This window comes from Carlito syrichta, unplaced genomic scaffold, assembly GCF_000164805.1.
Source record: "Carlito syrichta isolate Samal-C Ts95f unplaced genomic scaffold, Tarsius_syrichta-2.0.1 Scaffold301620, whole genome shotgun sequence".
Lineage (NCBI taxonomy): Eukaryota > Metazoa > Chordata > Mammalia > Primates > Tarsiidae > Carlito > Carlito syrichta.
Window position 1 is genome coordinate 1 of NW_007245716.1, and position 58415 is coordinate 58415.

General features: G+C 41.5%; 1 protein-coding gene across 1 annotated transcript; it reads right to left on the reverse strand.

The window, feature by feature from the left end:
- Positions 1 to 4507: 4507 nt before the first annotated feature.
- Positions 4508 to 53332, reverse strand: NEDD9 (neural precursor cell expressed, developmentally down-regulated 9). The gene is made up of 7 exons (XM_008054951.2): positions 53154 to 53332; positions 32813 to 33259; positions 13059 to 13160; positions 12236 to 12337; positions 9571 to 10812; positions 7774 to 7863; positions 4508 to 5353 (listed from the first exon to the last, which is right to left on the reverse strand). The coding sequence occupies exons 1-7, from the start codon at positions 53163 to 53165 to the stop codon at positions 4844 to 4846; spliced, it is 2505 nt and encodes an 834-aa protein (XP_008053142.1). The 5' UTR covers positions 53166 to 53332; the 3' UTR covers positions 4508 to 4843.
- Between the last annotated feature and the right edge of the window lie 5083 nt (positions 53333 to 58415).

A 58415-nucleotide genomic window follows, 5' to 3' on the forward strand; every position in this document is an offset into this window, starting at 1 on the left:
AAAAAAAAAAAAAAAAAAAAAAAAAAAGAGCAGTCTAGATCATTTACTTTACAAAATTGAGGAAGAATAAATGGTACATATTTAAAGAGTATAATTTGATGAGTTTTGGCATGCATACACGACGAAACCATTATCACAATCAAGAAAATGGGCATATCCATCATTCTCAAATTTCTCCCATCATTTTTCTTCCTAGACAACCAATGATGTGCTCTTTCTGTTACTACAGATTAGGGTTTGCATCTTCTAAAATTTTGTATAAATGGAAACAGACCATACTACTTTTTGTCTGGCTTATTTTTTGCTTCATAATGATTATGAAAATCACTTATGTTAGTTTCTTTGTTGCAATTTTCCCCCGATTTCTATGTTGTATTTTATTGTGTGAATATACAACAGTGATTTTATTCATTCACACAAAACACTTGGGTTGTTTCTAGCTTTTGCTACTACAAATAGAGCTGCTATAAATATTCTTATGTAAGTCTTTGTATGGAAAAAAGTTTTTATTTCTCTTGGGTAAATACCTAGGAGAGGCATTGCTAGCTTATTTGGTAGGCATGGATTTTGACACTTTAGGAAACTACTAATCTGTTTTCCAAAGTGTTTGTACCATTTAATGTCCTTATCAGCAGCATACTGGGGGGGACCCAAAAAACGCTGGAATTTATTCATGAAAAATTGTGTGTTTATTCTCACATGTTTTAACTTGTCACCTTCAAAGTACTCTCTGTTTGATGCAGTACACCTATCAAGATGCATTGTGCACTGCTCAAAACAGTTTTTGAACTCATCAATTTTGATGACTTTTGGTGCTTCTGCTGTTTTTTTTTCCCCACTTCTTCCACATCAACAGAACGTTTCCCTTTGAGGACTTTTTTTCATTCAGGGAAACAAACAAACAAAAGTTGGTAAGAGCAAGACTGGGTGAATAGGAAGGGTGGGCATGGGGTCATGTCATTTTTGGTCAAAAACTGCTGGTAGTGTGGACAGGTGCGCTTGTAAATCACCCAACATAAAATGGGCAAACATGTTGAAAGAATCTAAAAAAGAAAAAATTCACTGAAGCCGAATGCAGCCTCCTACAATGCCAGCTGGTACACTGGTGCTGATGGGTTCCTAGAACATGTACCTACTGGGGAAGGCCTTTACTACAAGGGACCTGCTCTCCAAAAAATTATTCCTTTTTTTTTTCTTGTCTCCCCTTCATATGAGAGCTACATTTGCTCCCTTGTGCCAACATTTGGTATGACTTGTTTTTTTTTAATTTTAGTGATTTTATTTGGTATGGTGTTTATTTCATTTACCTTTTGTCCATATAGATATTTTAAGAAAGGAAAAAAACCATATTAAAATTGTGATGTACAATATATACCAGTAACAAAAGATGAATACAAGTCATGTTTGACTTACGAAATTACAGGACGTGCTCAAAGTGGTTATCATCAGTGTTCAGACACTTCTGATTATGGTGAACTAAAAGTAATGTATAGATAACAGATCTTAAAATGTGTATACTTTTTTTGGCACCCGTGTGTGTGTGTGTGTGTGTGTGTGTGTGTATACTAAAAACTAAAAGTCAACACAGAGACTGGGAGAAAATATTTGTACCACATCTATCAGTCAAGGGCTTGTTTCAGAATTAGGAGACAACTAAATTTTTTTAACTGGTCCAAATTTTTTAGAAGAAATTTCACAAAAGAAGATATGTATATGAAGATAAATATATATAGATATAGATATACGAAGGTATATGTGTATATGTGTGTGTGTGTGTGTGTGTCGTTTGTGTGTGTGTATGTGTGTGTGTGTGTGTGTGTGTCTGTGTTGACTTTTAGTTTTTTTAATGGTCTCCTTAGGAAAGTAAAAGTTTTTAATTTTGATGAAATTTTTTATCAATTTTTTCTTTTGTGAGTTATTTGCACTTTTTTGTTCTATGGAACTTTTGTCTTCCTAAGATTACTAAGATTTTCTCCTGCTTTCTTCTAGAAGTTTTAGGGTTTTAAATTTTAATTTGGGTTTGTGATCCATTTGGGTTAATTTTTTGTGTAGGATGTAAAGTATTATTCTTTTTTTTTTCATAGACAGATCTAGTTGTTTCAGTACCATTTATTTTCCAAAAGATTCTCCATTCCCCCATTAATGTGCCTTGACATTTTTGTCAAAAATTAGTCAGTTCTTAAACGTGTGGGGAAGATGACACAGAGTATATTTAAATACTTTGTCTACAAATCTCAGTGGCGTAGTTGAATAAATGAGTGGAACATGTATTTACATGGCTATGAATATCTTATTTTCATCAAATATAGCTTGCTTTTAATTATTTATGTATATTCCAAAATAAATAAAGCCATTTCCTTCAAGTCTAAAACCCCATGAATGATAACATCCACATTACAAAAACAGAAATCATCCTGCCCATCATTAAATATATATAGTTTTCTGGTGAAGACAAGCCTTGTTCCAGATATTTGAATTTGATCATGTCCAAAGGCTCCAGAATTTTCTTCAAATGCAAATACACTTGGAAGTAACGCATATAAACAAAACCCTTCAATTTTCCTTTAAAAATTCCAGACCGAAAATATTGATGAAATAATCATAATTCAGTGTTCTAAATTAGGAGTGTCAAATAAACCAATATTTAATTCTGTGACAAAGAGAAAAATATGAAAAAGAAAACTCAGTGGCTATGAAAATAGAGATCTAAAATTTTAATGATTTAAAAAATAGCCTCTACATACAAGATGACAAAGAGAGTAATACAGGTTGAACATTTTGGTTTTGAAAATGTGAAATGTCACCACTTAGTTTAGATCAAGTCTGCCATCTCCTAAGAAACACACATTATACAATGAAATCTATAAGGACATACTTTTTAACTTCAAGTGTTGTTGATTTTCAGCAGCCCCTTTCCTCCACATATATTTCTTTATAATAATGCAACTTTTAATCTTCTTTTGGCAGAGCAGAATTTCGAGAATTACAATAGCAGTTTAGAAAAGCACCTTGTATAAGAATTTATTTCCACTGATTTCTTATCACACTGAGATCATGAATTCTTCTTTTTTATTTCTGTTGCAATGATTTGCTTGTTCAAAACAAGCAAGTTTAATTCAGTCAAGGCATATTATTTCCAAGTAGGCTGGAATAAAGCCAATAAATAAGAATTGAACTGAAAGCCCACAGATAACATGCCTCTTGACTTGGTAATATGTGAATACATTTACCCACTGGGTAGGAAGTATTTCATTTGCCCTATGAAAAATCTGATGTCAGTGTCTGTACTGCATCAACACCAGCAGTGAGAAGAGACAGACTATGATGAGCTGTGATATGGTGGTGGGGTTTATACACAAGGTTATTGTCACAAGAAATTATGAAAATTAGATGGACTTTGTTGGCTAATTGCTCTGAATATCAGATCTGTGTGTGCGAGTTTTCAAGAGGTCACAAGACCAACAATAACATATCTTAGATAGCAGAATATGGCCTGGTGGTTCTAAAGTTCAGTGATTAAGGACTGGCCAGTTTTCCTCAGGTAATGGGGATAGTAGCACATAAGTGAATGTTAAGATTCAGAGAAGCCTCAACTTACAAGTGCAAGATGGGTTTATTTCTTCTTTTTTGTGGACAATCATAGTCTGATATGAAAGTTTGATAGATCTTTGTAAACACTTGCTGCAAACAATATTTTGGTTTTCTTTTGTTTTTTGTTTTTGAGTCACAGTCTCACATCTCACTCTGTTGCTCAGGCTGTAGTGCAGTGACATAATCACTGCTCACTGCAGCCTTTATGTCCTGAGCCCATGTGATCCTTCTGCCTCAGCCTCCTAAGTAGCTGGGACTACAGGTGCATGCCACCATTGCCAGGCTGATTTTTTTTTTTTTTGTGGAGACAATGTCTCGCTATGTTGTCTAGGTTGGTCTTGAACTCCTGGGTTCAAATAATCCTCTTGCTTCAGTCTCCCAAAGTGCTGGGATTCTAGGTGCAAGCCACTACCCCTGTCCAACAATATGGTTTTTACAACTCTAAAAACATTCTTTGAAAACGTCATGGCTGAATCACTCATAAATGTAGAAGATCAAATAGTCCCAGGGAGACAAGTACTCTCCTTTTATGGTAGCTTTCTCTCAATGTTAAAACACCCAATTCTAACTGTGGACATGGCCTCTAGACACATGGGTCTCTCTTCTCTCCAGCATCTGAATATCAGAAATTGGATTAACATTTACTTTCTGAAATTTGCTCTACAAGAGGGCTTTTGGGCATTTGGCCATAATGTGTTTAAGACAGCCAATTTTGAAACGGGTTTCAATACAAGAGTAAGTCATACTATGCTTCATTATTTGGAGGTCAACACTTGCAAATATACCATGCTTCCTAGAGTTGGGAGTGCCAGGCTGAGAATCATCACTTAGACATGTAGAGCAATATTACAACCAGTGGGTATATTTTCTAAAAAAACAAAAACAAAAACAAAATGCAGCATTAGGAGGTGCTTACTAAGGTGCTTCTTAATTAATGTTTTTTAAATGGAATGTATTAGACAAACATCTACAAACACACATGAATACACAGGCAAACACAAGCACATGGGCAACTTCTGTACAGTTTATGTCTTAGATACTTATGTGTATACATAAGAACCACTCAGGGGGAAAAAAAGATTTCCCTCTCCAGCTCCCTGAATCTCTGAAAGTTGTCTAACCCATAATTTGTTAAAATATTTCATTTTCATATAAAATATCTACAAAAATAGATAACATTTACAAAAACCAGATAGTATTTCCAGTTTTCCTTAGTGACCTTGAGTTCAGTCCCCTCTTCCTCTTTTTCTTCTCAGAATGTTGCCATCTCCAGCAAAGAGCGCTTGAACAGCTGCGCATTTCTGGATAAGTCTGTCACTTGGTGCACCATCTCCTGCAGGGCTGGGGTGCTGGGGTAATGCAACGCGGCCATCTTGGTTGCCATGACTATGGTCTTGAGCTGTTCACAGAGTTGGTTGCTGGAATTCATCACTTTGTTGCGAATGTCCTGGGCAGCCACCTGCCTTGTCAGCGTGTCTCCAATGAACACCAGTTTGTGTGCGCTGAGGATGACGAATTTGCTATGTGCCACAAAGATTCGCGGAGGCTGGGCTGAGCTGACACAGCTAAAGAGTGCGTCAATGGCATTGAGAAGGGAGATGAAATGAGTCTCACATTGGTCATAGTAGAAGCAAAGCAACTGCCGATCCTGAGCACCCACGCTGCTGTTTGTGGTGGGCAGATTCTGAGAGGGCTTCCACTTTGAGATGTCATTCTCCACAGGCTTTGTAATTTCTTTTTCTAATAGCTGAAACTGACTCAGCTGCAATGAACACAAAAGTAGATCTCATTAGTGCAAGGAAGTGTGTTGCAATGGAAATTAACATGGGTTTGGAGCTAAAAGACAGGTATGTTATTAGCTGTGAGGCCTTGGTCCAGTTGCCTTGTTTTCCTAAACTGTAAAATATAGATGTTGGGCAAGATGATCCCAAAGGAATCCTCTACCTCAAACCTTCTATAATTGAACTGTCAGTCTCCTCTGCCCTCCTCAGCCCTGGTACAACTTAATGAAGGTTAAATGGGCTAATATTTACAGAGTGCTTAAAATAGTGTGTGGTATATCACAGGTTCTGTGTAAGTGTGTGTTAAACCTTGAGTGATGGCAAGGGAAAACCAAATGTAGTGATTTCCTTGTGAAGTAAATCACTGACAGTTTTTTCCTTCTTGGAGAGAGACTTGACTGTCTCAAGGTACTCAGATAAAATGACAACTCGTGATGCTTTTATATTTCTCCTACTCTGTCAAGACTTATAGATATGTTATAATCCAGCCCTACCAGGAAGACTAATGCATATAAGTATGTGTGCACTTGTGGAAAAGACCCCATTTCTAAGGAAATCTGAATGCTAATAGTGCATCATAATACTTAGCCCCTGCCGCCTCCAGAGCTGTTAAAAGAAAAGGGCCTTACCCAGAGTCACAGTCATCCCATGTTAGGTTTCTCTCTCCTTTCCTCATTGGTCCCAATGTGTATTATTTAAATTGTAATTACAATAATTTCTAGCTATTCCACTAAGACTCAGGAGAGGCTCCACTTTTACAGGTATGAACTATCTATGATCTGAACTTTGGACTCAGTTAATCTCCTTCCCTGAGGTAGGGTGAGTCAGAGCAGGGATAAGCTTACCCAGCTTCTCAGAGAAATGCACAGCCAGCTTTACTGTTCTATGAAATCTGCTTTCTTTCTAGGGAATTACTTTCATTTCAACAAGTTCCTTAAAGCTCTGAAGTCTTACTTGGCTGAATGCCAAGGCAAACATGAACAGATGCAGAATGATGTTCCAAGATATTTAATAATAATGAATTATATTTCATATAGCTTATGCTTTTGCAAATGTGTCCAACAATATATCATCTCAGTAGATTGGGAAGGGTACTTTCCTATTTTATAGATAAGTAATTGAAGCCCAGGAAGGTTATGTGACTTGACATGGTTGGTATTCAGAAAGCAAGAATTAGAATTCAGATTTCCTGAATACTACATGCCATTTCATATTCATTTCATTTAATTTCATCTTTAAAAGCTTGTAAATCCTCAATTCATTTATCTTTATTGTATTCCCTTGTCCTAGCATGACCAATCATTATCTGCCCTACTCATACTTGACTTTTGAATGTACACGCCATGCCCAAAGTCCTTGGTAAATGGGCTTGGATATATTTGAAAACATTGAATCCTGTCTTCATACCCTTAGATTGAACCAAGGATAGTCAAGCCATAGGCTTGTGTTGTTTGTTGGTGAGAGAGAGAGAGCGAGAGAGAGAGAGCCCAATCATACTCTCTTAGGAATCTGATGAACCACAGAAGGGAAGAAAGCTGAGAAGAAAAGCCATACATAGAAAGGACTTTGAGTGGCCCATTTATGTGTTCTGTAAAGTTACAGGGGAGTCAAATGAGTAGGTAAGCAGAGAAAATATCAGAAAATAGGAGAGAATGAAGCAGACTTACAGACAAGCAAAGGAAGTACATGAAAAAGAGATAATTTATAGTACTAGTACTCACCAGACTTGGTTATATCTTCAATTTCTGTTTTTGAATTATTCTACAATGGTTTTACTATAAAACCCATTTGCTTGGGCTAAATTAATTAGGTCTTGTTTGTTGTTGTTGTTTATTTTGAGTTGAGGTCTTTGTCTCCCAGGCTGGAATGCAGTAGCATGATTCTGGCTCACTACAGCCTCCTCCTGGGCTCCATTTCATTCTCCTAAGTAGCTGGGACTACAGGTGAACACCACTACATTCAGCTTTTTTTTTTTTTAATTTTAATTTTTGTAGAGATGAGGCCTCACTATGCTGCCCAGGCTGGTGCCTACCTCCTGGGCTCAAGTGATTCTCCTGCCTTGGCCTCCCAAAGAGCTGGGATTACAGGCATGAATCACCACATCTGGCCCAAGTGGGTCTTTGTTTTTTGAGACCAAAAACTTTAACCCAAATAGTCCAAATATATCAAATATGCAGACTTAGCCTTAAAAAATTGCCATTTAGATGTAATCTAGGTGCACCCAGATGGATTAGCAAGGTCATAAACCTTCTCTTTGCGCTTATATTCTATTATATGCTTTGGAGCCTATTTATGCCAGTAAGCTGAAAGGATCAAAATCATAATTGTTTGAAATTGTACCTTCCCTGCTCTGTGGGAAATCTTTTCAACACCAAGCTATTTTGGCTCTGCTTGAACCTACCTGATGATGTTCCAGCTGCATCTTGTTCTGTTTGATGATGTTCTCTTTTTCCAATAGCTCTTTCTGTTGCCTCTCAAACTCCTCCTTACCCTGTTATTTTTCAACATAAAGAACACATTATGTCATCACTGTGATTCACTTATGCCAACAATTTCATTGACAAATACATAAATACTCTTTCATTTCCCACTGCCTTGGCAATTCCCCAAATACCCAATCAGGCCCTGTGAACCCCAGACAGGGATGACATGCTTTTCCACCAGACTTCCAGAGTCACTGTGTAGGTTGAATCTGAAAAATAAAGCCTATTTCCATGTGAGGTGTCATGCTTTCTGCTCCACTTTACCATTTTTCAGAGAGCTATCAATGATCCCATACGAACTCCCTAAAAAGTATTATTTCTCAGAGTTCTTTTTTTTAACAGATATGTGAATCCATAAATGTCCAAACAGATATAAAACATGGTCTACATTTCATTTCTAGTTTCTTAAATCATCTATAGATCTCTATTCCAAATCAATATTTCCCAATATACAGAGTTGGACAACCAGTGAGGTGTTTGAATATTGAATATCTCCATTCACTCTCTCCCTACATCCTTCCTTGACACCAGGTGAGACTCAGTTCTCCCTTGCACTCTCACTTGAACTCAAGGGGATTTGGTAGTTTAATAGTTCTTAGTATAATCTGTGGCTCTCAGTCAAATTGAAAGGAAGGCAGAATTAAGGTAGTAAGCCTTGGCTGAATGTGGTGGCTCAAGACTGTAATCCCAGCACTTTGGGAGACTGAGGCGAGAGGATTGCCTGAGCCCGGGGCTTCAAGACCAGCCTGGGTAACTTGGTGAGACCTCGTCTCCACAATAAATCAAAAAATTAGCCGGGCATGGTGACACATGCCTGTAGTTCCAGTTACTTGGAAGGATCACCTGAGCCCAGCAGGTAGAGACTGTGATGGCCATAAGCAAGCCACTGCACTCCAGCCTGGGCAACAGAGTGAGACTCCAACTCAAAAAAAAAAGATAGTAAGCTCAATTCTAAATAGTGGATCTTGGTAGAGATCCATTCCTCAAAGTGGAAGGGAAAGCTATCAGAATTCCAAGTCAACTTGGAACTTGGTGGAATTCCCACTTGCAGGAGGCCAACTGTGACTGTCCAATGTCTCACACACAAATCAAGCTCTAGGCCAATTGGCCAAGGCACAGTGGAAATCTATCTGAGATGGGATTAAGTTTGTAAGCAATTTTACAACAGACAACCTAACACACACACACACACACACACACACACACACACAGACACACACACACAGTAGATCTATAAGAGATTTTAGAAATTCTCTAGTGCAGAGGTTTTCAACTTTTTTTAACAGTGAAACAATTTTTTAAAAATAAAGTATTATGTGAAACTATCATAAATTATAAAGAGAGTGGAACTAATATTATTACTAGAGGACCTACTAACCTACTTGATAAGTCTCCTGCTTGCCTGAGGCATATCAATGGGATCAAATCGAACCTGCACTTCACTCATTTTGCAAATGAAGACATTTAGGCCCCGGGGAGGTTAAATAAGAGGTAACATAATAAGTGTCGAAGAAAGTGTCTAGTCTAGAGCCAAGGGCTCCAGGCTCTCAGTCCTGTGTTTTTGCTACTGTATAACATCATCTTCAATTTGTGGATCACTCGGATTAACATTGGTTATGCTCTCTCCTTTCACAGTCCAGCCTGACAGCCTTATAGGTACTAGCCTTGGCTCCCTGCATATGAGTACAGGTGTTTCAAAAGTCTGGCTTTCTTACCTGTAGGTGGACATAATCGTAGTCATCCATCCAGCTCCTCTCAGAACCATCACTGCTGCTACAGTCAGTGGCTTGGTCCTTGCCCAGGTTTGGGGGCAGTGGCTTGTTGTGGGCCTGGGCCTTGCGGTCACCAGGATGCAGCAGCTGCATCTGGGAGCCACCATGTGGATACTCTGTCGAGTTCATGATGCTCTCGGGCCCATTCTTTAGATGCAAGCTGCTGGGGCCTGGTCTGAAGAGGATCTCTGCATTGGTGTGGATAGTTGTGGTGAGCTGCTTGGCATCATCAGGCACTGTCTTTGCCACCATTACAAACCGGTCCAGATCATCACACTTGTTCTGGGGTTTGTTGATGGCCAGGATATTCAGGGACCAGTTGCACTCATTTAAGTCATGGCTGGTTTGACTTAGAATCTGGTGGGAGTCCTCCACTCGTTGGAGCTCCCGCTTCATTTTGTTATGGAGGATGAGTTCTGGGAGGCAGGAAGCATTTGCTACAGCTCCCTTGGCAAAATGGAGGTACTCCCTCAGGAACAGCTCCACTTTGTCCACCGCAGTGCGGATCTCATTGATATGTCTCTCCATGTATCCATAACATCGCCAGTCGGTGGTGACCAGCACTATTAGGCTGGAGACACCCATCTCCAGGGCCTGCTGGAGCCGCTGAAGTCTCTCGATAGCAGTGTCTGGATCCAGTAAGAGCCTTTTGTCCTGAGCTGTAGAGGCTGATAATGAGGACTCCTTGGAAGAGGTGGAAGACGTGGACATGTTGCTCCTGGTGCTGCCGGTACTGGAGAAAGACAGTCGGTTGATCCCATCCACCACGTCCTGAGAGCCTTTAGCATCTGGTGGGTTATGTAGAGGGACATCATAAACACCATCTCTTTCTTCAGGGTTTGCTTTCTCACTGGTTTCTGCCGGTGGTTCAAGAAACTGAACTCCTCGGGGGACGTCGTACGCATCATTCTGAGTGCCCACCGACTGTCCCAGCTGTGGGGGTGAATGGTTCAGGGCAAGGCTCTGGTGCCTTCTCCCCACTGGTTCCACAGCTCCTGGAACGTCACAGTTATATTTTATGTGACGGTCCTTCCCCACCGACTTGGCACCAGTTGGAGGAATGTCATAAACCCCCTCGGGTCTGAGGTCTGGCCTTCCAGTTTGTTTCATGGGAGGGGGGAAGTCATAGTCTTTTTCCCTAAGTGCTGCCTCATCTCGGCAAGTAGAGGGTGGAATGGTATATACCTGAAAAGTAAGTAGAAAGCAAATCATTCCTTTTTCAATTGACTCAGGGGAACCTGCAGAAACTGCCAGTCCAAAACACGCATCCCAGAATCTTCAGTCCTGTTTGCCAGATCCTTCTCTCCCACCCTTTACCCACAAATGGCTAGCATTTCCAAAGGCTCTCCTCTGTGCAGTTCTCACTTCCCTCATCCCTTGACAAGTGTGTCCACTCTCATGTTCTTGGTGCTGACTCAAATGTGGAGCCCTCCTGGCTAAGTTACTTGCCGCTGGGTTGCAGTCCCATGTTTCTGATCACCTCCTGGGTATCCTTTCTCAGCTGATCTGTGCTGAGAGGCAGATTATGCAGTAACATACTGGACTGGGTATCAGATGACCTGAGGTCTCTCCCTGGTCATCATATCATCTGTGTGAGGCTGAATGTGTTGCTTAGGTGTTCTGAGACATAGTCCCCTTATCTATAAAATAAGGGTAACTGCTGTCCTGTGCAGATGTACCCCAGGAAGTAGCAGGGTGAGTCAAACAACCCATACATGTGGACTGAGTAAACTCTAAAACCCCCCATAAATCTGAGCTCTATTAGTATGTGCCAAACTGAACTAATTATCTTCCCTTCCAAATGACTTTCCTTATTGATCTCTTTTTTTTCTTTTTGGCTGGGAGCCCCTGAATATGGAATCCTTAGGATTATCTTTAATTACTTCTTTTCTTCCTTGCTTCCTTTGTTTACTCTTTCATCAAGACTACTTTTCCCAAAGTCAGGCTCGGTGCCTCAGCCTGTAATCCCGCGCCTTTGGGAGGCTGAGGTGAGTGGACTGCCTGAGCCCGCGGGTTCGAGACCCGCCTGGCCAACTTGGCGAGACCGCATCTCTACAATAAATCAAAAATTAGCCGGACGTGGTGGTGCGTGCCTGTAGTTCCAGCTACTTGGAAGGCTGAGGCGGAAGGATCACCGGAGCCCAGCAAATGGAGGCTGCGGCCTCCAGTCTGGGCGACAGAGTGAGACTCCAACTCAAAACAAACAAACAAACAAAGACTACTTTTCCCCCTTTGGGTTCACTCTTCTTGTTTTGTTTTTTGGGTTTTTTTTGAGTTGGAGTCTCACTCCATCGCCCAGACTGGAGTGCAGTGGCACGCTCCCGGCCACCGCAGCCTCCATTTGCTGGGCTCCGGCGATCCTTCCGCCTCAGCCTTCTGAATAGCCGGAATTACAGGCGAGTGCCACCACGCCCGGCTAGTTTTTTTTAAATTTATTGTAGAGATGAGGTCTCGTCAAGTTGCCCAGGCGGGTCTCGAACCCTCAGGCTCCCAAAGTGCTGGGATTACAGGCTGAACCACCGAGCTCAGCCTGCCCTTCTTGTTTTATCCAGGAAAACTCACACACACTCACTCACTGCATTTTGCTGCCTTGTAGTAGCTCACTTACCCCTTTAGTAGGAGGGATGTCATACACCCCTTGAGGTTTTATTTCTCCCACTGGAACTGAAAACACAGGCCCTTTCACTGATGAGGGAGGGATGTCATATACCTGAAGAAAAACACTTGAGTTACTTATAGATCTATTTACCAGGTTATATACTGGCTTGATCTCTGGCAGCATTCCATGATATAAAGGGTTGATGGAATTTTTTTTTTTTTAGTTGGAGTCTCACTCTGTTGCCCAGACTGGAGTGCAGTGGCCGCTCCCGGCCACCGCAGCCTCGACCTGCTGGGCTCTGTCGATCCTTCCGCCTCAGCCTTCTGAGTAGCGGGAATTACAGGCATGCGCTACCACGCCCGGCTGATTTTTTGATTTATTGTAAAGATGAGGTCTTGCTGCCCAGGCGGGTCTCGAACCCGCGGACTCAGGCAATCCACTCACCTCAGCCTCCCAAAGGCGCGGGATTACAGGCTGAGCCACCGAGCCCGGCTGGAATTTTTACTTATAAGTTTTATGTTCTTTGACTTAGATTGAACATAAAAATAATCTTAAATGAAATACCTATACTGCCTGTACTTTAAAATGTAAATTAAGTTTTGTTCTTTCTGAAGTAAAGTGACAAGGCAACAAAAGCTTTCTCAGGTAAAGAGTAGGATTTCCTGATAAAGCAAATTCAGAAAACAATTTAAATAACATTGAATAAAATGGCTACTGGGTAGACAACCTAATAAAGCTTCATATGAAATATAATTTGTAAACTTCCTTTCCTCTACAGCCATGAAGGAATGCTCAGAACACCTCTCCCCTGTGACCACATTCTGAAACGTACCCCTTGAGTCGTATGGGAAGGAGGGATGTCATAGACGTCCTTTTGGTATCGGGATGGGTATTCATATACATAGCCATGGCCTGTCCTCACTGGGGTTATCACCTGTGGGTGAGAAGACAGAGTGTAAAATTCTAAACTCACATCCTTGGGGAGTCTCCTAACCTCCTAATCAGATACTCATTCCTCATCTCTCCTGCATAAAAAGAAAGAAATAAACTGAAGAGAAAATAAATGAGATAAGAAGATAACAGAAAACTTTAAAACCCTCTTGAATCCCACCCAATGAGGAACAAGTCGCTGAAATATCTCTATTACTCTTCCTCATGGTAACAAAATCAAGCTGGGCTCGGTGGCTCAGCCTGTAATCCTGTGCCTTTGGGAGGCTGAGGTGAGTGGATTGCCTGAGCCCGCAGGTTTGAGACCCGCCGGGGCAACTTGGCGAGCCCTCATCTCTACAATCAATCAAGAAATCAGCCGGGCGTGATAGCGCGCGCCTGTAGTTCCAGCTACTTGGAAGGCTGAGGCGGAAGGATCGCCGGAGCCCACCAAGTCGGGGCTGTGGTGGCCGGGTGCGGCCACTACACTCCAGTCTGGGCGACAGAGTGAGACTCCAACTCAAAAAAAAAAAAAAAAAAAATCAGCTCAAAGTTAATCACATAGAACTGATAAACTCAAAACATATTCCCAAAATATACTTTAAAGGACTTGTTTTTAAATCACAAAAGACCTAGATGATCTCTTTGAAGCATCAAAATGCAGCATACTGAAATTTTTTTTAAAAAGGCTCTGAAACTATCTGTAAACTGAATAATGCCATAGAGTTCAGCCACTTAAAATATCTCACATACCTTTCCCAGTATGCCTCTTCATTTGACATTATTATTATGATTACAGTGGAAATTCCATGGGCCACAGTACTTTACAAAGCCAATGCTCAAACAGTGCTGTCCTTAAAAGCTTCTAGGAGCTTTCAATCTCACTTATGAAATAAACAATATTCTGAGTCAGAGAGCCACCAGGAACAGAGTTCAGGGCTCCTGACCTCTAGTCTCTAATCATTTTCCCATTTCCACCAGGAAAGAAACTATCCCTGATAGTACCTACATCCAAGGCATATCAGAAGTCAAATACACTCATCATAACTGGCATCTGGAACCAATGTCAGTGAAATGAATCTCACCAGACAGGCTCCTGTTTTATTACCTACATTCTTCATTGGTATGCTGAGCACCAGTAGAAAACTCATTTGCTTAACTCATTTTGAAATATATTTAATCCTCCAAGGGCTTCTAAATTGCCAGGGTCTTGCTTCTGCTTAATTCCCACCTCTTCACCCCTTAATCACTAACAGTGCCCACCTCAAGTATTACCCGCGACATCTTTGGAGAGAACAGACATTACAAATTAGGAAGAGCTGGTTGTTCCTTGAGAAACCATCACATTTTATCCATTCTCTGATGTGAAAACTCTGGCGTCAGGCTGCCTACAAAACTATGTAAAAAATGTTCTGCATCCGTCTTATGCTGAAATTGGTGGAACTCAGCCAAATGTGCCCCTCTCCAGGGGCTCTAAGATGCCCTAGTTCAATTTGGTTTTAAATCCCTAGTGCTTACAATGGATTATTTCTTGTAATGAAGGTAAAAGAAATTAGCATGCAGTCGACATTTCCATCAAGTCTCTCCACTGTCTCGGGTTTAAAAAAGGAACCTATTGCTTTAAGGTTTGTTGGCCCAGAGCATACAGAGCCTTTTTTACAGAGTGGCCACTGTATTGTGCATGGCAGACTTTCCTTTTTAAAGCAGGGTGCCCTTTAGTAAGGAAAAACAGTGTTCCTAATGCCCTTATATGATTTTTTTTTTTCACTAACTATTCACCAGGAGAGAAATGAAGATCTTCTCTGAATCTATCTCATCAGCCCCTCTATTTATAGTGCTCTGTTTTGGCTTTATAATAGAACCTGCTCACAATGCAGTTTTTGTTCTATCCAAAGGTTTCTAAGAGTGGATTTTATCCATAGTTGCCAACTTAGTAATAATGCTAATGGAAAACCAAGGCTAGTTGTGCAGAAGTCCAGCTTAACTGTTCATCTTTTGTTTAAAAACAGGAGGGGGCAGGGAGGTAGAGAGGATGGTGTGGTGTCTGGAAATAGCACTAGGTGAATATAAACTCATGGCACGACCTCAGAGAAGGAAGACGGGTCATGGCCAAAACTCTTCCTTGCCTTTGTGGATTTTCCCTGGCAGAGAGCACTAATGCTTCCCGGTATTTGACATTTCACTTCCTGACCAATGTCACAGAACCCCAACTTGCTCTTTCGTTCTCATTTAGTGGATGCCTGTGGTCATCTGGTTTTCAAAAACTTTGCATTCCAAACCAGTCATTTTCCTTGTTTATGCATTCAAAGAAACAGATGGTGAAAACCACAGAGAGAAAAAGCCAACAAAATACAATCTCCCCCAATTCCAGCCTTCTTGATGTTACCATCTAATTCACATTGGTCCACAAGTGGCATTTAAATGGGACCGACTTTTTGCATCTGGCCAGACATGTCCAGGCCATACAACTATCAGCATTGTGACGTCTGGTAGACCAGGGAGCTGGAAGTCTTCTACTTTTGGACATTCTCCATCTCGACCCGTTTCTTGGGTCACTTTCATGCCAATTGTGTGTTCCCTCCTCGGAGAAAAGTGCTGACTGAGCTGTACCTTACAAAGTCTTCAGTTATGTGATTGATTAAACCTTTTTCTTCCTGCTTGACACAAAACCTTCCTACTATCTCTCCTCATTCTGCCTCCCAGAACTACTGAACCTCAGCCTAAGAGACACACCAAAGTCTGGCTAAGGTGAGCTCAAATTTGGAAGAATTCTCCTGGGTGTTTGTACTGTGGGCATTGAAGGAATTCTACACAATGGGCATTAAGCTAAATTTTCTCAATGAAATCCAGTCAGGTTTTTCATTTCCGTTCCTCCTCCATTTGTTTTTCTTTTCTGCATTCCTTTCATTCTATGCATTTATTTATGGTTATAAAGGCTTAGCCTTAGGAATTACCAAAGTGACCTCTTAATTCATGCCACGAAGGGGGCAAAATCGTAATGTTTCCTGGGGCTCTATGACCAAATGCTACTGCAACCGCTTCCTTGATTACCCGGAGGAGGATTTGCACTTTCCAAACATGGATTTTCTGTCCTGATGAGAAATCCAATGTTCCTCAGATGTTAGTATACCATTCTTGACAGAGGCGTCCCAAGACTCAGACTTTGAGAAGAGCTCGGAAGCGGAGAAGGGTAAACTGCATACATTTAGAAAGGGAAGATTGCATTTATGACCAAAAGTCCAAAGACTAGGGTTATATTAGTTCTCTAATTAATCTGCATGCATAAAAACAAGAAAACAACCTTGACTTGCCCCACCCCATACATTGATGGTGCTTGATCCACACCATGTTGAGCCTCCGATCCTGGCAGTATGAGCTGCCTTTGGAGATGCTTTGTAGATACTTCCATGGCTCATAATTTTGAAAGTCTTAAAAGCAAATCTTAAAGAAGAGAATCTGCATTTGGGTAGCAGGGGGACTGGGGAACACAGAGAACTAGCTTGTGGGAGAGGCAGAAAGTTGGAAGGGAGGCACTCGGAGTTCTTCACTCGGGTTTCCACATTTGGTTTCCCCAGGCTTGCCCCTGTAGTGGAGTAAGGGTCCTGCACTCAGAGGCTCACAGGGTGCAGGGGAGAAGTAAGCCAGGTTTTCATGCTGGGGAGACAGAACTCACATCCCACAGAAAGTAGGTTGATACTACATCTCATGTTGTCACCTCTTTCACATTTTCAGGAAAAGTCAGAAATCTGGATTTTTATGTAAAATATCCTGGTTTTCAAAATTGTTTCTAATTTTAAAAATAGGGTCTTGGCTAAACTAAACATATCTGGTCCCCAGGTTGTCAGTCTTCACCTTCACCTATGTGTTTCTGTCCCCTTTCCTCAGGGTTTAGACTGTCTCTGAAGGCAGGGCCCCCAAGCTCTCCACTAATTCCATACCTTGGCAAGACTGGGCTCCGGCGATCCTTCCGCCTCAGCCTTCCAAGTAGCTGGAATGACAGACACGCACCACCATGCCTGCTCCAGTTTTCACAGATGCCCTGTGTACCCAAACCTCCTGTCCCCTTATTCATGCTGTGTCTTCCTCTAAGAGTCTTCTCTTTCTTTCTTCATATTCAAATTCTATTTGATTTTCAAGATCAGGCTGAATGCCTTTTTCCTGTGAAGCCTTTTCCAGACAGATAAAATAGTTCCCTCCTCAGAACTCTCTGTATGTTATCCACTCCTCTCTAATGGTACTTATCACTTGTGGTTTGACTGTTTCAGTGCAACTCAACTTTACTCTTGGCATTATGGAGCTGGAGACCATTTCTTATTCATTTTGATGTAAACAGTAGGACTTAACACAGTGACTTGAATATAGTAGGTCTTAGATAAATGTATTGAGTGAATACATTAATGACCTAAAGGAAAACTCAAAGCTATTCTTTTTTTGTTTGTTTGTTTTTTTGAGTTGGAGTCTCACTCTGTCACCCAGACTGGAGGCCAGTGGCATGCTCCCAGCCATTGCAGTCTTGACCTGCTGGGCTCAGGTGATCCTTCTGCCTCGGCCTTCCAAGTAGCTGGAACTACAGACATGCACCACTATGCCTGGCTAATTTTTTAATTTATTGTAGAGATGAGGTCTCACCAAGTTGCCCAGGCTGGTCTCGAACCCGTGGGCTCAGGCAATCCTCTCACCTCAGCCTCCCAAAGTGCTGCAATTATAAGCATGAGCCACCACGTCTGGCCAAAACAGATTCTGTTCTTTTTTTTTTGAGTTGGAGTCTCACACCATCACTCAGGCTAGAGTGCAGTGGCACCTGTTGGGCTTAGGAGATCCTTCCACCTCAGCCTTCCACAGCTATTCTTAAATAAGATGGTGTGGAACTAGAGAAGGTATTAAACAATGGCTACCTATATAGAATAAGCTTAGTTTCCAGGTAAGCCAGCCCTAGGCTGAGTGGGACCCATGGGATAAAGGGCACAACTGTGCCTTAGCAACCATATATGGTAGCATTGGGCAATGGAGAGAACTAAGAAAACCAAGTGAATGCTAGGTGAAGTTGAGAAATCAGAAATCATGGAAGAAACCACTACTGGAGGTCAAGGAGGGCCACTGGTTGGTTTTCTTTTTCCCAGTCAAGCCTGCATGTAACATGAACACCTGGGCTCTTCTCAACCACAAGCCAGAAACACATGAGGGAGTGTTTTGGAAAAAAGAAACCAAAACAGACCCTGCTCATCCTACCTTGACATCTGAAAGAACAAACAATTTAGAGGAATAGTTATGCTTGCTTTAGTTCTGAGGACGTGTGACAGACTTGTGTCACAAGAAGCTATGTACCAGATGCCACAGCTCCACTGGTCTTTGCTTAATCAGAATAATTTGTTCTGAAGAGGGGAGTGATTGACAATATAAGCTGGACTCAGGCAGCGCTGGATCTAAATCCCAGCTCTACTGCTTACTAGCTATGAGAATGTGACCAAGGTACATCATCCATTCTAAGCCTGTTTTCTCATTAGTAAAATAGAAGTAATAATACTTCACCGACTATTATGAGTAATCAATGAGATCAAGTACATAAAGTACCTGGCAGATAGTAAACCCATAAACCTTAGCTATTGTTATTGTAACTGTCACCTTGTTATACAAATTTTACCTTTGGACTTTGACAATCAGAAATCATGGACTAAGTAATTCAGATTAACCATCCTGAAGACAACTTAAGAAGAATAAAGAAAAGATATCAGAACTCTTCTTACTAGTGTCAAGAGTTAAGGGATAGTAAGGTATTATTAAGTCAAAATTTGGGAGAGAAAGAATTCATAGAGGTGAGTTTGCTCTTCTCTGGGGGCATTTGCTGATTGAAAACAGGTGTTTAAGAGGCTATTTTGTATTTTTTACAACTTCTTTGGGTGAGGAGGAGCATTGGACTTTAGGGGTCACCAAGATAGGAACCTTGATTAACCATCCTCCACTTTAAATTTGGACTCTAAGGACTGCATACAAAAGTAAGGATTGACTGGAAGTAAATATACCTTTGCACAGGTGGAAACCAGATTTTAAGTCATTAGGATTGCCTAGAACACCTTAAAGCATGACATTAGATTCATGTGTGTCTGTGAGACTTGACAGAGGGAAACAAAATTCTTTCTAGAAGTAAAGAACATCTTTATAGGCCTCGAATTGTATCTACAAATATTTGAAAAATACAATGTCCAACACATAATCAAAGATAATCAAGAATGCAGAAAAGACAATAAGAAAAACACAGACAACAGTCAATTCTTGCTTTCTTTCCAATATTATAAGGATCTTAGTAATCACAGATCTCAGGACTATTTGCTTTCAAAATGTTTCATAATTAAACATGGGAGAAAAAATGTAAACATTCTTAGATTTAAGTTGGATAGAAAGAAATTCATCTTCACAAATGTATAAAGTGTTCAAATTAAGAGGCAATGCAAAGTAGTAAATGATGAGACTTTGACCTTTGATGACCATCAGTTGAGTTACTTGGGTTACTGTTTTGCACTGGTTATATCAGCATTGGCATTATCACAGTTATCACCAGAGCAGTCCAATGCACTCCAATGGAAAACCCCAGAAGAAAAATATGCTTTTATAGGGATACAAGATGTAGATATTTATCCAAGAGAAAGATAGTAAGGCCCCAAACTCAGGAAACTTTATGAACATTCTCATCAGATGAGGGCTTTTCAGTGGAAGACCACAACTGGGTTTGTCAAGAGGCTGTCACCAAGAAGTAGGGTACATGCCTGTCTCTCTGGAATGTCTAGAAGCAAAGCGTTTTCTCTCAAGACAACTTCTGCTCACATGGTGCCACTTTACCAAGATCTCAGCCAGTCTACATTGGGGGTGCTTCTTTCCTGAAGCAGCTACTTCCTCTCCTTAATGCAGGGCTGGCTAGGTGCCCGGGACTGGGGCAGGGCAGCAGCAGCAGCAGAGGCCATGTGGTCAGGAGGACATCAGCTTCTCAGCTGGGTGCTGCCATCTCAATGGAGCACCAGGGGAAGTGGGAAGGGAGTGGACTGCTGCCTTTCTTGACGGCAAATCTCCCTGTTTCCAGGATCCTCAGGTCCCACCAATTTTTTTTTTTTTTTTTTTTTGAGTTGGAGTCTCACTCCGTCGCCCAAACTGTAGTGCAGTGGCCGCTCCCGGCCACCGCAGCCTCGACCCGCCGGGTACCAGCGATCCTTCCGCCCCAGCCTTCCGAGTAGCCGGAATACAGGCACGCGCTACCACGCCCGGTTGATTTTTTGATTTATTGTAGAGATGAGGTCTTGCCAAGTTGCCCAGGCGGGTCTCAAACCCGCGGGCTCAGGCAATCCACTCACCTCGGCCTCCCAAAGCGCGGGATTACAGGCTGAGCCACCGAACCCGGCGGGGTCCCACCATATTTAGCTGTGTTTCCTTCTGATGCCAGCCTTACAGCTCACTTACTTATCATGACTTCTCATCACTTTCCTCTGACTCTTTCTCTTCTTTCATATGGTATCAGTCACTCTAAATAAGAACAAAGCAGTAAAAAAGGAAACAGAAAAAGTCTACTCTTTGAAAGAAATACGTGGGTGGATAGATAAGAAACAGAGAAGGATTGGGGAGGAGCACCAGTAACCTCAACAGCCTCCTCATGTACTAGTGATTTATTATTTATTCATAGTGCTATATTGTCTGTCTTTTTATATATCAAAAATTATAAAAGCACAATATAATTTTTTATAATTTTGGTAAAATTTTAGTAAGTTTTAAAATAATTTTAAGCTGGGCTTGTTGGCTCAGCCTGTAATCCCGTGCTTTGGGAGGCTGAGGTGAGTGGATTGCCTGAGCCCGCGGGTTTGAGACAAGCCTGGGCAACTTGGCGAGACCTCATCTCTACAATAAATCAAAAAATCAGCCAATGGTAGTGTGTGCCTGTAATTCCGACTACTCAGAAGGCTGAGGTGGAAGGATAGCCGGAGCCCAGCAGGTCGAGGCTGCAGTGGCTGGGAGCGGCCAATGCACTCCAGTCTGGGTGACAGAGTAAGACTCCAACCTAAAAACAAAATTAATAATAATAATAATAATTTTAATACAATTTTAAAAAGAGTCTGGGTGTAGTGGCTCAAGCCTGTAATCCCAGCATTTAGGAGGCCAAGGCAAGAGGATTGACTGAGCCTTCAAGTTCGAGACCAGCCCAGGCAACATGGTGAGACCTAATCTCTACAGTAAATCAAAAACTTGGCCAGGTGTGGTAGCACATGCCTGTAGTTCCTGCTACTTGGAGGACAGAGGCGGAAGGATCGCTGGAGCCCAGCAGGTCAACGTTGGGGTGACCGTGAGCGTGCCACTGCACTCCAACCTGGGTGACAGAGTGAGATTCCAACTAAAAAAAAAGAAAAAAAAAGAATAAGACATCCTACTTGGAAGGGTTTTCTTCCAAGGGAATCACAGGACACAGACCTTAGACAATTACAAAAACTGTAACTTTTGTAACTGGTCTTTGGTAAATGTTCTTAGGTTTATGTTCCACGCTTCTCTGTCTAGGTCTCTACGATCCAAAGCAATGGTAGGAATGGCCTAAACTGTGCAATCCTTTACCTCTGATATCTAGATAATAACTTGCTCATCTACCAGTGAAATTTACCTATGAATCTAACAAAGGAAGAATGTGTGTCACCAGGTTCTGGTGTTTTGTCCTAAGGCCTAGCCAGGAACAAGGCAACCAAGGTAGTACTCAGGAAATATAATAGGTAACTAATGAGAAGTTAAAAAGTACCCTGTGCCATAATGATTACAGATGTATAACTTTACTATTAATTGTACCTAGGATTGTCTGAAATCGAAAGTATGTTTCACTGATTAGCATTCATGTATTTGTATTTTTCTTGACATATGTGGAAAGTAAAATGAGACTGCTTCCTGTCTATCTCTAATTCCCTCCCAGCTTCTGATTTATTTATATTATTTCTCTTTGTGTTTCATGCATCAACAGGAGTGTTTAGGCTTCCAAAACTGCCTGTTGGAAAGGACTTATTTCACTAAAAGCCCCTTAAAAACATTAGCAGAGCCACCACAATATTTATTAGGTTGTATAATAACCTCTTTGTCTCAAATGAACTATCTGACCCCTCCTCTTTTAAAGAAAATCCTAGGAAAGGAAACACCACCATTGTCACTGCCTACCCATTAGAACTGGGATCCAGTTTTCAGAAACTGCAAAGTTACAGAGGTTTGTCTATTTAAAATCCAAGATTACTAGTTGCTTTTCTATGACCAGAGGAAAAGCCACATGCTGCCTACCCTGGATTTATTAATTCTCTCTAAATTCCCTCTGCCCAGCTTGGGTGTAGCTGTGAGCTCATTTATTTACTTGCATAGCAACAATATAATGAAAACTGAGTCTGGCCTTAAAAATACACCCTCATAAACCACGTCTATGGTTAACTCTTCCTAAGGCTTCTCTTATACTCATGAAGATTTCTTCCCTCTATTTCTGGGAAGCAATTTACTTTCCTTCAGAAGTCATTTTGATGCCTGTTTTTTGCTGGAACTAAACCTTTTGCTAGCCACATCTAAATCACAGCCAACCTCTTTCCTCAACTGAGGAAAAAGTTTCAACCGAAAGCTCAGAAGTGGAATGGTGCTCTTGGGTCACTTTCATTTGACACAGCACTGGGCAGCAAACCACTCAATGGAAACAGTGCCCCGATTGTTAAGCCCCTAGCACGTCTCCCCTGCTGCTTCAGGAAGCTCTTTGTGTAGCGAGTGCTAAAGCAATATTTAGTTATGGAGTGACCAAGCGCCAAAGAGCAGTGAGAAGCCTTTCACATGAAAGAACATGACGGGAAATGATGTGTGGGTTCCTCAAGTGGGTTGAGATCTCTCTCAGGACGAGGCTGAATACAGCCCATGACAAGCTGAGTACAGCAAAGCCACTTTTTATATCTCAGGGACCAAAATGTTCTTTGAATGAAAACTATAAAAGACACAGGCACTTTGGCTCTTTTGATGTCCAAATAAATCCACAGAACGCCAAGCACTAGGTCTAGATTTTGAAATGGATTTTAGAGAGATGCCCACAGACTGTCACAAGGAGGATGTGACTAAGGAAAGCAGGTAAGGGATATGAATTTTGGGGCACAAATGCCAACTGGTGTAGTTTCCTCCTAAATAGGAGATCGCTCACAGCGTAGGTGGGAGCAATGATACAATGGCTGATGCACCATACCCTAAAGGAGCAGAACTTGGGGCCAGCTCCAAAGGTAGCTGTCAAGTCTGGAGACATCAAACCAATAAAATCTCTGCAAAATCCAAGAGGATTAAACAGGGACAAATGGGGAGAAAACAATGAGTTCCAGGGGAAAGTGCTTTCTAAGCTCTTGGTAACAAGGCAGGGATGAGAGTTCTCTGTAAATGAGGAATTCTCTGAACACTTTCTTGGGTACAGCACTGGGTCTGCCAAATGCTGCTTCTCGCTAGCTTAGCACACCCAAATACAGCCGCCCTGCATCCCTGCCTGCTCTTGCCATCTTTTGGTATGGCTCTGTCTTCTCAAGTGCACTGTGGTTCTGGATGGGAAGGTGGGCTGGATCCCAGAGAAAGGGCAGGGAGGATCTGCTAGAACTTAGGGGTCAAGTTGAAATTTATATCACTGCCTGAGTATCTTCTTTTTTAAAGACCTTGAAGTCAGGTTATTTAACAAACTTTTCAAGTGGTTCTGGGAAAGGATCAGATAAGGGTATCTGGATCAGAAAATTTTAGCAAAGACCATTAGAGATAATTCAGCTTTGCTCACCATTTCACAGTTGAGGGAACCAAAGTGTTGTGAGTCACTCAGCCTGTTAATGGTAGAGAAATGACAAGGACCCTTGGCCAACTGGGCCAGCAGTTCAGTGCACTGTCCTCAATGTCTTGTTGCCTATGCCAGCAATACACGTTAGATGTTTACTAGACATTTACCACTTTTCTAATTTCCCAAATAAATACCCTCCAAGCAAGTTACCTCTCTATGACAAGCACAACCTGAAAGCTGGGTAACACGTTTTTGGGAGTGCCCCATTCTTCATTTGGAGCAACTTGAAGTCATTTGGAAAGACAGTATCTCCATATGGTGGAGAAAGCCAACATAGCAACTTTCTCAGTGGACCACCGTCTTGACAACAGCCTAATAACCTGCTTAGGACTTCTGGATCAACCCTCTCCAAAACTGACCACACAGTTGGGTAGTGGGAATTTCCATATCCCTTAACTCAGATTCCCTGAATACTGAAGTTACTCCCTGGATCTGAGGTGGGGGCCTTGAACAGTAACTTTAATTCTTCCTAGCCAACAGGATATGTTTTAGTGCCCAAATTGCTTACGAAGTGTCTAAATATGCCCTCTTCTTTCAGGCTTGGCAACATCATCCTCTAACTGGGATGTAAAAATCATTAGTGTTGAAGTCAGACAGATGTGGGCTCAAATATCAGTCCTGCCTCTTAAGGAGACAGCAAGTTAACTTACTTCTCAGACCTCGTTTTCTCCTTTGTCAAGTGAAGGCTGTAAGGTGCTCCTCATGAGGCTGTTGAGAGGGGTGTCTATAACGTACCTAACACTCTCGCTCTACTTCTAGAACTATCTTGCCGAATGAGATGGAGGTAGTGAGTAACTTAACACCACTAAAGTTTACAGGGTCAGCTAGGCTCAGGGGCTCAGCCTGTAATTCCAGCACTTTGGGAGGTCGAGGCAAGTGGATTGCCTGAGCCTGCGAGTTTGAGACCAGCCCGGGGAACTTGGCGAGACCTCGTCTCTACAATAAATAAATAAAATTTAGCCGGGTGTGGTAGTGCATGTCTGCAGTTCTGGCTACTTGAAAGGCTGAGGCAGAAGGATGGCCAGAGCCCAGCAGGTTGACGCTAGGGTGGCTGTGAGCGTGTCACTGCATTCCAGCCTGGGTGAGCATTCCAGCTTGAGTTGAGACTCCAACTCAAAAAAAAAAAAAAAAGAAATAAAAAGAAATAAATGAAGGCGACACGGCCAATTGATGGTAACTTTAAAAACAAATCTATTACGATAAATAACTGGTTTAAGTGTGCCATGCTTTAAGAAAACCAAATATTATTAAAATCATTCAAATAAAAAGATGTGATTATTACATTTCTAAAGACTTCTTTGCTTCAAAAAACTGATGTCCTACGAGATCCCTTTAAAGAGTTATTGGAGTTACTTTGGACTTTTGAGGATGAACACTGCCCTACATTAGTCACACCTGAACCCCTGAAAAAGGAGCAATGCATCTCTCCAGAAGCTATTTTGACAATTAGGGTTAAGGCTATTTAGGCTGGAACTATTTAGAGCTATTTAGAACCAAGTGCTTTTGATTGCAGGCAGTCTCTGCCTCCGTATTCAAGCAAGACTGTTTTGAAGATGGGTTCAACCAATATTAAATCTCAGTTTTATCATGAAATAAAATAAATAAATTTATTATTTTCTTTCCCTTGCAAACACAGTGTTATCTACTTAGCCAGACATCATACTATACACAGTCTCTTATTCACTCTGATAAGCTCAGCCACTTAGCAAGAAATTATTGAAAAAAGAAGGTTAACCTCTGTTTGCTTTGGTGTGGGTTTATAAAAAGTTACTAATGCACTCATAGAAATATGCATTATCTATGAAAGTTATAACAAAGTGCAACTGAGCTTGAAGGATTTGGCATTGACCAAACAAAAAGGGCCTTTGTTAATTTTTAAGGAGGTGCTACAATTTGCTCATTGCTCTGGCGTGAATGACTTGTCTGGGAAAAGATACTACTCATTTTCAAAGTGAGCTCATAAAGTCCTGCCTTGAATGACCTCCAATTTTGTGTAATATTTAAAATGTATCTTGACTCTTCGGGGGAAAGATTTTGGATGAAAGTTCAGTTCACCACATAGCCCCAGAAGCCATGTATCAAGAAAAACAAGTCACTTAAATTACAATTATATAGAAACACACAATTCTGGAACATAGTTGTACTTTACTGAGTTTGTAAGTGGAGAGGTACCCTCTGCCCTGGAAGTATTTTTCGAGGATGTGTGTGTATGTATGTTTGTGTGTGTATATAGGCTGTGAACAAAAGAAAGTAAAGTGAAGTCAGAGTTTATCTTCTCTGGGAGCTTTCATTTCCTCTAAATCTATTTTTTACTTATTGATAGACAAGTCATGCTGCTAACATATAGCACGTAGTTGACTGGTATTTGAGTGTTGCTCTGGACAACCAGCTTTCACAATGCCTTAAGTTTCAAAAAGGGAAGTTCTTGTTTCTTTAGCCAACAACTTTGGGTGTCTGTGCATGTATGTGTATGTGCGTGTGTATGTACGTGTGTGTAATTTGGGATGACTCAGTGTCTGGGAAGGTGCAAACATTGTAGCTAATCTATTCCTGCTTCTTATATTACCTTTCAGGAATTGGACTGGAAGACCTGGCTACAACCTTTGAATCATTTCCTGCCAACATTTGGCCGTGTCCCTTTTTAGAAGGTAGGAAATAGTCCTTAAAGATGATGTCATGGGGTCTTGGTAAATCTTAATATGACTTGGGTTTTCTGAGTGCCTCCTCAAAGCACTAGTACTTGCCTAGTCTAGACCATCACACACATTATAATGGCAGGCCCCTACCTTTTAAAGGAGCCTATGAGTTCTCTTGAGATAAGTGAAGTCTACAACATATTTTGGGACCACAGAGGAGGGAGAAACTGCTGGGTTGCAGAGAGGGAGCTTCATGATAAACCTTGAAGTGGACTTTAAAGTATGGACAGGATTTCACAGGTAGAATAGAGGGGGTAAGGCTTTCTAGGTAAATCATAGCATATGCAAAGGAAGTAATACTCCTCAGTAGAGAAAGCCTTGCTCTCCTCTTTAGGTGACCATAGAAGAGTTAACTAACCTTGTTGTCTAAATTGGGCAAAATGCACAGAAGTTAAACCCCCAGACAAGCTCAAGTTTACATCAATCATGCTTTGCTTTGGGTGCTCATTTATTTTGTATAGATAATTATGATGACAGAAAACAGGTGGTGACATTCTCAAAAACCCTGTAGGGGAGAAATGACTGTATATAATCTGACACCTCTCATACCAGATGGTAGCGAGGTGCATGCCGGGATCTGTATGGTGTATGAGGTGAATGTGTGATAAGATCAGGACCACCTGTCAGCTTACTTGAAGGTGAACTCTAATTTAATATTTTGATTCTTGCTTCTACTTTGTTCATTTGTTCCTTGGGCTGCTATCTGTGGGCTGACACTCTGCTATGTACTTAGCCTATAGCAGTCCAGAGGCAGCCATGGACCCTGCTTTGAAGGGACCTGTAATTTAGTCCAAAACTGATTTTCTGAAGGAGGCAAGGCAAACCTATTCTACCAGTTAGAATAAAAGTGACACATCCAAAGAATAATCAGAGAAACACTTATAATCCCCCACGCAGATCAAGCAAGAAATGGATGAACTACTAATCTTTGTAGTTCTACTAATCTTTGAAGCAGAGAAATGAGGTTATTTTATACTTTTGTAGGACTTCGGCCCTTGGATATTTAGAAGCTTCATTCACCTTAAACCACACTCCCATATTAGGTAGAATTTTTGCTTTAAAAATATTGAAAACTTTTTCTTCTTTTATAATTCAGCTTTTTAAGTTACTCGACAATGAGCAACTCATTTAATTTAGAATTGCCTGTGGGTTCTTGGCAATCATAATGCATATTTAGGAATCTTTGCAAAGTGAGAAAAATCTAACCTACAAATTATTTTCAAATGCAATGAAATAATTATGAGCTTTAAATTTAACAATTTTTTTTTGAGTTGGAGTCTCACTCTGTCATCCAGACTGGAGTGCAGTGGCACGCTCCGGGCCACCGCAGCCTCAATCTGCTGGGCTCCGGCGATCCTTCCGCCTCAGCCTTCCAAGTAGCTGGAACTACAGGTGTGTGCTACCACGCCCAGCTAATTTTTTTATTTTATTGTAGAGATGAGGTTTTGCCAAGTTGCCCAGGCAGGTCTCGAACCCGCGGGCTCAGGCAATCCACTCACCTCAGCCTCCCAAAGTGCTAGGATTACAGGCTGAGCCACCTTCCCAGGCTAAATTTAACAATTTAATGGAGTCGACATGATATTGTTTCCTAGACATTTGTCTCAATGTTTATTAATTTCTATTTTGTAGTTTTTGTGTTTCCTATTTTGGAGCCAAAGACCTTTAATGCAGCTTTCAAACATTCTCGTAGATTCTGGGCATTCTGCCTACAACACTTAATGGGTTAAATGGCTCTGCACACAAAACCTAGCATGAAAAAGACTAATGAGATTAAGCAAAGTTGTCTATGTTATGGCTTCTGGATAACTGAGAGTTATTTTCCATTCTCTGCAGGATTTTTGTAGAACCAAAGAGAAAGTCCCACATCCAAAAGGTACAGTGTATGTGCTAGCAATTATCTGCACATTCAGAGTACAGCAAGAAGCATAAACAGGGCCGATGCTGTTCAAAACAAACTCTGAGAAAGAAAGAAAAAACAAGGTGAGGGGAACTCATTTTTTTGGCCCCGCTATGCTACCCTCTATATTGTGCTCTATTTAATTCTTACAACACCGCTGTGAGGTAGCTATGATCACTCCCATTTAACAGATGAAGACACCAAAGCTTAGAGAAGGTCAGTAACTTGCCGAGGGACACAAAGTTATGAAGAAACAGAACCTAGAGTCAGCCTGACCCCAAAGCCCAGACTCGTTCCACAGTTCTCATGCTGTCTCTCTGTTTCATAAAAGGGTGGGGATTTTATGACTCTTTGTCTAAATGCTGATTTAACACATGATGAATGCCAGTTAATGTGGAGGGGATGCAAGAGAGTGGGTAGTGACTGCAGTTTCCCAGAGAGCAAAGTTGAAGTGAGAGAAGGCAGAATCCACTGTCTTTTTTTTTTTTTTTTTCCTTAAGTGATTCATTAGTAGAAAAAACCGTGGTGGGTGGTGGATAAAACTTCTGAAGCCCCATAGTTTGTAGCATCATCAAGGGAATTTTGAACTATGGAAAGTCCTGAATCACAATCAGATTGGAACATGTCCCAGCCCCTTCATGTTCCCTTCGGTGTTTCTCAAAGTCTAGTCCTGGACCACCTCCCTCAGAACTATGCAAGGAGGTCAATAAAATGCAGTTTCCTGGATCTTAGCCCAGAGCTACTGGATTAAAATCTCTGAGGGGAAGACCTAGGAATCTGCATTTTAACTCACCTTCTCTACCTCTGTAAGTGATTCTATATTCAGTGAAATTTTAAAAACCACACTTCAGTGGTTCAGAACAAGCTACCCCTGCCTCCTCATTTTCTTGTTTACTGGCTTTTAAGGACCACAGCTCAAACTACCAAGCATATCTAGTTCTGGGTTCACTACCATTTTACAGATGAAAAATTACAAGAGAAAATAAGCAGGTGAGCAAAGAGAAAAACAAAAGACATATGAGCAAATTGTTTTATTTAGCAAGTCAGTAAAATTGCTAAAACGAAAAAAAAAAAAATTTAAAAAGCCACGCCCGATCCCCCTGCACTGGGATGATCTCTTAGGGCCTTGGCTTAAGTCTTCAGTATGATTCCCAGCCACCGAAACGGTTCTATACCTGGGAAGATGTTGACAGGAGTTTTTTAAGTAGTTGCTATTAACTGAAAGGTTAAAATCACCTTTTAGCAGCTAAGCCATCTCCACTAGGAAAGAAGGAAAGGTGAAGGGGTGGGTGGGGGGCGGGAGGGGAGGGAAGAAAGGGAGGAAGAGGCAAACTCACTCCCATGGGAATGTGAACCAGTGGTCCAGGGAACAGTGAAGGGAAGCAGGCAACCTAGAGACCCAGAGGTACTAAGAAGCCTTCAGAAGGAGGTCGAGATAGTGTGGAGAGTACTTGGTATTTGGCAGGAAGAAGTCAGGACCACCCTCCTGCTCTTCCTTTACTGGTCATGTGACTGCTAGAGACCCCACAGTGCAATGCTTCAGGCTTGACCTACTCCCCAGCCTTGGCTGCGCCCCCTGCAAGGGCTGACAGAGGTCCTCTTCAGAGGTCACTTTCCTCCTACAGGACTCATCTACCTTTTGCTAAATATGAAATATTCTACAGAGTGTAATTTTTTTTAAAACACAACAAAACAAGGAATTTGAGTGCCAAGTGCCCAGTGCCCCAGCTCCTTTTCATCTATCTGAGGGAAGGCAAGTCAAAGTCTCTGCCCTTTGAAAGATATAGAACCAAGAGAAGCCGGGCTCGGTGGTTCAGCCTGTAATCCCGCGCTTTGGGAGGCTGAGGTGAATGGATTGCCTGAGCCCGAGGGTTCGAGACCTGCCTGGGCAATTTGGCAAAACCTCATCTCTACAATAAATCAAAAATCAGCCAGGCATGGTAGCGTGTGCCTGTAATTCTGGCTACTCGGAAGGCTGAGGTGGAAGGATCTCCGGAGCCCAGTGGGTCGAGGCTGAGGTGGCTGGGAGTGGCCACTGCACTCCAGTCTGGGCAACAGAGTGAGACTCCAAATCAAAAAAAAAAAAAAAAAAAAAGAAGAAGAACCAAGAGAAACAAGGCAGTTACAGCAAATATGATGGAGAGAAATCTGAAGTTTTAGATTTCTCAGACTTGGAACTTAAAAGGTTGAGTTTAAAAAGGAAAACATGTCATTTTACTGCCAAAATCAACTGTGATGAAAGTGTAGAGCCCAGCACCTCTCAGCCAAGCACTTCCTGTTCTAGCCTCCCTGTCTGCCTCACACTGGCTCAGATGAAGGAGAGCTATTTTTAAGGTGCAAACAACCAGGACTAAGAATGAGAGACATTATTTATCTATAGTTACACCTTTCAACTGTTCATTTGCCCCTCTGGAGATAGAGGCCAGGTTTGGTTTTCTCTTTGAATCAAAAGTCTCTGGGGGTAAGAAGAACTTTGAAAGGTCATGGCTCAGTCTATAGCCTCTAGCTAGGCATCATTGTCCTGGGCAATACTAGTTAGAAAGCTCTTCAACACTCTTGAAGAATTTTTCCTAAGGGACATCTACTGGCTTATGCAACACGTGCGCTCTTGAGAAGTGTTCTATAAAACATACTTTTTAGATAAGATGTGATCTGAAATGCATTCATGGTTTTTTTATTTAAAGGAATTCCGCAATAAGTATTTTCCCCTTGTTTTTCTAGAATCTAATATCATGCAAAGATTCTAATATCATGCAAAGAGATATTCCCTAATTTACATGGGTTTATAAATTCAGAGTTTGGATTAGATTTACTTGAAGCAGAACACATCTATAACCAGTGGCCTAAGAGTCAGGTATCTAACTGCATCTTTCCTCTTGCAATTCAGGGATTTTTTTTTTTTTTTTAATCTGTTAAATTGGTTTAGTCTTAATACCATCCCTTGCAGGACCCACTGGAATTTGGCAGTATATGAAAGAGAAAATCCTTCCCTTGTAATGCTCACATAGCATCATCTTGGTTTTGACTACCCTTCCCCTAAAAGTCCACTGATGTTTTCTTCATAGCACATATCCTCACCTGACATTATCGTAGTTATGTCTCCTCCCTGCCATGTAAGCATCACCAGGGCTTCGTTTACTCTTTAATTCATCACTATAGCATAATAATAAAAAAGACACAAGGATGCTCAACATTCATTATTCAGTGAATAAACTTCTATTTATCACAAATTGCTGTAGTATTTGGGCTTATACAGGGTGTTGAAGAGCTCTCCACGCTTTTTAAAAAAATTTGATCTCTGGCCGGGCTTGGTGGCTCAGCCTGTAATCCCAGCGCTTTGGGAGACTCAGGTGAGTGGATTACCTGAGCCCGCGGGTTCGAGACCCACCTGGGCAACTTGATGAGACCTCATCTCTCCAATAAATGAAAAATTAGCCGGGCATGGTAGCGCATGCCCGTAGTTCCAGCTACTTGGAAGGCTGAGGCGGAAGGATCACCGGAGCCCAGCAGGTCGAGGCTGCAGTAGCCGGGAGTGGTCACTGAACTCCAGTCTGAGTGACAGAGTGAGACTCCAACTCAAAAAAAAAAAAAATTGATCTCTAAGTACCCTATTTTCATCCACTGCCTTGGGCATTATTATAGGAATTACTTGAAGGACGAGAGGATGGCTTCTTTCCAAATTCACTAGTTTCTATGCATTTTGAATGAGTCAATCTTAACTGACAACTCTACCGAACAAGTTGGCGAACATGACCTACTCTCAGCTTCCTCACTTTTCTCTACTCCTGATGGGTTCTTTGCCTAGCCAGGACAGTGAGGTAATGATTTAGCTTTTGGCCAAAGGAGGATCAGTGTTGCAGCATGATGGTTGTACAAGATTTGGTATCTGTATTACTCAATGAAAAAATAGGAAAGACAGGCAACTATTTGAACACAGAATCTAGGTCTAGAAGCAGAACTATCAGAAGGTTGGAGAGAAACAATTTCAAGGCCTATATGGCCCAGAATGACATAGGAATTTACAATAACTGGGGAACAACAGTACTCGGCACGTGGTAGTTCAAGAAAGTTTTGCAGACCGACAAATGGCAAAATCATGCAACGATGATGCCTGAGCTAGGGTATATATTATATTTACTTCTTGACAGTTATTATTTTGGGAACATTCCTGTTGTCCCAAGTGCAATGGAAAAAAAAAGTAGGGAACAAAAATACAGTTAGCCACTTACCTTTTTACTTAAGTGAGGCCCACTAGTTCCCCCGATGCTTCTCTGCATTGATGGTGGCACCTGATATACCTCTTGTTCTTGGGTACCATGGCCAGTGGGTACTTGGTAAATTCCCTGATTTTGGTAGGAAGGTGGCACTTGGTATACGGTGTCTCGAGAAGCAGACTGTGAATTTGGCACTTGATAGAGCATCTGTTGGCCAAAGGTCTGGTGCATCAGTCCAGAAGTAGGCTGGTCATGACAGGAGGTGGTCTCCTGAACGGGGCCAATCAGAAGCTTCACCCGGTTACCTGGGACAATGCCTTGCCGACCATGTAAGGAGCACAGCCACCATCCTTCCAGTCCCCCTGTGTTCTGCTCTATGACAGTCAGGATGTCTCCCTTGCGAAAGGCCAATTCCTCAGCACACTCTGGGACATTGTCATATAAGGCCCTTGCCATAAGATTCTAGGAAGGAAGGAACAGAAGGAAATCATGTTAGAATATCTAACTCAGGTCCTTTAACACCTAAAGCTCATGTTCTAATGGAGATGCACACTTCCTGGAAACAGAGAGGAATAAATCTGAACAATATCCTGTAAGGAGAAAAACAGATGGTGCAGACAAAAGACAGATACATACATACTGTGTCTGCCACCAATGACGTCAGACTGTCTCTTTGGAAAAGCTCGAACACCAGAAGAGTTCTTTCTTCTAGCAGTAGATGCTGTGCCAAGGAATTATGAGTAGCACTCTTAAAGAGTTAGAGAATGGTTCACTACACAAAACATTTTTCTTCCTTTTTAAAAGTGAGCTTAAGGAAAAAAAAATTCCAAGGTATTCATATGTATTTCAACAGATATTTCTCATTTTCTCCTATATTGGAGGTGAAAAGAGTCAAAGAAAATCCCAGATGACACACAGTATAAATGGCATTTATATTTGGTGTTGAAAAGTAAACAGAAGTATACTTTTATATGTCTTGGGAGGGCTTAAAACATCTTATTTTCAGATAATCAAGAGGTTTTTGGATAAAAGAGTGTCTATAAGTCAGGCATATAGACATGCCATAATAATCAGGCATGGAATACAGTATGACATTCATCTACATCTCTGGAGTTGACAGGAGCTACAAGGAATTTATTAGCACATCGGTAGATGCCAACTCTTTTTCTTTCAGTCTTTCACTCATACCTTTCCTGAGAGGCCCCCCTTTCCTTTATCACCTACTTTTTGAATCTCACCATTCACATTCAAAAGGCTATGTCTTCCCCTTTCATGGTCCCCAAACACTCTCTGTCTTTGTATGAAGGCCTGTCTGGCACATTCAGTACTAAGCAGACAGCCAAAGTAGGCATTCAGCAGAGAGTGGCCATACGTGCTGACATTTTTTGGAAGCCTTTCAAAGCCTCTGAAGATTTCATTTCTTGGCATTAGTAATGTTTCCCAGCACGTGGGCAGCCATTCCCGCATGCCTGCCCCCTTCCCAGAGCATGGAAGAATCAAGAAACTTTGGAAATTCATCTCAAGCATTGAGAAAACTAAATGTGCTCTCTTCAGAGCTTCATTAAAATGTTTGGATGCACTTAATGCCATTGCAGTGGGATTCATTTATGGGAGAGAGGATTGCTGAGTGGATGGAGTATGTTCGTGACTTTACTTCATACTGCAACATATTTGTGGAATTTTTGGCTGTTGCTGTTTGGACTTTTGCCCCTGTTTTCATCTCTAGAAATGTGGCCTTTATCTTTCAGCCTCCTCCTCTTCATTTCTTCATAACTTACATAATCGTGTCCCCCTGTGCTAGCCCCAGGCCACAGGTCTTATGCCGTGTGCTGTTCCCGCTCTGGAGTCACTGTGCTAGGGAAGGGATCTGCCCCTGTGTCAGTAGTTGGGAAGGGGTGCAATTCTACTAGTGTTAGCCAAGCTCCTGTTAGTCAGTACAACTACTTAACTTAAGGAAAGGGGGAAAAGACAAAGAGGACAGTCTCCAGAAAGCTTTGCGGCAGTCTTCAAGAATGAGGTTGAAGTCCTTTTGCTTGACAGTTATGAGATCCAGGAAGTATGTGCCACAGACAGGTAAGTGGTAAGGAAAGCTAAAGGGAAACTGAGGAATGTGTGTTCCAGGTGAAGGTTTTACTTTGTAGTTATACTCTAGGAAGTGTTGGGTTTTTCCAACAAAAGTTCACATCATAAAGATAAAATTGCATAGCAAGCTCCCCTGGTTCATGGAACAACTTAAAGATGGTGTCATAATCCTAAAATCTCCTCTGTTTAACTTCTTCTATCTTTTGGGTATTCTGTAATTTGAAAGGAAAGTCATAGAGTTACAGAGGACAAGATGCTCGTCCTTTGTACCAAAATGACCTCCAGGAAATGACTCCACCAGAATTGTACCGAGATTATACAGTGGGCAGAGCTTACCTCTCTGACCTCTTTTTCTCCTGGACCCACTCAACAATTGGGAATGACTGGTAAGGGAGCCTCCAGATGAAATCAGAAGTAACAGCATCAGGGTCAGTTCTATGGGAGCTGAGGGTTGATAGCTGTGCAATTATACTGGCTACAAAGAAGGGAAAGAAGAGAAACCGAAAACAGTAGAAAAGCAAAGGGCTCAAACCTAATCAGGAAAAATCAGTGCAAGGCATTCGGAGTTGGGTCACTTCCAACTCTGGGAACACCGTGAGGCACTGAAGTAGAGCCCCAGAGCATGCTTGATGAGAAGTAGATAGAATCCCCTGTGATGGTTGTTCTGGATGCTCTTTGTTTCCTGACCCAGTAACGTTCCCACCACCTGGTAAATATCCTGCTAATGTTTCTACACTGTCCTCAAGAGATACTTCTCAGGAGAACTTTCAGAGCTCCATAATCTGTGCTAATGTGGGCACTGCGGGTGAGTTCTCCTGACAGGTTGTTATGACTTGACTTCCCAGCAGTCCTTCCCACTGCCCACCCACACCAGGATTCAGAAATAGAGCAAGGTACAGCTGTTGGGGACAGGACCATAGCACCAGCCTGATCACACACTGACAAATATTCTCAGCCTTGGCTGAACAGGAGAGTGAATTATTTAATATGTGTGCAAGCAATAGAGAGCCAATGTCTACATCCAGCCACTCTTTTAAATAGAAAGCTACAGCCCAGAGACCTTTAGAGCTCACTTGGACACATGTCCCTGTTTCAGATGGGAGGCCAGTTTATCATTTTCCCAAGGCCGTACTATTGTTTTCAGAGATGGAAACAGAATTGTCTTTGGGTTCAATTCTCTTTCCAGAACTCTAAGCTACCTTAGCTCAACTACTTAGTGTCCTGCTAACTTGGCTCCATTCCATTATACAATAGAGTTCTGAAGACAAACAACTCTTCTTTTTATTTCTATGGAATACATGAATTCTTGGGGTCTTGAGTCCTAGCTATGTTACTTGGGCAGACTCCTTCTTTCTTTGTGCCTTAGTTTTCTTATCCATACAGTGAGAATGAGGATAGTAGTACAGTAAGTCCCCTATATACAAACCTTCCAGTTGCAAGTTTTCAAAGACGTGAATGTGTGTTTGCATGTCCCATCATGTAAGTTAGTTAACGTGTCTGGTGTATATTGTCATTTGCATGCATCCTCTACAAGTGGATCTTTTCTTTATTTTTGCCTGTTTTTTATGTATTATTTAGTTGAAAAATATTATAACCCTATTATAGTACAGTACTGTATAGCCAATCATGTTAGGTGGGTACCTAGGCTAACTTTTTTGGACTTAAAAACAGAGTGGAAGGCTGGACTCGGTGGCTCAGCCTGTAATCCCAGCGCTTTGGGAGGTTGAGTTGAGTGGATTGTCTGAGCCCGCGGGTTCGAGACCCGCCTGCAGTGGCCGGGAGCGGCCAGTCTGAGTGACAGAGTGAGACTCCAACTCAAACAAAAAACAGAGTGGACTTACAGACATGCTCTTGGAATGGAACATGCTTGTATGTAGGGGACTTACTGTACCCATTGTATGAGTTTGCTGTCAAGATTAAATGAGTTCATTCAAGTGAAATGCTTTAACACTGTCTGAGACTCAGTCAGCTATTAGGACTTTTTATTTAATTTCCTGGATGGCCCTTTGGCCTTAGGCCATCCTTACTTTGCCTCCTTCCAGTTCTCAGCCCAGGCTTGGTCCTATTCTAATGATGCTTGTTCACATATTTTTATACATATCTGATATTTCTGTTGCTCACAAATACATTTCAGGAGAAACGATCTCAAAGCAATATTTTTTTGGAATTATGAATGAGTCCTAGTCACCACAAACTCTTGCTGAGAATATACCTACAAACAGCAATAATGAAACCATCAGTTGCATTCGAGGCCTTCTGAGATGAAATCATGACAATAATAATATTACTAGATAAATCTCACCGGATTCCAACAGAGACATTACATCAGCAAGTAGAAACAACTATCAATCAGGAAGGAGCTTAACTTTTGAAAATACTTGGTGTTGGGGCAAGAGTTCAGTAAGAAGATAAAAGCCACGTTCATTTCAGCTGGAGCCCTAACCATCTCATTCAAAAGTGTACAAAATTCATAAGTAGGTAAATCAAGAGATAATCCTTCTAGCAAGGAGTGCAAAGATGGGATTCCTTGAGGTCACAAAGAAGCTGGTTATCTGATTATTTTAGAAAAACCCAAGAAAGGCAGTTTGTCTATTCAAGATCTACTCTTTCTTCTACCCTCTGTGGATATTTATCTCCAGGGTAGGGAAAGTCAACAGAGACACAAATCAAGGAGAGATAAGAGAGTTCTGTAATTCTATATCCAGTTGAATGGTTAGCCTCCAGAGATGGGCAGTTAGAAGTGTAGCTTGGCAAAGCACCAAAACAGTTGGGGCACAGAACTTGAAAGCCAGAAGGAACGTTAAACAATTATAGTCTAACTCTTTCACTCCACAAATGAGAAAAATGACGCTCATGAAGTTAATGATCGGCCAAGTCACCTGGCAAGAAAGTCTTAGAGCTAAGACAAGAATCCAGGCTTTCTGTCTCTAGGAGCAGAGTTTACAGAGTTTAGTAAAGTTAAATACTTATGCTATAAAAGCTGTGACTCTAATCAGGATTGGAAAACAGCATTTAGGGACATAAATCCTATCTTAGGGAGCCCTGCAGCAGTCTCTAACATGGGATTCCCACCCCAAGCTTTCTTGAAACTTTCCTTTTGGCTTCCACGATACCATTTAGCTCTCCTTTTCTCTTGATCATACATCCTCCTTCTTCATCATAGACCAATTTTCCCCCATCTGTTAAGTAACCATGTTTCAACGAGATTTTCCTTCATACTTTTCTTGTCTACATGCCTGCTTTCTACAGAAAGTCTCTATGGGATGGCATCTGAACACACAGATAATTCCTAAACCCATAGCTCCAGCCTAGATATTTCTTCTGCAAGCCAGCCTCTAATATCCAGTGGTCGAATTGGCATCTTTATCTCTAACTTAGCCAGTGCAGACACCTCTTTCTCCTCCTTTACCTTGTTTGGTTAAGAGCATGCACAGCTGCCGAGTAGGAGGCTCTGAGGTTTGCTAGTTTCCTCAAGGCCTGAAACCCAATCAGCGTAGTGTGCTTTCTACCTCACTGCCACTCTACAGTTCTGGCCCTCAACAACTTATTTTTCTTTTCTGAAGCACAACAGTTGCTTTCCAATGGGTTTTCCTGAGTTCAACCCCTTCCCACCTCAAGTCCCTCTTCCATATAACCAGATTATTTTCCAAAGCCTGTCTGATTGTTTCCTTTCCCAGCTCCCTGCTATACTATTTTTTTTGTTACAAATGACTTAGATTGCTCCATTCAAGACTGTGAACCTCTTAATTCAGGGATGCTGTCTAATTCCTTTTGCATTTTCAAAACTTTAGCATAGTGTCTGAAACAAAATACATACTCACTAAATGTTTGCTAAATGAAAATGGAATTTAGACTCTGATTTCCTTGTTCTCTGTAAGGAGAGTAAAATTGTTTTACTTATAGAATTCAGCAAGATGTTTGGTTAAAATTTTCAGATGGAAATAGGGAAGATGGACTAACCAGAAAGATAAATGGTATGTCCAAGTCAGTCAAACTTCACAACCAGAGAACATGGGAGAGGGTCAGCAGGAAAAGGCCTGCCCTTTCCTATTAAAACAGGATAATGACGCAGATGTGGAGCACAACCTCTCTGAAACTAGTGTTTGTAACTACTGAGCAAACAGGAAGGCCAAGAGGAAATGACCATCCCAGCAAAATTAAATACAATAGTCTCTTTTTAAGAGCCTTGCTCCCTTCGTGTAGCAATCTGCTTTTGGCACTAGGTGACAGAGAACCATTCAAATACTTTGCCCGAATGCTCGGTTTCTGCTGTTCCTGGTTCTCAAGCTATGCCTGAGGAGTGGGGAAAAAATACTGTACAGTTGACTAGGGAAGTGGGTACCAAGAGCTCTAGGTCACATGACAACTTCTACTTACCCATGCAACTCCTCCTGCCTTTTTCCCCCCCGGTGCTATCAAAACATCAAGAAAGCTTTTTACTCCTACTGCCAGGGGGAACTTTCTGCTTTTCCAAATACAGAGAAGTGTGACTTGCAGTTTCCATGACCATTCATGCTGTTCTTTGAAAAGAAATGAGACACAATATCTGGTGTGTCACCCCACTAAAACTGATAACATCATCAATGGTCTGGCTTTCTCTGATTATTTTTACTTTATTCTATATTTATCATGCAGGAGATCCTGTCAAGGCCTCAGGGCTGCCACAGTCTCAATGACATGACTTTCCTGTACCCAACCCCCTCAAATTTGAGCCCTGACCTTGGTGGGTTTGTGTGTCTGTGTGCTCAAATGCATGCAGAGGACAGACCCTGAGAAACAGACACACTAAAGGAAATGGCCATTGTGAAGGAAGTCAGTCCTAAAGGAAGCAGCTGAGAGAGGAACATCATCAAGGTCAGTCTCCGGGCACACTGGGGAAGAGAAAGAAAGGCTCGTGTGCTGTGGTGCAGATTGACAGCATCGATCTGAAGACTGCAAACCATTTTGGCTACATTTCTCTTCTCCCTCCCACCATCAACTTTAGGATTGAGGGAAATGTGAACTTTCTCCCAAAGAAGGAAAGAGCCATAGTAAAAAAACATAGATATCTACAGGTATCTGTATTCCAATTCTTAGAATACTTGGGTTCTTGCATCTGAAGATCTGGAGTGTGGAATATTTGAGTTGGATCCTCTTGAGATTGTTAAGTGAGGGCATGACACTTTCAATACAGGAGTTAGAAGACAAGATATGATCCAAGTTTTTTTCCCAGTAATATTTGTCGACTGTGTTCTGGCACACTTTTCATTAGGTGATCTGACCTAGCCCTCAGAAAGGCAACAGTAAGAACCCCCTTGATCCCACTAATTCCAGTCATACTTCTGACCACTGGTGAGAAGTGTTCAGTATTTCCCACCAAAGACTCCTCTGTCAGCTAGACTGCATTTCAGCCAGTGGAAAGTGCTTCTTCTAAATCCCTAGCATGGTCACAAAGCTTCCAAGAGTATCTTGGACCTTCTCTGAATCTTCATGTCATTCATGTTTCCCCAGGTCCTCATGTTTTCTTAGATTTTTGTGACCATTAGCTTTAACACTCTTTTTTGAGTACTTCTGAGTGAGAAGGTTTAAGAAATGTGAAATTAGATACTTGTCTCCCAAAGGTAGGCACTCTTTGTCATGGAAGGAGACACCGTTAATATTCCCTGTATGCTCTGTGTGTGGTTGCCATTTCTGGGTTTGAGAATCTTTTTTTTTTTTTTTCGAGTCAGGGTCTCACTCTGTAGCCCAGGCTGGCATACAATGGCACACTCAGGCCACCCCAGTGTCGACCTGCTGTGCTCAGGCGAATCTTCTGCCTTAGCCTTCCAAGTAGCTGAAACTACAGATGCACACTACCATGCCCAACTAATTTTTTGATACATTGTAGAGATGAGTCTCACCAAGTTGCCCAAGCTGGTCTCGAACCTCTGGCTTCAGGCAATCCTCTCGTCTTGGCCTCCCAAATTGCTGGGAGGGTTTGAGAATCTTAACATCTCTTCCACGCTGGCCTATTCCTATTTGATAAGGGATCATTTGGAACCCAGTATTATTTTGGTGGTTCTCCAACATGATGTTACTTCTTGAGAGCTGGTGAAAAGATCTGATACTCATCGCAAATTTGGATATATGGATCTCAGAAAGAAAATTCTATCTGACCAGACTTGGTAACATGATGTGGACATCATAACTCTGAGATTAAAGAGTGTTTCTTCAAATGATGGGTTCTTTTCCTTCCCAGCCATTGAATGAATGCCACCTATTTCCCCTTGATTTAAGGTTCATGCAAGACAGAAACATTCATATGTGGTGATTTGTTTACCATGAAACCAACTAGAGCAAATCCTTTGCTTCATATAAGAAATATTAGAAATGGATTGGCAGGTAGGTGTGCATATGTATCTGTATGGGTACGACTTTACAGTCAACTTCTATTATTTCTTCGTCTGTGGTAGAAGATGAATTTGACTGCTGACATTATTTGAGAAAAATAAATTAGCTTCTCCTCACAAGGCTGATGATCACAAAAAATATATGCCTTTTTAAGAGTTCAATATTTCACTCATTTGTGGTCTTTGAGATTTACCAAAACAACTCCTCAGGGTCTTTAAAGAAGGTGAAAGAATAGAGTATTAGAACCAGAAGCCACCCATAGGTTGACCAGAGCTGACTAGGGTAGAATTTTATAGTAAGAAGGGACCATTCAACCCAATCTCCTTATTTCACAGCCCAGAGGGTCTCAGATTAGCAACAGCAGAGCCGGGGTAGCATCTGGTTCTCCTCTTAATCTAGAATTCTTTCCCACTGGGCCAGAATGCCCTTCCTGAGAATCTTCTCCATGTTTGAATTTAGCACTGTTGCTATTAAGCCTTGGAATTTATAAGCATTTGTCCCAGGTTGCCTGGTTTTGATAGATTTCAGTACAGTATCTTGGCAAAGGATCAAAAACATGGGGCAGGCACAAACTCTTTTCAGGGTTCTGTCCCTAGATAAATCTGACAGGCGCCATATAATGATGAAGGCCTGACACCCACTCACCCAAAAGATAGGTTTTATTAACAATAAAACAACCATCTGGATTTCAGCCAACATTACAGTGTTGGCACCGGATCACATCTATCTGCTTGTCTAGACAAATCCCTCTAACATCCAGGTACTTAGGAAAGAGAAATGAGAATTAAGTTATAATGGAGCAAGAGACTCCAATCCACTATATTATAGCATATTTCAAGAAATGATATCATTTCTCAAAAGTCAAAATGTCCAAGTTACAACATCTAATAAAGTATTTGAAAGAAGAAAGAGAGGTTCCTATTTTTACATCCCCATCTATCTCCCTGCATCAAGCTGCGCAGCCCAGGATTACATGTAAACCCTCCAGCACAAATGCATACACATATCCTGCAATCCTGGTCATCTCCCAGCCAGATCCCAGTTGATGTAACTGGGATGCCACCCCTCACTGGAACTCTTTTGACTGTCACCTGATCTGGGCTTGGTGCCTGACTGCTATTATCTACTTCACTTGTGAGGTCCTCAAAGAGTTTTAAAAAACAGATCCACACACTTGACTGAGAGGTGTGTCCAGTCATATGCTGTCAGCACTGCCCCTGCTATGCAATTGCCATCCCAAAGAAAACCTGTTGGAGCTCCAGCTTCTCAGCCAGGAGATAGAGGAAAAGACAACAGGAGCAAAGGGAACAGAAGAAAACCTCAGAATGGAGTTGTTCAGTGCCCAGGTGCAGAGATAAGCTCTTACATGTAAATATTATGTACCAGTTTATGAGAATAAAAAAAGCTTTCTTAAAAGCCCAGTTCTAAATGTATGTTCTGCCGGGCTTGGTGGCCCAGCCTGTAATGCCAGCGCTTTGGGAGGCCGAGGTGAGTGAATTGCCTGAGCCTGCAGGTTCGAGACCCGCCTGGGCAACTTGGCGAGACCTCATCTCTACAATAAATAAATTAAAAAAAAAAAATTAACCAGGCGTGGTAGCACACGCCTGTAGTTCCAGCTACTTGGAAGGCTGAGGCGGAAGGATCACCAGAGCCCAGGAAGTTGAGGCTGCGGTGGCCAGGAGCAGCCACTGCACTCCAGTCTGGGCGACTGAGTGAGACTCCAACTCAAAAATAAATAAATAAATAAATGTATGTTCCATGATGAGGTATATCCTGGGAGTGCCAAAAAAAAAAAAAAAAAAAAATGTATCCATATTTTAAGAGATGCTAAGAGATATTCACTGCAATCAGAGGTGTCTACAGGGATGGTAACCACTTTGAACACCTCTTGTAATTGCAGAAGTCAAACGTGAATTATATGAGTTTTGCAATTTTAATACAGTTTTTTTCCTTTCTTAAAATGTGGATACATTTTTTATTTTTTGGCACCCTCTGTATGTGCAGAGAGAAGCCAGAGGGAGTCTTTGGAGAATTAAAGTTGCCTTAGAGACGGCTTGATGGTTTCACATTTGACCTGATCCTATGCTTCTTAGTACTTTATGGCGTTCACTTGATCAGATGGGTGCTAGACATAATTTGGTTAGGACCTGTTACACTAAGCTCAACATCAGTCGTGATAAGATTATGGCAATTAGTTCTATGGGGATATTTTGGTGCTTCTATCATATAAAACCAGCGAGACAATTATTTTTAAGCAGAAGAAAGTAGAAGAGATTAGACCAGTAGTTCTCAACTAGGAGGTATTTTGTCCCTCGGGGGATATTTGGTAATGTTTAGAGACATTTTTTTGGTTGTCACAATGTGTGTGTGTGTGTGTGTGTGTGTGTGTGTGTGTGTGTATGTGTGAGAGACAGGCATCTAGTGGGCAGAGGACAAGGATGTTGCTAGATGTCCTACAATGCTCAGGACAGCTCCCACAACAAACAGTTATCTGGTCCTAAATGACAACAGCACTGAGGTTGAGAAACCCTGGATAGAGGAATGGACACTAGACTGAATTAGGGGAGTCTAGTCTCAGTCTTCAGATTGTAAGACTAATTACAACGAAATTCCTGCCATGTGTGCCTATTTCCCCATCTGAAAAACAAGGACAATAAACATGTTCTTCTTTTAAAAATTATTATGAGGAGTCATGAAATTATATATGTGAAATGCTCTGATTTCTTCAGTAGAGAAAGGTCTCTATAAAGTCAAAGCACGGTTATTATTACTACACTATGATGAGCTCATGAAATTGTGTCTTAAGCACTGTATTTCTCCTCCTCAAAAGAAAAAAAAAACTCCCCCGGGAAAAGAAAACAAACCAGAAATGATCTCATCATGATTACACCTGCCACACCAAAAAACAGACACAGTTCAGAGAAACAAAATTCCTTCCCTTCAGCAATGAACTAAGCTGCGTCTGTAATTAAGATCTTAATAAGAGAGGCAGGAGGTGGGTGCAGAGGCTGCAGGCTACAAAGAGGTGCAGCACTGCCAGCCAGGTCTACAAGAACAATCAAAATCCAATCCCCTCACTGCTTCACACTCTCGGGTGTTCCAAACAAGTCCATATTGCTAATGGCTTTCCTTTGTTTCTAAAGATGCGTTTGCCTGCAAGGACAAAGAGAAGGAGCATTTTATTATTTACAACTAAAATTTTTTTTGTTTATTTTTTGAGCCAGAGTCTCAGTCTGTCGCCCAGGCTGGAGTGCAGTGGCATGCTCATGGCCACCATAGCCTCTACCTATTGGGCTCAGCTGATCACAGTTAAATGTTTTTTAAAAATCCCTTAGATAGATGGGATAATGTCTTCGACAGTTGATCTATCTCAGGAGCAGCTCTTGTTGAGTATCTATGGCATGACCATGTGTTCCTGAACTTTCCCAGGCAATCCCCAGTTTCAAATATCCTTCCTCTTGTCAGACCATATGTCCTCATTTTTTGTTCTGTAAAACAGATACATGCCCACAGAAAATATGTGCATTTTAAACCAAAAACAAAGGATAGGTATGCAGGCACGTGTTTTTTTGCTAATGGATCTGCCTTCGTTGAATTTAGGATTTGGAAGAAAAGGAGATAGCTACTGATAAGAGTTATTGATTCAGTCAATGGACATGTCCTCTAGTTGACTAGGTGATCTCTGTAAGGAAACCAGACATATGCCAGGGCATCTGGGTGCTGTGAGGTTGTCTGCAAATCCACAGTACCTGGGGTTATTAAGAGAAACAAGGTCGTCAGACTGCCTGCATTCTTGCTGTTCCGTTCCCTTTCCTGAGCTCCATTTACGGGTGTGCTTATCATACTGAGCTCTGCTTGAAGAGGGTTAGAGAAGCAGAGAATAACACTGAAGTTCTACCCCTGGGGAGCACTCCAGGGAGAGAGGTTTTGACATTTTTGCTGTACCCAAGTTGTTGTGTTGGTGCAGCAATATTATTGGTCCACAAGCCCATTTCCTGCCAAACTCTCAGGCATACTACAACGATTAGTAGCAAGATCAACAAGAAACTCACCGACAGGTGACCGACATGTCCTGACACTAAAGACTCAACTCCAAGAAGACTGGAGTGTCTAGAAGTTCATTTGACTGCCATTTTCTGTGTAGGGCTTTGCTTATTGTGGGGTGGAGGGTGTTAGGGAGGTTGAGAAGCCCAGCTCACTATTCAGCAGCAGGGCTGGAGCCCCGGGGACTGGGAAGCCTGGATAAATCCTGAGTTAGCCACATCTCCTACAGGAGTGAGGTGCTAAGTTAAGAGTAACAAACTGACTACCTCAAGTGGAAGAGATTAAGGCTGACTCATAGTTACCAAAAGATAGCATAGGGTTTCTGCCTACCAAAAAAAAAATTAGGAAAAATATGAAAGACACATCATACAGTCTAAATATATAAAACCTTGGTAAGTAGAAAGGAAGTCTGGTTCAGATCTTACTTAACCTTACATGTGTTTGGTTACTGCAAACTTCTGTTGAGCTTCATAGACAATTCTCCATTTCATAAGAGTGTAAAAAACAGGAATTAATTTCAAAAGGAGTTATCAAATATTTTGTGTTGTTTGCAGTGTTTGCACTTTTACATACTCATGGCTGTTCAATTTTTATTTCTGACGAGCATAAACATCAACATTTCACATAAGGAACACTGTTTGGGCAACATCTTATAACTATTACCAGAACATGTTAGAAATATGAGGAGAAATTCTAATTTGCAACACTAAGAAGATTTGCAAAGAAATATGACACCTCCAACTTACTGGACTCAGCCTTTGAATTAAGGATCATGAACTACATAGTTCGACACTGGTTAAGCACCATTAGTGGTTAGGACAAAAGGAACTAGCTGCTTTTTAAGAATAAACTAGAATTTAGTAGTTCATGATGGGGCCCAGGCATATGTATTGGAAAACATTCCACTGGCAATATTAATGTTTCCACTCTCTACCTCAACCATGAAAAACTGCTGTCACACAACATCACTATTCATATTTTCTAGGATTCCTATTCTTTCTCAAATTCATTTAGATCACAATGTTTACTAAAACTACCTTCTAAAAGATCACCCTTTCTAATGGAGGGTGAAAAAGGTCACCCACAAGGACATTTATTTTTAAATGAAGATTCTTGAGGAAGACAGTCTTTTGTAGCCAGACTGTAATGTTCCCTAGCCGTGTGGAGTCCTCCTTAGCCAGTAGGAATTACTGCAGAGAGATGACTGGAATGTCTAAAGTAAATAAGATGGAAGGGGGTTTTGTTGACAAAGTATAAACAGGGTTTTTTTTTTTTTTTTTGGTCCCCTTTTCATGGCCTTACTCTTTGCAATCATCTGTCTCCTAGGAAACTGTCAGCTATTCTCTGGCATTTTAAGTTGGAGATATAGTATTTCTTCCCAATGGCCCTGTTCCATTTATCTTGGCATGGAATCTTGGTAATTAAGCCTATATGTTCCTGCAGAATAGTGCGTAGGTCCTAGTGGTTGACATTTCAAACCAATTTGTTAAAGTTTCCTTCTAACCCTAAAATAACCTAAAAATAGATAACCAAGACTTCTTACTTTAAATTTACGTCCCTCTAATGAACTGCAACAGGGGAAAGGATAGTATCTTCCCTAAATTCCTCATGTCCCCTCAAATCACCTTTCTTGGGGTTTCACCTTTGGTTTTTAAAATGGATGATTTTCTCTCTTCCTCACCAACATTTTTGCTATGCGTATGCAATACTTTTATATAATACTTCTATATCTACATATCACTATATCTTTGTGTATGTGTGTGTGTATGTATATATATCTTATAACATCACATAGTAGCTGCCATTTATTAATGCTTTCTACCTACTAGAAACTGATGATTGTCATATATTATATCCTTATGACTATCTGATAGGACAAATGAGGGAACGGAGGTTTAAAGTACCTTGCATAAAATTATTCTGTTAGGAAGTAACAAAAGTGGGATTTGAAACAAAGCCTGTGTTCTTTCCACTATGCCGAACAGCGTTAAATCTTTAAAATGATTCTCTGTATGTATGTTTTATGTGATTCAACAAAGAATTCAATATTTGTTAAGTACTTACTGTGAGCAAAGGCCTGTTATTTCAGGAATATCAAGTCTTGTTATTAATAACAACGAAGAAGCTAAGTCAAGAATACATTAGCAAGTGGGGCCATATGCTGTTTGGACTCTCTGTCTAGGACCTGCCCTTCTATAATACACATCCAGGCCCATGGAAAAATCAATAATACTCAACATCTTAACCTGGTAACTTGAATTTTGACATCATCCTATCACCAGGTCTTGAATTGACGCTATCCATTTAATATATATTGGGCATCTACTCTACAGGGTAGAGCAGGGGCCAGCTAACACTGTCTCCTTACTATATATCAAGAGCCTTGGTAAGCACTTTTTATTCATATATGATGTCAGGTCTTAGAACAACAGCATAAGGAAGTTTTATCATCCCTATTTTACAGATAAAACTGAGACTCAGAGAGCTTAACTTGCCCAAGATTGCAGAGTATTAGGCTGCAGAAACAGAAATGCCTTTCTCCAAACCCCATGCAATTTTTTTTTTTTTTTTTTGACTTGGCGTCTCACTCCATCGCCCAGGCTGGAGTGCAGTGGCACACTCATGGCCACCCCAGTGTCGACCTGCTGGGCTCCGGTGATCCTTCTGCCTCACCTTCCAAGTAAGCTGGAACTACAGGTGCATGCTACCCTACCTGGCTAATTTTTTTGATTTATTGTAGAGGTAAGGTCTCACCATGTTGCCCAGGCTGGTCTCAAATCTGCAGGCTCAGGCAATCCTCTCACCTTGGGTTTTGTCTCTATACAAGAGCTTAAAAGAACAAGTCTCTGTCCTTTCAAAACTTCACAGATCCTAGATCATGCTTTTCATTCAAGGACTTGTTTATCAGTTGCCTCTACATACAAATAAAGAGTGGGTCTCTCATATAAAGTGGGGTTTACTTAAAACTGGACAACCCCAGTGAACAACCTATGTGAGGAACAGGTATCATTCAGGTAGTAATTTTATTGAAAAAGATTAATAAGTAAGGTAGTGCTAACAGAGCAGAGCAGAGGTGAAAAACATAAAGCCTATTCTAGGGATTATAGGACAGTCCAAGAGACAAAGGTTTAGAAGTTTGATTGCTTAATAGAGCGAATGGAGGAGGAAACTTGATTAGTAGGAGTGACAGACGTCTCAAGTCGTCATCACAAAGAGACAGGGCCAAATGAGTGGGGGCAGTGAGGGACTGAGAGTTCCCATGGCAGAGTCCAAGCAGAGGGAAAAGTGAGGGGTGCAGGATATGCATTACGGTGTTGCATCCATGTGGGGAGGGTTGAACCCTACAGAAGTCTGGTATTACAGAAGCATAAGAAATGCTCGAATAAAAGACTAAGAGCTGATGAGGTCATGAAGGCACAAAAGGGCTTGTACAAAAGGGCGAATGTACAAAAGGGCTTGAAAAGTGGAGAGGAAGGTGTTTGGCTTTTCTGGTGGTTTTTTTTTTTTTCTTTAGAAGACCTGGTGGGAGGGAACAGACAGGAGACAGGAAACCACTGAATTCTGAGAACAGAATTGGTGTATATTCCAGCAAAGAAAAGATGCTAAAGGAATCCTTGGTATGCTACACACCGTGCAACTTGCTAAATTTGGTATTATCAGGTAACCTTCAGTTCTATAGACTTTTATCTCTGTGTAGGTAAGTCATTTAACTCTGCAAATGAGTTTGTTAAATAAATAAATGAATAAGTCTACAAATAAGCAAGCTGATATTTTTTAAAGCATCTTTTAGTGCTTTTAAATTCGTAGATCTCAAATAAGATTAAAAAGGAGGGAGGTAGGAGTCCCAAATTGGATTGGGCGCAACAAATCATTTAGAGAAAAAGAAAGAATTTTAAACGAAAGTATTAAAGCAAGGAAATAACTGGGAATTCTACAGGTTATAAATGACATATGGACTAAATCAAAGACCCTCTATCATTTTTTCTCAAGCTAGTTTGAGAAGAAAATATTTTCAAAGTTCCCTTAAAAGCTTATACTGCATGCATTCTTCTTTCCCTGATCTACTGCATTCAACCAGAACACAAGACTCTGAACTTCGGTATGTAGTTTTTTTTAAATAGCATTGAAAGTTCCATCTGAAATTTGTCTTCAGTAAAAACATTTAAGGACCAATTTGTTGTAAAAAGACTAGATAAATAATTTAGAATTTTAATGCAGGCAAGTAAAAGTTCAGAAATTTGGCAAGGTCACAAAAGCTGCAGTCATTAGAGACCAGGCTGCAGTGCTTGCTGAGGCCCTGTCAGCTCCAGGCCTGACGTGGGCGGAGCCTCGGGCCTAGCCCAAACCAAGGAGGCGGGGCTCCGAGCCAGGACTACACAAACAGGGCAGGGTCTTGGGGACTTCTGCTCAAACACTGCTGCACAGAGACCCTACCTTCACCTGGCAAAGGGCAATAATCAGCCACCTTCAGTTCCTTTAGGAGGTAGCTTTCACTGGGCAAGCAAACCAAGGCCATGGAGGCAACCTCCCCACCTCTCAAAGGATACGCTTTGTATATTAAGGGGATTTTGTGGAAAGCTCTTAATAAATTAAGCCCCCATAACTTACTATGACATAACCACTTACTGATTCCCTTCTAAAAGAAATGGTACATTAAGTACATATGACAGTGACTGTAGCCTTCCTGTGGACAAAATAAAAAACATACAATGAAATGACGATGGATTGGCTATGTGCTAACCAAAAGGTTCAACCAAAGTAATAGCTTACATTCCCCACAGGTCTCTTGATTACTGCAAATACATTGCTACTTGGCCAGGAGCTGTGTGTATTAAGTGCAAAATGAGTGAAGTTTCCTTGTTCTGTAGTTACCATCACTGAAGCAGCCAAACTAGATAATCAGGTTAACAATGACAAAAACAAACAACAACAACAACAAAACCTTATAGGGCCTGATTTATAAATCTCTCAATGAACATTTTATTTTATTTTATTTATTTTTATTTTTTGAGTTGGAGTCACACTCTGTCACCCAGACTGGAGTGCAGTGGTAGCTCCCGGCCACCACAGCCTCGACCTGCTGGGCTCCGGCGATCCTTCCGCCTCAGCCTTCCAAGTAGCTGGAACGACAGGCGCGTGCTACCACGCCCAGCTAATTTTTTATTTATTGTGGAGACGAGGCCTCACCAAGTTGCCCAGGTGGGTCTCAAACCTGTGGGCTTAGGCAGTCCACTCACCTCAGCCTCCCAAAGCGCTGGGATTACAGGCTGAGCCACCGAGCCAGGCTCAATGAACATTTTTTTTTTTTTTGAGCTGCAGTCTCACTCTGTTGCCCATACTGGAGTGCAGTGGCCGCTCCCGGCCACGCAACATTTTAAAGTCTGTTCTAGACTTATAGTGTATAGAGCAACATAGTGTTTTAGAGACAATTCCTATTTCCGGAATTTTACAGTCTAATAATTATCTGGTTTTACAACCTAAGTGATTCAAATTAAGCAAATAACTGCCAAATGTGCATTTCACTTTGTTTTGCAGAGTTCCTGTCTTTAAAAAAAAAAATCTATCCTACAGAAATACTTAGGATGAAATAGAGTCTTGAACTTTCTGGGAAAAGAAAATACTATTCCGAAGGATTTTAAGAGAGGTCAAAGATGGTTCTTTCTCTTAAAAAGTGGTTAAAATCATGAGTTCTAGAGCCGGGTCAACTTAGTTCTAATCCCAGATCACCACTTTCTAGCTGTGTGGCATTAGAAAAATTACCTAGTCTCTCTGTGCCATTTGAAAATGAGTATAAATAAAATACCTACCTTATAGTGTTACTGACATAATTATATATGACAATCTTGTATTGTCACTCTAAGTCTCAATTAATGTTATCACTCCATCACTTTTGTGTCATCTTCTCTACTTAAAATCTGTCCTGAAATAAATGTTAACTAGAGAGAAGGTAGACTTTGTACAAAACGGAAAGTGAATTGCTTCAGCTATTGGTACATTTTATAGTCACTATGGAGTGTCAATCTGCCACTTGTTTCATCAATGAAGTCAGCATTTTTGCCATTGAAAGTGTCCACAAGCTAATAAAAATAATGTATTCACAACATTTTGCAGGTTTTTCATCACGGGTAAGACCCAGCAAAGATGCAGATTTCTCCATGAATACCCATTGCAATTTACACTGTCAGTTGCCATGAGATTTTCTTTCCATAAAGAGTAAAGTTAAACATCATGAGGTCACAGAATAAAAGTGACTTGAGACTTTGCCATTTTCTAGATTGCAGCACTCAATGTTAATTTTGGCCATTTATACTTTCCAGTAATAGATATATGAACATACTTTCTCTTTTTTTCCTGCAAGCCAGTTCTTACTCAGCAACAGGGAGAAAAGGAGAAAAAGAAAAAAAAAAAAATTACTCCAAGCTGAGCAATATCTAGTCTTACCACTTTTCTAAATAAGGAGACTGAGGAAATATGGGTGACCCACTTCAAGAAAGAGAACTTTCCTGCCAAGTAGAGGGATTTGTTTCTGGTTGCATCCCAAAGTCAAATATTAATAGTATTCAGAATGATCCTTCCCTCCAATCTCTCCTACTATGCAAATAATGGAAAGCTGATAGTACAGAGATAAGCGATACCTGTGTTTTCAGAAGTTGTAACTCAGGTATTGCAATAAAAACTTTCGACATTTAGATTCAGAGTTTTTGAACAGGATTTGTAGCTTTTGAACAAAAGATTTACTACTGAAATTAGGCGGTGGCTATCAGTTAGCCCAAGTATTTACAACCTTACAACAACAACAACAAAAGACAACCAGGAGCCAGATAATTCAGCAAGAAAACAAAGTAGCTCCCAGCTAGTGCAATCCTGAAGGTCAGATAGTTAATATAAATTGGTGATTTAAAAGCATAGCAACTTTGTCAAAATTCATTTTAATAACACTTTTGTTTAAAATAGTAAATAAAATAATAGCAGCAATAATAATGGCGCATTAATATTTATAATCCAAGAAAAAAATATCATGCCCAATTCATTGCAATGTGCTTCTTTTGTGTCCCCTGGAAGCTGGTTGCCTTCTTAGATGGGGGCAACTTAAAAAAAAAAGGAATATGCAGAGCAAATCATAATCCTTTTGCCAATAATAAACACACAAACAATGGTGCAAAATGCATTGAAAAATAATGGTGCCCAAGGATTACGACTATGACACTCAGCTTTCAGGCACAGCCTGAGCCTTCACGATCTCTCCCTCTCAGTCCATTCAAACTCAATAAGAGTGTTTTCAAGAAATGCCTAATACTCATTTATTCTTGCATCTAACATCACTTAAGGAGGTGAACTTTTAGTCATCAGCTGTGTAACAGTATCCGGGTTTTTAATTTCTCCCACCAAAAGTACATACGGCATACTCCTTCTCGACCAAACGATTAGAGCAAAGGCTGAAAAACTTCAAGAGCCAGTCTGGGAGACTCTGCCGTTCTGATGCCTCTTCTTACAGCTCCCCAGGGCAGCAGAGACCATGCCTGGGGAAGCCAAAGAGACTTGAGCTAATGCGCGCTGCGATTCCAGTTAGACACCCTCTGATCTGCAGTGGCTGCTGTGAGGCGGCTCTAAGTCTAACTTCTCACCAAAGCAGTTCCCCGGCAACTTTTATAACAGATGTGCTCGGGGAGTGTACTGTAAACCTCAGAGCGGGTCTCAAAGACCGCGTCCCTGGCTGCTTGCTTGCCAACCTCAGGGACCAAGATCCGTCTCAGAACTCTCCGGGGCACAGAAGGGCCTGTCACAGAGGGAAATATGCAAACACACACAAGGCGCAGCCTCCAGCTGCCGAAGAAACCTCTTGTAAAAGGCGCTCTCTTACCTTGTACTTCATTTCGGCGGCGCGGAAGTGAGCCGTTTTCCTACACTAGTTAGACAGCATCAAGCGCTGCCGTGTCCGCCCCTCCATCGGGCGCAGAGCAAAGGAAAGTGAGCAGGGTCTGGGGCAGCGCCGTTTGGTCAGACCCGGGGCGCAGTCCAAAGCCTCTGAGCTCACTGTTTTGATCGAGGGAGGCCGACCACGGACTCATTTGCATGCAGCGCCACCATTGGCTAATGGAGCAAGGTACTGCTCAGGCCCCGCCCACCCCTCGCTTCAGAAAAACTGACAAAGAGCTTGCAATGTGATCATTTCTTGTCACAGTATCAGAGAGAGTGGAAAATAAAACAGAAAGTGGGGAACCATTCTGAATTTTCCTCTGCCCCCAGAAGAGAAAGAAGGAAAGACGAAGGAAGGAAGGAAGGAAAGAGGAAAAAAGGAAAACAGAAAGGCCAGGTCTTTTTAATATTATCCTGTTTTAAAGAAGCCGAATTCACAAAGCAGTCTGACAGTCGCGCTTCCTGTGACCTAGCAACTCCTTCTTAAACCCATCTCGTTTCAAAGCCATTCACCTCACAATCTCTACATGAAACAAACTCGGGGAACAAAAGGTTTTCTGTCTCCAAGCCCCTTTTTACTAACCACCCCTGCTGATATCTCTCTCTGTGTCTCTTTCTCCCCCCCATCCTCCCCCTTTTCGTGGCTGTTTGCTTTTTTTGTTCTTTTCAATGTTCAAAGTACTTTGCAGTATCAGTCTGCAAAGAGCTGGAATACAATTCTCCCTCAGTGAAAAGGAACTCCTAGTACAGGCATCAAGGTTTCCCTGGACAGCTTCTCACCAGGCCTCACAGAGTTGAGTGTCACACGTATTGGGCAACTTTCAGTGACTTTGCTGAGGATAAAGTTTAGATGTGACCTCTCAGATGGGACTGACCTATACATGCCCTATACATCATCACCATCCACTGAGTTCTGTTCTTTGATGACCGGCATTCCTAGCTGGAGCTTTGAACATTGTAGTTTTTTTTTTTTCTTCTGACCTCTCTCCTGAAGATGACCCATTAACCCACCAACACTTTTTATCCACGGAAACAAAACATGCCCACTGTTTGATGAGTCGGACTAAAAAGACCAGTCTGTCTTCAGTGGAGCACAGAATGTGATTTCCATAGAGATTCCAGTTTATGATTTCTGTAGAGAAAGAGAATCACCCAGGAGAAGACAGAATTGGTCATTTTCAGCAACTCTTCTGAAGGATTGAGCTGTGACACACACACACACACACACACACACACACACACACACACACACACACACACACTAAACCTTTTCTGGGCCTCAGGATTGAGACTTGGTAAAGCCAGACAATAGCTGTCCCTGAGTGGGATGCACTCCAGCCAGACTACATTACTTGGATGGAAAAAGCAGCCCTAATTTTTTTTCCTGACCAAGTTGGATCAGAATCTGTTTGACTTTCCTCCCCTTCAAAATACCCAATGGATTAAAACTTTGCATTTATGATCTAAGTAGAAAAAATTGGAGAACAGCTGTCTTACAAAAGTAGTTTCCAGATACAGGGTTGGCAGGGTTGGCAGTTTAGTTCACAGATTAATGTGGCATGACATGACCCCCAGGCCATTATAGTGAGGTTGACACACCTGTTCCTGCCTCCACTAGGCCTTGTTCTTAAACCTCATTTGACCTTAGAGCAAAAATGAGCTTGAATAATTTTGCAAGGTCTTTCTGAACACAAATTACGCACACAGCATGTTGTGTTGCATGGATCTTCCTAAGAGTCTTGCAGACTTACAGGAGAATAGGAAATAGTTTTTGGTGTCTGCCTGGATAAAAGAAGACAATGAGTCCAAGGCCTTCCCATATGTAAGATGAGTCTTGTGGCTTCCAGAAGATCTAGATAACATTCCTCTGGCTTCCTAAGCAGTAAAGCTGAATCCTCCTGTTTTGTTTGAAGAGTACTATTGCGTAGGTGAATGCTGTCCCACCCTATTTTAATGTTTGAAAACAGTTTCCTAAAGCCTGTGCTAGGGCTTTTTATAATATCATTCTTAGTTCTCATCAAGTGGCCCTCCTACTTTCCTGTTTCTATCCTGTACAGTTGTCTATCCTAGACAATTGGAATCTGCCAGAAGTGTATTTCAAGATGGTTTGGGTAAGTGTATAATTAGTCGAGTAAAGGAAGGCACAAGGGTGTTGGAATCAGGTAAACCATGTGAACCTGTGTTGAAACCTCAACAATTTTCTTAACTTCTTAATTTTGGTATTCTTAATTATAAAATAGAGAGAACAATAATACAGCTAGAGTTATAATACAGATGGAATGAAATAATGTGGATAGAAGTTAATAGTACTTGGTACATTACAAAACCTTAGTAAATGATTGCTTATTGTTAGTATCATTGTTGTTATTAATTATTTAATAATAATATTAGATTATTATTTTTACTCTATTATGTAATATTATTATAATCTATTTTTGAAATGGTATTAGTATTTAATTATTGCATTAATTATAACTATGGTTAATATTAGACTGTTGTTGATATTTTAAGTGCGGTAGACATTCAGAAAAAGGTGGAGGAATTCCCTCCTCTGTGGACCACCCTTTTTTAGGACAACTTTCAAATTTAACAGATATTACCAGAGTGCCTAGAACATCCCAGGTACCTTTCTATGTGAGAATACAGCAGTAGCCCAGACAGACAAAGTTCCCATCCTCATGAAGTGTAGAGTCTAGTGAGCATAGAGGAAAATAATTAAGTGAATTTATAATATGATTTGTAGTGATAAATGCTATGGAGAAGAATTAAGCAGAAAAAATTGCTAGAGGAAAACAGATCAGAGTGGGCATCTGTTAGATAGAGTGGTCAGGGAAGCCCCTCTAAGGAGGTGATATTTAAGCAGAAATCTGAATAATATGAGTGATCTAGTGACTCAGAGATCTGAGGAAAGAGCCTTCCAGACAGAAGTGACCCATGGGCATGCCTGAAGTAGGCATGAGTTTGGTGTGTCTACAAACAGCAGGCAGTCCACTGTGCTTAGCATGGGATACACAGGGCCAAAACTGAGGACAAGCACAGAGAGGTAGGCCGTAGGGAGTCTGGATTTTTTTCCTGAGCATGACAGGAAATTACTGCAGTGTTCTGAGCACGAATAACCAGTTTCCCTCTGTTTTTACCCTTTGTTTAAATACTCAAGAACAGCAGGATAGTTAGTCAAAATATGGAGCTCTGATCTTAATGCAGCTTGCGTAGTGCACATAGTCGTTACTTTATTAGTGTCATTGAGTATGTTCTCTTAAAAATCCTTTGGGGAAATGCAAGTTCTCTCAAGGAATAGAGAAACAACTCAGATGTAAAAATGCTGCTTAAAGTGGACTAAATAATTGATTGACGCAGTGGCCCCAGTACTCCCATGGGTTACCCCCCTAAAATGGGCCAGAACCCTGGGGCTTGGACCCTACTCCTGTGCTCACCAACATTCTCTTTGGTGGGCATCTCTGCTTGTTCTCCTTGTAACCTGCCTGCTCTGTCTTATGCTTGTGCAAGGGAAATGGCACTGGATGCCATCCAAATGATTTTCCAGCTGCCACTGGGCACTGGCATGGATACAGAAAAAATAAATAAATTGAGAGGATGCTAGAGAGAAAAAAATATTTTTGTTCATAACTTAGAAGGGACCCATGTGGCTACTCTCTAAGAGTGAAGGGCGAAGTTGCAGAACCAGAGCATGCAAGGGCAGAAGACGACCTTGGGAACCACCTAATACAGTTCTTCATGAAGAGGACAAAGCTGCCGCTCAGAGAGTTTGGGTGCTTTGCACAGAGTCCCACCAGCTTGACTCTTAACAGCAATCAGTGTTTTAGGTTAGTCCCCTGAATGTCTTGTCTGGTTTATTCCAACAATTTCTTTTAGTTTCCCTGCCAGCAATCTCTTCCTGCTCATATCTGTCTTCCACATTGCTCACTGCCTGTTTAATTCCTAGAATACAGAGCTGATCACACGACTACTAGGTTTAAAAACCTCTAGTGACACTCCAATGCCTAAAAAAGAAAATCAGGACACTTTGGCACGGACTGTCATCCGAGCCCACCCTTCCTTTCTGGCTTCACCTTCCTGTATCCCCTTCTCTAGCCACACGGGGGCTGGGGCCACGGGTAAGGGTGGGGGACTCACCGATTCCAAAAAAGGCTTGTACCTTCCTGACTTGCACAGGCGGGTCTCTCTGCTGAAAATGTCCCCCCTTTACTCTTCGGCCGTCAAGGCCAGCCTCAACACTAACTCTTTTGTATCCTTGCCAACAACCCCTGCTCTGCCCACCTCGCCCTTTTAGAACGAATTCCTCCCTCCCTTTACTGTGCCCCCATTGTACTTGGAACACGGCCCTATTATAAAAACTTTTCCACATTGTATCATAATGATTTGTTGACGTCTGTTTCCCCAGCTCTGATGTGTGCTCCAGAGGGACGGGGTGCTTGCTTTCTTGCTCATCTCTGTGTCACTTATCCTGTCTTTAAAGGGTTGCTGAATAAATGAGTAAGAATATAAGTGTAACTTCAAAGAGCACGTGTGTACCTTTATTTTCTACCTGATGCCCAGAAGGGGATGGAGAAAATGTGTGTTTCAGGGCAGAGCTGTGGTTTCCACTCGTTATAAATGGAGATAGGATACATCTTTTCAGAACCAACTCAAGGCCTGCTGCCGGTTCTGTACCTATAAATGAAGAAGGGCTTTTACATTTTTAAGTGGTTGGAAAGAAAAACAAAAGGAGTGATATTTCATGAGATATAGAAACATGAAACTTACATTTCTGTGACTATAAATAAAGACACTGGAGCATGGCCATCTCCAGTCTTTTATCTTGTCTTTTGAGTTCCAATGGCAGAGTTTAACAGTGCCCACAAAGATGGTAAAACCTACAGAGCCAAAGAAAAAGTATTATTTGCCCCTCTACAGAAAAGTTTGCTGACCCATGCCCTAGAATAGTGCAAGGTTTATCTATCCCTGAGTTCAGACTAAAGTATATATCCTTCTAAAGTATAGATCCTTCCACATCTATAGAGGAACACTCGAGAAGCTGAATGAATACTGGGTTAGAGGAACAAAGCCTAGTCCTAAAAAGGTAAACATTCTAGGACTGTGTTTTACCATTTCTAGTTTGATAGTAGCTTTTATTATTATTTTTATTATTTTTTTTTTGAGGTGGAGTCTTACTCTGTCGCCCAGACTGGAGTGCGGTGGCCGCTCC

Coding starts and splice junctions, on each gene's coding strand:
- NEDD9 (XM_008054951.2), bottom strand. Junction 13,161..32,812: donor GGCCTCACTTAAGTAAAAAG/GTAAGTGGCTAA, acceptor TCTCACCCACAG/GTGATAACCCCAGTGAGGAC. Junction 5,354..7,773: donor TGCAGCTGGAACATCATCAG/GTAGGTTCAAGC, acceptor TGTTCATTGCAG/CTGAGTCAGTTTCAGCTATT.